The sequence below is a fragment of the Glandiceps talaboti genome, chromosome 2 (assembly GCF_964340395.1).
Source record: "Glandiceps talaboti chromosome 2, keGlaTala1.1, whole genome shotgun sequence".
In the NCBI taxonomy this organism is placed as follows: domain Eukaryota; kingdom Metazoa; phylum Hemichordata; class Enteropneusta; family Spengelidae; genus Glandiceps; species Glandiceps talaboti.
The window spans coordinates 12,898,184-12,970,272 of record NC_135550.1 but is presented as its reverse complement, the minus strand read 5'-3'; the positions used below and the strand labels follow the sequence as shown (position 1 = coordinate 12,970,272).

At 35.2% G+C, this 72,089-nt stretch overlaps 2 protein-coding genes and 1 non-coding gene across 3 annotated transcripts; 1 reads left to right on the top strand and 2 right to left on the bottom strand.

The window, feature by feature from the left end:
• Positions 1-24,032: 24,032 nt before the first annotated feature.
• Positions 24,033-24,151, bottom strand: LOC144453863 (5S ribosomal RNA). Its single transcript, XR_013482441.1, has one exon. It is a non-coding gene; the product is annotated as a 5S ribosomal RNA (ribosomal RNA).
• Positions 24,152-40,800: 16,649 nt separating this feature from the next.
• Positions 40,801-51,522, bottom strand: LOC144444438 (peroxisomal ATPase PEX6-like). The gene is made up of 18 exons (XM_078133853.1): positions 50,176-51,522; positions 49,655-49,803; positions 49,057-49,246; positions 48,390-48,538; positions 47,507-47,691; positions 46,752-46,829; positions 46,101-46,252; positions 45,633-45,734; positions 45,332-45,408; positions 45,030-45,165; positions 44,228-44,348; positions 43,981-44,065; positions 43,385-43,446; positions 42,864-42,972; positions 42,495-42,611; positions 42,008-42,085; positions 41,635-41,774; positions 40,801-41,150 (listed from the first exon to the last, which is right to left on the bottom strand). Exons 1-18 carry the CDS (start codon positions 51,520-51,522, stop codon positions 41,011-41,013), a joined length of 3,417 nt encoding a protein of 1,138 aa, XP_077989979.1. The 3' UTR covers positions 40,801-41,010.
• A 287-nt stretch (positions 51,523-51,809) lies between these two features.
• Positions 51,810-62,875, top strand: LOC144449890 (general transcription and DNA repair factor IIH helicase subunit XPD-like). Its single transcript, XM_078140439.1, has 21 exons — positions 51,810-51,911; positions 52,069-52,168; positions 53,023-53,163; positions 53,722-53,835; positions 54,411-54,527; positions 55,038-55,154; positions 55,682-55,805; positions 56,613-56,709; positions 57,014-57,147; positions 57,639-57,807; positions 58,007-58,125; positions 58,556-58,625; positions 58,956-59,025; positions 59,359-59,460; positions 59,615-59,770; positions 60,040-60,162; positions 60,448-60,520; positions 60,933-61,087; positions 61,492-61,551; positions 61,987-62,130; positions 62,522-62,875. The coding sequence occupies exons 1-21, from the start codon at positions 51,907-51,909 to the stop codon at positions 62,612-62,614; spliced, it is 2,283 nt and encodes a 760-aa protein (XP_077996565.1). The 5' UTR covers positions 51,810-51,906; the 3' UTR covers positions 62,615-62,875.
• The last annotated feature ends 9,214 nt before the right edge of the window (positions 62,876-72,089 follow it).

Genomic DNA, 72,089 nt, shown 5'->3' with positions numbered 1-72,089 from the left:
TGATTTGGTGTTACGAATTGGTGTCTAATTTTAGAGTGGGATGCATTGCAAAGTGTACTACACTATTAAAGCGAGTGCTTATTACTGTAATGTGCATCGCACTGATTGGCCATCTCTATTTGACCACCTGTTATATTGCTTACATTGTGTAAATATATTAATTTTTCTTTTTTCCTTCATTCCTTCGTTCCAGGTTCAGTCCAAGTGTGTTTTTATATCTGTCTAACTTGGTGCCTGTTATTTGGATATTGGAAGAGGATCTTTTACAGTCACGTCTTGACTCACTTAAGGCAAATAATCTCCAAGATTGCGCCCTCCTAGAAAATCTGTATCAAAATGACACAAGTTCATTCACAATGAATGGAGTAAGTTAATTTTAATGCATAAGTCATCCTTATACACATATTAAAGTAACACAAGCTGAGTTTATTATAACACTTTTACTTAAATGAAAATATTTGCATAAAATCTCGATAAAACTATATTCAAGTATAATGTTAATTTCGATACACTCCTTCTATATATATCATCATTACAATTATCTTCTGGTATTATTAAAACAGTTGCCTCAGTAACTAGAATACTGCAAGTACTTTTTAAATACCCAGTATAAGTTAGATTCCTAAAGCGGATAAACTCAGCTTGTGCCCCTTTAACAGATTTGAGTTGGGTTATGTGCTATTATTTTGTTAATTATGTCTTTGTGATTTCTTAAGTGCGATTGTTGCATACTCTTTTGCATAATTACGTTGACACTTCAACGTTCTCGGGAAGTATACATATTCTTCATACCTGTCTGTGTTATGTAATTTGTTATGTAATTAAAGAGACTCAGTATGTTACGATATGAGCTTGGATTACTTTTGTTTTGTATGAAGATATCCATATGAGACTAAACTATGTTGAATTTCTCAAATACGTACTTGGTAGTGCCTGGTCCTGTTTCCCAGTTCCTGCCGAATTTGATGACATTTGAATGGAAGTAATCTGTTTCATTATATATCATTATTGTTTTCTATAAGTCAGTGCAATATGATAGCTAAAGACAAGACAAGCCTTAAGTAAAGACAGGAATTTGATATGGCATAGCCTAATTATAAAGTACATGTACAGAATTGTGAAAGAGCATTTGATCGATGCAAAGGTTTCAACAAAACTCTAAAAAAAATATCTCCATTTTTTACTTTATTTCCTATAGTTAAGCATTGATGTAGCTCTATCGGAGGAAGGCTGGGTGTTGGGACTGCAGCAAGTACTGATGTGCTCACTCATCCTTGGAAGATGGCTGCTGCCAAAGGGAGAATTAACACGTGACCAGCTGTCTCAGCTGCTATTGGTCTACATCGGTATGGCTGCTGACATTTTGGAATTTTCATCAGAGAGTATAGACGAGGATGCAGTGAAGTGTGATCGGGTGTTGGTGATGCTGATATTGCTTATATGGTCGTGGAGTCTGCTTCAGTTCACGTTAGTCTTAACTGCCACCAAGGCTAGAAAACCAAGAGTGGCTGGAACAGGTAGCACCGAGGATGTGACCATGGTCGAATCCCTGGAAGAAGAAGACGATGAGGGCGCCAGCAACGGTGATGAATGTTTATGTCTGGCGACTGAAGTTTGGGCGATCATTATTTCCATTCTAATGCAAGATGGACCTTACCTTACGATGAGACTTTACTTGTTGATTGACAGGAACGCCGTTAATCAGATGATGTTGTGGTTTACTACCAAAAACGCCATGGTCTTGAGTTTACAGATTTACCGCCTAGTTGTTCTGTATATGGAAAAAAGACCCCTCGGGCAGGCAAAGAAACGACAGAAAGAGATTGATGCGATTGACACAGTGTCCCAAATAACATTGAAACAACAAATACACAGTGGTGGCGATGCGAATTCAAAAGAAGCATGTTTACCAAACACGGCGCATGAAACACCCATGTCAACAACGTCGTCTACATCAAGTCACCATGGAAACAAAAACAACGCATTTCAACATGAGAAAATGTAATGACACATGGTTTTCAACGCTAATCTGAACTTTGGCATCTCAGATTGATAAATATTATATTGAATTGCTTTAAGTAGGACATGTCAACAGATAATATTTGTCAGTTACATGGTTGCATCTTTTGGCTTGAACAAACGCATTACTAAGCGGGATCACTATTTACATGGAAAAAACCCACTATGCTAAGCGGCTGAAGCATTTTCTCCTCCCAATCGCCACACAGGGGGCACTGCCTTGTATGTATATATCTCGTCTTACCAAAAACAGTCACTCCATATGTTTAAATGAAAGAAAGGTGTTTGCAACCTAGACACATAGCTGAATTGACCATTCGAATTACTTTATTGACGAAAGGACAAAAACTGTGATTAAGCGATGACTTTGTGCGAAGGTGATCCTCTTGATTTCTGTCTACTAGTATTTCCACGAATTTCTTGAACCGCATTGCCGGTTTGATTATTAATACGTACATTTTTGAAGCACGTTGATAAAAATTTACTCTTACTTTTAATTGTCCTAATATTTAGAAATACAAGCATTTCTTACAAGTGTCTGTATTCGTATTGAAAAGTATTTTTCTACACATGAATAGTCGTCACAATTGCTTTAATGCAAATCTTATTGTCAGAAAGTGCAGATATATTGCTATGTTTAGGGAGCCTTCAGTATTTACAGGGGAGGGCCGGAGGAAATCACACATGGCATGTTAAGTAAAACATGACCCTCACCTTTGTCCCATTTTGTAAAACATGACCCTCCCCATTACAATTGCATATACTGAAAGTTAATCACTATTCCCATTATATGTATACATACGAATTAAATGATTTTGACTCTGTATTAGAAAGCGATCACTGATTATTATTATGACAGTATGAAATTCATATTATATTATATTACAGAAATACTTTGTATTCATTGTCCTATTTAATGATATTTATTTATTTATTGTTTATGCAGAGTTTAATTTTGCAACGAAGAGGGAGAATGCCAATGTGCAGTACAGATTCGAAAGACTATACATGAATTTCTTCAATATTAGAGTGATAAACTTGGCACCGGTTACTATAACTGTTAATAATAATATATATATATATATATATATATATATATATATATATATATATATATATATATATATATATATATATATATATATATATATTAACAACAACATTCACGGACAGTGTGAATGATAAGGTGAGATGGTACACTCAATAAAATGCATCATTTTATTAAACAATTTTCTTACAATATATGTATTTGTACTTTGGCATGTAAAGTACTCGTAAAGATAAATGTTGAGTGCCCATCTCACTTTTACATATCAAAACACACAAACAAACTGACAATCATTGAATCTTCAATTTGGTCACAAAACTACGGATTGTAAAATGTGACCCTCCGAAAACATTATAATGCAAAATATGACCCTCCCCAAGAACAGGTTTATAAAATGTGGACCCCCCCGATTAATCCGGTCCTCCCCTGCAAATACTGAAAGCCCCCTTTACCTTAGCTACAGATCTTGGAGAGATCGATGACCTTAGCAACTTGATAAAGACTAACAAAATGTACATATACCATGTCTGTTCACATGTAATTGCTCCCTGTACTCATTTGTAAAATATACTCCATGTAAACAATTATTAAATATACTCCATGTAAACAAATATATATCTGAGAAACTTGATCTGACTCTAGCTCCACTCTTCTATTTTTGGTGGATCGTATATTTAGTACTTCATTTGTATTTCACAGCTTTAACATGCCAATAGCAAAGAAACAATACAGCAACTGAATTCTGTAGTAGCCGACGTTTGCCCTCAAATTGCAAAATGCAACACCCGACAGACTTGTTTCCGAACAGCTGTCAATGTTCAATTGTTACTTCAGTAATACTTCAAATAGCAGTGTTAGCCTTAATTAAATACATGTAGTACCATACGATTTTAAATGTGTGGGCTTTAATTTGACATTCATTCATTCATTCATACATACATGCTATGTTCGCAATTAGCATGCCATTATTCACTGTTCCTTTTAATATGACCCGTGTCCGCTTTAATTTCATGAATACATCCAAATTTTATAATATTTTTTAGGTATAGAAACATATAATTTAATGAATAAACCTGATCACCTGTTAATTTTACATGTACGCTTACAGCCTTTTACAGGTTGAGTTCGACTGGCTACAATGTTTTAAAATGCAATAAAGTTGGCATACAATCATCACTTTCAGAGTGACTGTTCTGTAATTTGGTCACTGCAATGACACTTTGTTGTCTGCCATATTAACTTAATACAGTCTGTTGCAGGTTAGTGTTCACTGGTTCTGTTTGATACAACCACACAGTACAACAGGAACCAACAGGCGCAGTCAACGAAACTGTTCTTGCAAAAAGCTGTTCTTACGCAATTTTTCAGTGGGCGGGGAATTTCTTTCGACCGATAGCATGAGGGATGCAAACAAGGAAGAATTGTGGCGGGGAACTCCTGATTGTGATACAGTGTGAGGGGAAAACGTGGAAATGTACACGTCAAAATGATCTGTGGGTATATAGTGGCTAGCACAAATGTTCTCTAGGTTGGGAGCAGGTAAATCATTCACAATATTGGGATGGCAGTGGGCTGGTGGGCAAGTTGAAACCCCGGGAGGGAGGGCATGTCCTTCACCACCAGTGTGTGGGCACATAAGAACAGCTAAACTTGGGGGGGGGGGGTGCTATTAAACACACCATTTTTGGTCTGAAACAACATATATTTATTGGAAACCACAAATATGTCCGTTGACTGCACCTAAACCATTAAGAAACGGCACATGCTACACGTTAAGAGAGCATGACTGAATGACTACAGTTTCCACCATATCAAAAGCAGACATAAAACATTGGTATCCGGGTGTCAGCATCTACTAACAGTACATTTAAATGGTTTATATCATCCAGACCTCACGTAGCAAGAAATGAACAGCTTCTTCTTGGTTTCTGCGCAGTTGCTTAGAACAGCGCTAGTGAACACCAACTGGTTGTATCTCTTCTCATTGAAACTACAGACTCACCTATACTATAACCATTGTAATTTCCTGCTGCAAGACAATCATTTGCATTGTACAGTTATACTGTAGTGTATCCATGTACGTTAATGGTGTCTGTCTCACGTCCAAAGCCAATGTTTACATACATGTTCACATGCACATTTATGCTATCAATCTAAAAACTTAAGGTCATTACATTGACACTCATGCATGATAGCATTTGAAGACGTCAAATATCAACATCGTGATGTATCTACATGGTAACAGTTTCAAATGATGAAACTATAGTATTAGTAAATAAAGAAGGCAATAACAAAACAATTCAAGGACCCGAGACATTTTTTCAATCCGATGTTGAATTTAGAGTTATAGAAAATAAATGCAATTCGGTTTAGATACCGTAAGTCTGTATTGCCATAGCAACAAAGTTACAGGTTGCATTAAGCTGTTTTGCGATTAATTGACAAGAAGAAAAACAAATAAAGAATAATTAAATGAAATTGAAAAGATACTAATTGGCGTCATGGTATTTTACGCAGTTTGCCTGGTTAGTTGGTGGAGGGTCTATGGTTAGGCCTACAAAAATAATTGTTTGGTTCCGGTTACCCGACCCCACCTAGTTTTTCATGCCGATCCTAAACTTTTTTTTTTTTCATATTCGAGAAAAAAATGATAACATCGCGAAAATTGTGAAGTCTTGCAAGAAACTTACATCAAAAAGACAATATAAATTCTTCTTCCAATCTGTCTGTCTGTCTGTCTGTCTGTCTGTCTGTCTGTCTGTCTGTCTGTCTGTCTTCCCTCTCCCTCCCCCTCTCTCTCTCTCTCTCTCTCTCTCTCTCCCCCTCTCTCTCTCCCCGACTGACCAGTCACTCCGCCCTTCCACCATAAGAACAACAAGGGTCATTGCGGTGAAGACATCTGAGACATTCAGGAGAAAGCTACGTAGTCGCATAAAAGTAGAATCCAAAAGAGAAATATCAATTTACTCCTAATAAAGAGAAGTTGTCACAAGGTACTCTAGTTGTATTTTTGACAGCTGCCGCTTATTAAGCTGTATTGTCAACTCCTTGTATTACTAAATCGATCGATTTTCATTCTAATCGATTAATAAGCATCGACTGTTATTTGACAACCAAGTATGGTATTAAGGCAGAGGGCAAATATAATTAAGTTCTGATCACTATCTTGCCCTTCTACTTAGAGACAGATCAGCGTCTCATGAACATCGACTATAAAGTCGCCATCATGTTTTCTACAAACTTAAATTACCAACTATTGGTGACACTTTTGGTGAGTATTGACTTCACTGTACAATTGGAAATCTCTAAATGATTCCTAATACAAAAAAGAGTACACAAATAGTTATAATTCTTTTGGAACGTTTTAAATGTTGTTTTTTAAAATGGAAGTTTAGGATTACTAAGCGTGTTGTACATAAAAAAAATTATATTTCAATCTTATATAACTAAATGGACCGTATTTTATCATGGCAAGGAGATCACAATGTCGTATTCATGGAAACCCAGGCAGTCCATCAATTCTCAGACCACTACTAGATTAGTGGTCTGAGATCAATTTTATAACTGTGGTAAGCATTCTGAAGTTTCGAAAGACGACATTGAAACAAATTTACAAAAAAAGGGCTATAACAATATAAACTAACATTAACGGGTTTTATTTGAATTTGTCACTGTCAAAACAAGTATGATGCGTTCGTGATCTTGCTGTCGAAATTCGTGTTCTTGTAACTCAGTGATCTTAAAATGTAGTTCAAAGGTTTTATTGACGTACATCAAGTTAAAGGTAGCGAAAATATTTAGTATGAATCGTTTCAGTTTGGACTCTTAAATCTTTAGTTACGCGGTATGTTTTTTTACCCTATCACTACATACAGGTACTGTGTCTGTGGATTAAAGTAAGCCAGTCTGGTAAGTTAATCTGATTATTCTTTCATTTATTTATTTATTGGGCAGCGCTAGTCATATCCGAAGTACACAAATCAAACTCGATGACTTCATCTCAATGTATTCATTTGCGTTCGGGACATCCTTCATCTCACATTTCAATATCTAGCAACATGCATATCTTTTCAACACTGAATATGACATCCACTATTTGGAGTTGACAATTCAAATCCCAGTCCTACTCCACACAAATTCGACTCCTATATTTTCATTCTGATATGCATTCTATATATATAGATGTGTGTATTATACACATCGAATATACTATTTTGAATTACTCTACAGTATTTTGTAGCAATGCATTGGGTGTGGAACATGCCTCTGCCGTTGCTGATTCACAAATATCCATGTCATCGTACTTTGGCGGTGATGAAAGTGCCAATACTGCCGGTATATCTAAACAGAATATTCGACTGAATTCTGCTGGGTCGTGGTGTGCTCAGGAATCGATGACAAACATCGAAGACGAGTATATAGAGGTAAGTTTTCGATAATCTTAAATAGCCGAAAGTTTGGTTTTCGCCACCACCGTAAGTACATTTTATCTAAATATGAAACATATGTAAAAACCATAAAGTTACAGACTGTTCCCCGACCTGCCAACTTGATCTTAGGCGTTCTTACACAAATGTATACTTCGCCACTAATGATGAATTTACTTGTAAAGTGCAGTATTTGCCGTTCATTTATATTGATAATTCAATAACGAAAGGGGCAGTTTGTTTACCCATACTATTAGAATACACTTTCCTAATTAAACTTATACTTACTATCAATTAAGTCGACTTTAGTTTTTACAAGAACGGAAGTCGCTTTGTTACTTCATGTGCGTTACACTGAGATTACATCAATTTTTGTAATTGAAATAAAAAATAGAAATTAAATTTTTCTTTTAATTTTTAAAATCTTTTTAAACAGTAAATTATTCTTCCTTTGAAATCTATTCCGTGAAAAATGCCAACAAACTCTTTAAACCATTATCAAATGTTTTGAATAATATTTGAGTTAAAGAAAAAATAAGTGAAAAATACTCATTCACGAAGTGTATTGCACAGTTATTCTAAATCTCGTTTGAATCCATCAACTCTAAAAGCAAACGTTTCGAGACTAGATATTAACATTAAATACGGAATTTACGAAACGGCATCACTCCTTCAGGAAATGGGATAAAGTGTTAGGATAATTGAGATAATAATATAACGCATAGCGAAATCATTAGTGTGTTCCATATGTTCCCTACTGGTTGACATGGTAACGTTGTCATCGAAAGTCTTGATAAACAATTGCAGTGCCCCAATGTCTTCCCAATAAGTATTGGTAGCCTAATAAGTTGATGATTTCCGAATTGCACTGTAACTATAGATGCACTAATGTGAATTTTTGAGGTTTTTAATCAAATAAGTCAACAGTAGACTACAATGTCGTTCCATTCTGAAATATTACTTGCACATAACAAACACTTAAATGTCTTATTATATACAAGGTATAATGGGTTGAAGAATGACATTATTGATTGAATCAATAATGGCTGTTTTGTATTCCATTATATCTATACGTAGTTTGTCTTATTACATTAACACGTGGGAATCCACAGGCTGGAATAACAGCATCGTTGTCATAAACCTGAAGTAATAATAGCTCTGTCAAAAACTAACTGGACATTTTAGTATTCTAGTACATATATACCATGCATTCTAGAATACTAGAATGTTGTTTAGCTTTATTGAATCCTTTTTTGAAAGGTATTTTATAACTTTATGCCATGTTTAAATTACATAAAATACATAATACGTACGTACGTACGTACGTACGTACGTACGTACATACATACATATATACATGTACATACATACATACATACATACATACATACATACATGTACATACATACATACATACATACATACATACATACATACATACATACATACATACATACATACATACATACATACATACAAACATACATACATTCATGCATTCATGCATACATACATACATACATACATACATACATACATACATACATACATACATACATACATACATACATACATACATACATACAGGCATACATACATACATGCACAAACTTGAGACAGTCCGAATTAATAGATGCAATCCGACGTTTCGAATAAAAAATCTTTATCAAGGAATTCAAGGCACGACACAGGCGTAATAGGCCACAGGGAGCTCAGGCTCAGTTAGTTTTTTTGTTACAAATACAAACAAACAAGTAAACAAACAAAACACAAACAAATAAACAAGTAAACAAACAAAATCAAATAAATAAACCGATAATTACATAAATAAACAACAAACCGAACAACCAACCAACCAACCAACCAACCAACAAACAAACAAACAAACAAATAATACCCCAAATATTCACCAGTGAGTTTGTTTATTTGTTTGTTTCTTTGTTTACTTGTGTATTTATTTGTTTGTGTTTTGTGTGTTTACATGTTTTGTTTGTATTTGTAAACAAAACTAACTGAGCCTGAGCTCACTGTGAATAGGCATCCAGAGTTGCGCATTTTTATGGTCTTAATGAAATGTACAGACGCTGCATAAATTCATGTTTACCATGTTTATTATTGTTACCACCAGCTGATTAATGTATATAGTTCACATGCGTTCCAATGTAGTGATATATTGACGGTCGCAACATTTCGCAACAACATTTCTATCTTTTGTCTGAAATCCGTTGTTCATTTCATCCTAAAGATTGACTTTGGAGAAGAGAAGGTTGTAACACAAATAGAAAGTCAAGGTAATAGTCAATTCAACATGTACGTGACGTCATACACATTGAGATACAAGAATTCTAGCAGTGACGTATGGATACCGTATGAAGAAGGTGGTGTTACCAAGGTACGTGCATTGGATTCTGATCATTACAACTTGGCACGTGTACATGCATGGATAAAATACACGTGAGCGTGCATTTTATGACAGGAAAATACGCAGATCTCTGATGCAAACCCTTTATATACTTTACTGTGTTTGTATGCTGGTAAAAAGGCAACATGAATTAAGGAGGGACATCTCGGGTGCAATTTGAATATCTATAGAGTGAGATGAATAGAGTAACATCTTGCCTTTCTGAAGACTTCATCATTTTATCAATTTCTTCAGTATAAACCATTTCTTGTGTTATTAGGTGTTCGATGGCAATACTGATTCTACGTCGTCCGTAGTAAATGGACTAGCTAGTGAGATATCGACTACACATGTACGGATTTACATGGACGGATATGACGCACACCCATGTCTACGACTTGAACTGTACGGATGTACTAGTAAGTTTATATCAAAAAATATTCGAAGACCATTAATATTTGGTAAAGAACGCTAGTCCTTCGAAAGGCAACACAATGATATATTGCCCTCACTGCCATAATTATGTTATTATTTATAACATTGAAATATTTCTTTGTTATCTTAAAATATTATCCTTTAGTAATTTTTACGACATGAATTATATTTTCAGATGATTGTGCGAACACCCCTTGTTTCAACGGTGGTGATTGTGAGAATCTACCGACAGAGGGCTCCTTCAATTGTACCTGTCGATCAGGTTATACAGGTAGTCAATGTGAAACGAACATTGATGACTGCACGTCATCACCATGCCAAAACGGAGGCACCTGTATTGATGGTGTTTGCCAGTATACTTGTACGTGTGTTGCCGGTTACCAAGGTAACGTCACAATTACAATTGTATTTATATTTTTGTGTAATTTTCTACAATTCGAGAGTGTTTCCTCTTTATATGAAAACAAATTTCACATCATATGACCGTTCTGTATGCTGTTGGGGTATAGACAAACACCAAATTATTTATATTCATACAGTATCATTGAAATTTCCCTTTTTCATGTACAACACTAAGAAAGACACGCCATGTCGGGTGCCCTGAGAGGGCCGGTGAGGGCCGTGTGACACGAAGTCTCTTAAACGTAGCGATAACTAACTAAAATTAAATCACATATCAAACGGCAATGGCTACAATACATGCAGAAAGAAGTTATCATACAGTATTCCATCCTTCTAGATTCTCAATGAATGTTAATGTTGTGGCATACATTATTTAAAGTACATCGGTAGGCTGGTATTGCAATATGGAACTGTTCACCCCTGTCCATAAGGCAATTTCAACTTAAACATTGTTTTGGTGTATGATTTATTCGTTTTAATAATTAATTAACTTTCTATATTATTAGTTGCATTGTCATTCATCATTTATACCTCTCTATCAATATAATCTAGTCAACCCTTTGTCCATTTGCTAAATTACCAATTCTAATATTCTGTTTTCATAATGTTCCATTTCTATTTTGTGTTGCTTCGATTCAGACAGGAATATCATTTGTATATGATATTCATATATGTATATATATATTATTATTATTATTATTATTTTTTGACGATGTCATTTAAATTTTAAACTCTTAGTGTGGAACAACAAAATGGAATGAAAAAATTGTACAAATACTAAAAAATATGCAAGGATTTCAGAATGTATGCATTTTATGAAAATTTAGAATTTGGTTATTTTATCTATATTGACCATTCCTATCTTTTTAGGACATATGGTGACCCCCCCCTCGTTTATTTTTTCAGATTCTAAAGTCATTGTTATAAATTCTATACACCTGCAATGTCTGGTTTGGAATATATGGTTAGCATGAAACTAGCGGTCTGTTATGATACCGTCTAAAAAATTAATAAAATTATGGCTATGGTAAACCTTTGTCTTGGACTGACTAAATCTTCTGCATTTTCCCGCAACTTCTTTCACAACTCCATGATATATTCAATGACATTATGATTGTTGTATGTACATTTGCAGGCAATCACTGTGAAAGTGAAATCGACGAATGTTTATCACACAACTGTCAGAATGGTGGTACGTGTGTGGATCAGATCAATGGATATTCATGTACCTGTCATGATGGCTATACTGGTGCATTGTGTGACCAATTTACTGGTAAGACTGTCAGTGTCTGGAGTGACACGTTGTTTTATTTATAAGTAGTTGTTGAAATTTTAAATGATATCTCAGTAAAACCCAAATTATAGTTTTTACTACTTTTCTTACTAACAAGTATAAATTGGCAGCGCACTTCAATATGTTAATTAAAAAAACGTGAATGAAATATATGTAATTTGTCTAAGTCTGTTTTTATTTAAAGACAACAACTTATCATGATAAATAATACATTTATGACGTACACAAATCGCCAAACACAGCAGTCGTAAAATTACTTTTTCACGGATTTTCGTCGATGACGTCAAATCTTACAGAAACTTATTTTGATATTTATTACTGTTTCTCTAGTGTCCTGTCCGTCGGGTTACTCTGCAGCGTTACATACCTGCTACAGTGTGAATGGACTGGGAAATGTTAATGACACTACTGGTGTTACTAACTGTACTCAGCAATTCGGTTCTCATCTCATTTACATAAATGACCAACAGGAACTTGACGAGATCTCAGACAGATTGCAGGTACAGACTTATTCATACGATTTCCTCTTAAATTTATAGGAACGATCGTAGTATTATCGATGTGACAGTTGTTTATGTGTATATGTTGAACTTTGTATGTGCGCACATCTCAATTGACCATTTAAAAAATCTCCCATCAAAGCTATCGAATTCAAATATTTAACAGTCCCAGTTCTTCATAGTAAAGAATAGCTGCACAAAACATTGAAAAAAGTGTTAGTTGCTTGAAACGTCTGTTTTTATCATTTTTATATGTACTGTCATATCCTATTGTCATGTATCAGGGTGGCACACTTTACCAAAATTTTGATGCCCTTGCCAAACAGGAAAAAATCGATCTATTGATTGCAAAAAAAAAATAAAAGCCTGGTGGCAGGCACAAACAGCTCTGAAGTGACTGCCAACGCTAATTGTGTTATCGGTGAGTTTTCGTCGTCGTCGTCGTCGTCGTCGTCGTCGTCGTCGTCGTCGTCGTCGTTGTTGTTGTTGTTGTTGTTGTTGTTGTTGTTGTTGTTGTTGTTGTTTATTTATTGTTTGTTTTGTTTATTTCCATTTGTGTGTTTTCGTGTTGTTTTTGGTTGAGGAAGTTCTCGTGTAAGTTACGTCACACTTCAATATATCAATATATTAATACTTAGCCTATTACCATTCCACAGAATAACATATCAGTGATATTTCTAACCGGACTCATCTATAACTCGTTCAATGGCGAGGTGAAAATCTCTGACTCGGCTTCCAGTCCAAATATGTCATCCTATCCATGGATGTCCAGTTATCCACAAGGCGGTGCTGTAAATGTTGCATTGTCGTACAACTCTGTCGATAACCAGTGGCAGTGGGTGAATATCAACGAAACGGAATCCACGGGATTTATTTGTGAAATCAATACAGGTAAATATTGAGGACAAACTTTTTCTTGTTTTCTTTTTACAAAGCGAAACGGCTGTTTGAAGCTTTATGAATACTGCCAAAAATTAGGGCACTGTAATAATCAAAGACAAAGGAAATAGAAGGGTACCAAGATTTTAAATAGCAAATAACGCTTACTAGAAGGACAATTCAGAAATTGTATCTCAGGAGAGCTCTGCTAATACACAAAGTAATTTACCAGATAACAAAGTTTCCCATTCCAGTATTTGATGATAAGATAACTATATGTCATCATGCAAATAAATGTAATCTGTAACTTATTTAACCAAATTACACATGAAATTGCAGTTACAGATTCCTTTATTTTGTGTGTAATTATTTGATTTCTTCCTTTTTAGTCGATGGAAATTGGAATTCTTGGAGTAACTGGAGTGACTGCAGTACCACGTGTGGAAACGGCACGCGCAGCCGTACGCGAACCTGTACCGACCCATCACAGTTGTTGGAAGGTGAACCTTGTGTTGGTTCCAGCACTGAATCAGATATATGCACCTTGGATCCCTGTCCACCAGGTCTGTTTTCTTTTACGTTTGTCAATGCAATAAGCTTTCAAACAGTATTGTATGATGGCACTCAAATCTTGTACTATAATTACAGATTTTCATATGCTCTCAATTACGTTAACGTTGCGAATAATGTTTTAGTCGAAGAGGCTGTTGGTCAATGTTTAAAATGGCAGTTGTTTGACTGTTCATTTGATCCCACTCCCCTTCCTCCCAATGGTTTAATGAAATTACCGTTTCACATCATTATCCCGACTCTTTTGTGACCGATACGGAGAAAATTGCATTGTAGTGATTAAGCGCACGTGTATAATATTATACGATAATATTATCTAGTACATGTACACAATCTCACAACATTTCTTCTCTCACGTTGCAGTTAACGGTAGTTGGAGTGAATGGTATAATTCATCGTGTTCAGTCACCTGTTACACAGTATCTGACAATGGTACAAGTATTGGCGGTACACTGGTAAAGAGTCGAAGCTGTACGAATCCATCACCACAATATGGTGGTATTGACTGTGAAGGAAATGACACCGAAATACTTCAATGTGGTCTTGATACCGAGCCCTGTCCAATAGGTAAACAAGTGATAATATGTTGTCAATTGCAGAGAGTGCATGATTTTTGTTAATTCTGGAGTAAGCAGGTAAAGCTGAAAGGCAACAAGCGTTACAATAGTATACTGGGGTTTTGGATATGAAAACTACGAACTAGATGCAATATTCTTCACGTTGCAGAGAAGACTGGAATGAAAAATTTAATGCGAATTTTGTTTAAAACACCATCTATCCTTTGGGTGTGTGTGATGTGCACTGTAACTGAAATCGTCAAGGGACTATCGTAAACATTATGTGTCATTATATAACTGCGCCCATCAAGATGTGACGTTACATAAGGTTATAAAATCATCGAGGAAGTAATTCCGATTCGTAAAAATGACCCATGTCTCATCTGTACTGTCTCTGTTGTTACCGTATAATCACTATTACATTAGATCTGAATATATATGTTTGCTATTTGTTGTTCTAACACAACTAGAACTTCCTTTATAGTAAACGGTTCATGGAGTACGTGGAGTGCATGGAGTTCCTGTCCAGTCACGTGTGCTGGTGGTAACCAAACCAGGTATAGATATTGCGATAATCCAACACCAGAAAATGGTGGGCTGGAATGCGAGGGCATTCAGAACGAAACCCAGGCATGCAACACACAGGCTTGTCCAAGTAAGACAAATGTAGAATTTGAATTTTCCAGAAACATGGCATACAAAATGACATTTTATTTCCAGCGTTAAATTTAACTGCAAATCCTTTTTAAAAGAAAATGTAGACGGTAACCTAGTCATGTACATGCATTCATACACGTACACCGATATGTTGTGTCTATAGGTTGTCTTATGATATTCCCAAGAGGGATACTGTGAGCTCCTACTCAACAAACGCAAAGGATAACTGTTATAAGCACATTAAGCTTTGATATGTCCATTCATTTCAAAGCTGTTTCCGCTATTTTGAAAAATAAATACGTATTACAGTGTAAATGTCCCTTTTTCTTGTTGTTGTTGTTGTTGTTGTTGTTGTTGTTGTTTGGCTATTCTAAGTTAACACTGATTCACAGATAACAGTCTTTCGTAGGGGTGTATCATTCTTAATATTTTACCGTCGAGTTATGTTATATTCTCACAGTTGATGGTGGGTGGAGTGATTGGACCGATTGGTCCAACTGTACGATAGACTGTGGTACAGGAGGTGTACAGACACGTCAACGTTCTTGTAATAATCCCACACCACAGTATGATGGATTAGACTGCCAAGGAGACGATGTTGAGTATGTAATGTGTGATGCAGCTTTTCCATGTGAAGGTAAGAAAAGCAGTCGTTTGTATAAAAGTGTTCAGAGTCAAAACATACATTTGAGCATAAAGGTGATATCGGAACGCGTATGAATGCATCGTCAAGTTCTTTTGTATATGTAACTTTTATAATACAATCTTTTTTGTTTATAGTTTCATTGAAAGTTTAAAGTTTCTTTTGAGATCCTTTCTTCCTGTTTGCGAAAATGCACTGACTGGCGATCTGCAATGTATACTTTTGTATTTCATCAGATTGTACAGAGCCACTTGGGATGGAGGACTTCCGTATCGATGACAGTCAGCTGACATGTAGTACGGCTTACGTCAGCAGTGGGGCATCATGGGATGCATCTTATGGACGTCCAAATTACCCAGAAGACAAATGTTGGATGGCAGACTCAAACGATACTGACCCCTGGTTGCAGGTGACCTTTATAATCCCCGTGAAGGTCACGATGGTTGGATTACAAGGACGAATATACAAGGACCAATATGTGACACAGTATACCGTATCGTATCTCACTAGAGATGGCCAGTGGAGTAATTACACTGAAAACAATCAAACTAAGGTAATTTTTTGTCAAAGTAATTTAACATTATAAGTGGTTTCTGAGTATATTAGTGTCTAGTCGCTAAACGATTCAAATTTGCCTTTTACACAATCTGCATTATTTTATTGTCATCAAACACTCAGTGAGTTAATTACGTTTCATTAATGACGGTAAATCAAATAATGTCATTGATAAATTGTACACGGATAATTGTCAAATATGATCAGTAAAGTCTACGGTCGAACCATTCAACTATAGGTGTCATAAAGGTTGATGTGTTAAAAACTCGACTTGTAGTTTCGTTTTCTTTCAGTTTTAAGTCATCTAAAGTAGGCAAGATAGGTAAAGTTAGTAAAAATCGCTCTTTAGGGCTTAATTACTGTTATTTGTTGTTGTTGTTGTTGTTGTTGTTGTTGTTGTTGTTGTTGCTGTTGTGTGTAGTCTTGTTGTTTTTGTTTTTGTTGATGATGATGATGATGGTGATGGTGCTGGTGGTGATTATGAGGAGGATAAGAAGGGGGACGAGGAGAAGGATGATTTTGTTGTTGTTGTTGTTGTTGTTGTTGTTGTTGTTGTTGTTGTAGATCTAACAATGCATTTTTTTTCATCAGGTCTTTGCTGGTAATTTCAACAAGACGCAACTGACAAAGAACTCTATAGGTCCACTAGAGGCTATACAAGCTATTCGTATTCATCCAACAAATTGGCGACAACGGTTAAGTTGTCGTGTAGAGATCTACGGTTGCTATACTCCAACAGGTTTGAAATAGACAGATGAATTTTTTTATAAGATTGGTGGTACAAACCTAGTTTGGATAAATATTTTATTGTGAAAACGTTCACAGTAAAGTAGAACAAACACTGGTCGTTGATAGTTGGAAACTATAACTGGAAAAGATAGTTCTGTGTTTTAGAATAGAATAGAATGGAATAGAATAGAATAGAATAGAATAGAATAGAACATGTAAAGTGTTACTGCATTATCATGATATACTCATTGCTAAATCATGCACCGATAACATATCAAAGATCTCTATAATTGTCAAAACATATACCAGCGGTAATAAATTTTTCTTTCATTATACTTCAGAATGTGCAGATGTGATAAACACGGCATACACGGTAACTGGGAACAATGGAAACCAGGTTCCCTCTATTACTGGAGATTTCGGTTCTATGCATAACGTTTCCATGATTAGAATCGAGGGTGACGTAATAACAAATTGGATTGAAAGCTTTTACGTGTACTTTAGTCAAAATAATGTGGATTGGACGTTGTATCGGCAAGATGGTGTCAACAAGGTGAGTAACGGTAGATGATAGGGACGGGCGACGGCATTTTTATCTCTGCGCCGGAGTCATATGTATTTCAATACTAGCACCACAAACTATGTAGTTGGTGGCGCCCTAAGTTCATCAACGGTAAAAAACATCGAATCTTTTGGAATCACAGACCGCGTAAAGAATTTTAGTATGGTATGTTTTTCTGTCCCAATACGGTTATCGGATAAGCTCCAAGGTAAGAAGGGGGAATAACGTTACGATCCGAAGGCGTTAACGCCCGTATTGGAGTTGTAATATCTTTGTTATCTATATGCTAAGTGAACGTTTGTAACTTATGGGAAATTGCTTATTGAATTGGGTTTTCTATCCGGCTAAATTAACTTGGGAACAGCTAGTAAAGTCTCAATTTACCCTGATTAACAACAGAATTGTGCTTATACGTATTGAAAGTGTCGATGTCCGTAAACGTGGACATCTGTCTATTTCTCCAGAAGTTTATTGTTTTTGTAAATTTTCTGTAGGAATTTGTGGGTAACAAAGTCAATTACCCCGTTACCAATGTTTTGACCAGCTCTATAGATGCACGCTACTTCAGAATTACACCAATATTTAACATGTACGATGGTAACCTGCAAAAAATCAACGTAACAATGTTTGGTTGTACCAGTTCAACTACGCCGCTGTCATCGCCACCAAACACAGGTATAGTATATCATCAGCGATGAATTATTCACCGAGACAAATTTGCATGACATGTTTGGTAAAGACATGTCTGGTGAGAAAAAGTTAGAATTAAATTGTGAAGTGATTACAGCGGAACATATAATGATGAAGATAATATTGGGAGAACTTGCGAAAGAGTGCATGCTAGTACATACTATAATGTATCATTAAGATTGTATATCAGTTTGGTAACCCGCGTAGACTGTTAAGTATGACGTGTCATACCGCCCTATATATCAGCCAATACTCCGTAGACTGGTTAGAGCTGGACGAAAGGACATATCTTACAGTCTAGCTCAGTGACTCTAGGTGGCCTGGCTCCGCTTCTTGAACCGCAATGCCTTAAGCGATATCGATGGGATAATACTTGAGAGAACGCTTGACTGACAATGTACCAAAAAGTCTACATTACAATATTTTAGATTTACATGTCTTAGATTCAATAACGATCATATTACATTTTTGTCATTCACCCTGAAAGAAGAGCATGATGATATGATGTGTAATGATCTCACAAGAAAGGAATTTAATGAGGCGATGAGCGACATACTTTCCTCCAAATGGCGAATCTTTCTTCAGCCAATCGGATGAAACTTGTACAAGGATTCTATCGACACAAAATTTTAGATTTGGCGCTGAAAAGATCTTATTATCAAACTTGAAACGTAATTTTTCCCTGTCATTTTCAGATTGCTATGAACCTCTACATATCGGAGACGGTGACGTCACAGACTCCCAGTTCTCAGCTAGCAGCGTACTATCTACAAACAACGCAGCAGGCGACAAGTACCAGCCGTACTTTGCACGTTTGCACAACCCTGAAAGTATTGAGTCGGGGTGCAATGGATGGGTATCGGAGCCTGGTACATCAGTGGATTCAACAGCACAGTATATACAGGTAATTTGTTTCGACAGGCGACTTTGGAAATATTAGGTGATGGACAGAGCATTGCATCTTGATATCATTTTAATGGTTTACTAAATTTATTAATTTTGTTAATCAACAAGAAGTTTCATGGTGAACACGTACAAAAGATGGTATATCCTACTTTTTTTCTTGTGTTTTCTTCACCCACTAAATTACAACCAAGTGACAAGGTTTGATCAAGTTTTACTATGTTTCAGGTTGATTTGACAAATTCTGTGTCCATCCATGGATTGGCATTGCAAGGAGTAAACACAGTCGACGGTGCCGTTGCTATGGCAAATTTCAGTATTTACTACAGTAGTAATAACATTGAATGGAACTACATACACAATAACGGCAAGAAACAGGTATGTGATATCATTTTTTATATTGCATCATTTTAGCATTACATAGAGATAGATAGTTACATGGAAATAGTGTGAAAATATCGAATTGACACTTCCCGAGTTATATCAGGCCACCTCAGATATATATATATTTCGGACACTTTAGGTATTATGGAATGAAGAATTTCTGTGACAGAGTCTACATTTATCGAAGTATCACATTATTTAATGTGTGCTTAGCACGTTTATGGATTTAAGGCAATTTTATAGTCCTTTCAAGCTTAATTTGTTGTCTTCACAGTGAGTAATGGGAAGATTAACGTGCACGAACTGAACAACAGATGCACGGTTATATTCTTTCACGTTGGTTACAGTGTCAATTCTTGAGTTAAAATCTTCTAGAAATACATTTTATAAATAGATTTTCACGGGACCTACCGGTAACACCGATGCCATTCGTGTTAACTTTTATGAAGAAGGAGCTTACCCTGTCATAGCAAGGTATCTTCGTATCAAGTCTGAAGTAGCAACAGACGATTCAGTTGGGCTGCGATTTGAGGCCTATGGATGCTCTGCTACAGGTCGGTTATTTAATGAGATAGGATTAAAATTTTGGTTAGGTCTAATAAAAAACATTGTGTGGTTCCGGTAACGCTCAATTTTAGAATAGGTGGGTTAGGTAGATTTCTTTATTTTATTTTATTGGATATATTTCTTTTGTGTGAGTGTCTAGTTCAGGTTTTCCATTTCTTTCGAAATTGTCTCTGTGTTGTTTATTTCTTCCTATCAGATGTACAGCCATTAGATTGGAAGAACAGTTCTAGAGTGTATTTTTAAGTTGATGTCAGTTTTCGTATCCACTATTTTTTTTTTTTTTTTTTTACAATTTTTTGCAATTTTATTATTTTTTCTCGAATACGTAAAAAATGTTTAGGGTTGACAGTGAAAAGCTAGGTGGGGTCGGGTAACCGGAATCAAAAAATTATTTTTTAGGTCTTAACGTAGAGAGTATAACTGAAGTTGATAAATTCAGTGAAATTTGATACGGTCATCACATGAATTTGCTTTCTTTTTTTATCATGATGATGAAATAATTCTCAAGACGTACGTCGATCGAGGTTCTTCCACTTGACTTTGTGAATGTATTCCTTTGGAGCTATGCTGTTTGCTGAAGATTAACTCGTTGTCTTTATTCTCACGAACTTCACACATCTGTCTTTCCACAGAGTTTGATAACTGTCCCGATGGATGGATACCTTACCAAATGTCATGCTACTTGTTCGTTAATAATGCAAGCACACCATGGCAGGAAGCTGACAGTGTCTGTACTGGTAAATGTAAGTATAATCACGTACGTTCAAGTTACGTGTACATGTACTTGGTCTTGTGACTTTTTTGAAATAGGGATTATTGGGGTTCAATTTTCAGAGTACCGGTAAGTGTGTTTCTCCATAAATTGACTAAGTACGCCATGTCAATATAAACTGGATTATTTATGTATCTCCTTCAAAATGGGGATTTCCTGCTAACCCACTGCGTTTGTATGGCGAACGAGAAAGGCAAGATAGTGACTACACGATAATAAATACCACGGAGTTCATGCTTACGTTTAGTATATCGTCTATAGTGTCACACTTGGTATCATTCGCTGATTTGGAGGAAGAACACGTGGTCCAGGAAATGGCAGAATATATGCAATCAACAACATATGCAATTGGGCTATTGAATTCCTATAACTCCTTTGAATGGGATAGTGGTACCTTTCTACGATACACAAACTGGGGTGACGGACATCCAGTTATGGGTTCACCTGCACACCAGTGTGTCGTTATGAATAAAACGGATGGAAACTGGCGATGGATAACTACCGACTGCGACACGTCAACTTATCATTATATTTGTGAAATGGACACAGGTAAGTTTATTCGATAGTAAGGCCCCACATACATATGGTGTTAACATATCTTATAAACGTCACAGCGAGGAAGCCAAGTATTGTGTCTGACAGCACAAACGCTTCATCAATAGCGAAAGATTAAACTCTTCACGTGATGCAATGTATCTAGTAATGCATGTATGTTAATACGTTTTCAAACATAGGCGAATGCCATGCCTGGTATACCCCAGATCTTTCCAAGCTCTATGCGTATACAGAGGAACTTAGACAGTTTTACGTTTCCGAAATTTTGAATTGATTAAAATAGGTGTGTAACACCTGCGTATTTGAATCAATATTTTGCTACACTAAATGAGACCAGAGTGGTTCATAATTAATCAGCAAGATATATTCATGTTATTACGAATTTACACCCCTGCCTCTTTCGAATAACTACCGTTTACCCGACTTTGTGAAATTAAAATGACAGTTATTAATTGTTTTACAGTGCTAACTTCTGCTGTGGGTTGCCAAGGTGATATAGTAAACGTAGATTGTCCAGTCAATCACTCTATCGCTATACAAGCTGGTGAATGGGGATATTTCGGTGACCGGCACGTGTGTGTATCGCCTGACTCTACAAGTAACATGAATCTAACGAACTGTACGACCGATGTGACCAGTCAGATATCCAATTGTGATGGGGCGAATTCATGTAGTGTAAACTCTGAAATGGCACAACTTGGACTGCCCTGCAATGATACTAAACTTCAAAGTCGTATTAGTTACCAATGTATCGGTAAGTTATGCTTGCAATGGGTTTCCCATTTGGTAAAAATAACTCTAAAATATTGATCATACATAAAGTACGAATATCTACTCTTTGTTATACTTATCATGGCTGTTCAAGCTGTCCTTTCCTTCGTGAGTCATTGCTCTTCTTGAGTGTTAAACCGTCATTGCAATATCCTCATGGGGAAAAGGGGGAGGAGGGGTTAGGTATGTAATGTTCCTTTTTATTCATCCACAACGAACAGTATTAACGAGTAGACAAATTGCCGGTGTCTTAGACACGATGCACCTCCAACGAATTTCAAATTGTAGTTACTATATTGCTATGTTTCTAATTGCGGTTTCTCAAAATGTACTCTTTCCAGAGAATTACAAGTCGGAAAGAATATGTGAGAACTTCCTTATGTCGATATCTTGTGATGTAAATGAAGAATTGGACGTAGAGTCTGCCTTGTATGGGAGGACACTGGATAACTCCGTGTGCTATAATGCCTACCTCGACAACCTTACTCTAGGATGCACGTAAGTTTGATTATAAACAAAGAATTTACTTCCCACCGAATGATATTCCGTTCAATAGTGCACAATCTCTTGGTTTTCAAAATTATTGTTCACCATGAACATTTAGAGAACTAGATCTCAGCAGTCAAACACTTGATTGGAGTTTTTTTCCCAAAAAAGTAATTTAGAAATGTATACAGCATGAAAATGGCTATTTAAGTTCAGGTGAAATATTTACTGTTATCAATTTGAAAAAAACTTTGTACCTCAGCTACAATCGGTGTTTTGCATACCCATTGTCTTTCAATACGTAATACACTTTATATTCCTTCCAATCGTCAGAGCTCAAAATGCCACAGACGCAATGAAGTCCCTTTGTGATGGTCGTCAATCGTGTGAGGTACCTATTCAGACTTCGTTATTTGGTAGCGATCCGTGTCCTGCCTTCTACAAACATTTAGACATCAAGTACGCATGTCAGGAAATCACACAATCAGGTGACGTAATACGCAGTATTTACTTATCTTTTTTTTGCGCTATATTGATACAATCTCAGACAACTACAGACATGATAGAGTGGTCTGAGATGAAATGTATATAATGGTGGTATATAAAAACCAATCAGCAGTGGGTAAATAGGTGGAAAAGGCTTGACGTCGACGCTGTTCGAGTCTATAAAAACAACTGTAAATGGAATGACTAGTTAATTAAATTTTGTTTTTAATTAAATCAACCGTTCTTTTAATGCATAAGAACAAAGTATTATGCGTTTATTACTTAATTAAATTGTATTTGTAATTAAATTGTCCCATTTTAATTACGACAAACGCTGTGGATGAAAACATCCATTGAAAATAACCGTAACTATATATTTCAAACATACTCGCAAATTCCGTGTGCGCTGAACGCTGAGCCAATGCTCACGACCTAGCAATTGCATGACGATGACGACGTACAGTACTGTACTAAATATCTATGCCTGTCCAAAATACAGGTGAGTAACTTATACATCAATATCGACGGTATTTTCGTGATTTTAGAAGACAAATATGTTAATCTATGCCCTAAATACCTGTGCGTGGCTATTGCTTTATCGGGAATTGCCACGAAACTTTACCAAACGAGATAACTATATCGCGATATGACACAATAACCGACTTCTTGTTGACTATTTAAATTAACTAAAGTCATAACTTTATAACTAATGTTATTCAAGAAATAAAACAACAACAAAAAACCTACGGCACGTGGTATTCCCAGGCGGTCTCCCATCCAAATACTAACCACGCCCGACGCAGCTTAACTTCGGTGTTCGAACGAGAACCGGTGGATTCTACGTAGTATGGCCGTAGGCAGGTGTTACAGGTAAAAATCAAAGACTAAATATATCCACTAGAAAATACAATTAGCAAGAAGTTTTCCGTATTGACATGGAAACTGTAATTTTCGGCAAAAGACTGTCGTCGCATTAGATACAGTATTCATGGTATGTTGTTGCTAAGCCTGTTCGTCGCTATCAGAACAAGTCGATGACGAATTCATATCTGGTGTACTATTATCATTAAATATGCCGGTCTAAGTTTACCATGCTTTAAACGATTATTATGAACTACCTTGGGATAGAGTTTATTCCAATGAACATATTTCAGACGGCAGTTCAGAGGTTAAAAAAGGTAAAATGGTGATATTGTATTGTATTGTATTGTATCGTATTGTATTGTATTGTATTGTATTGTATTGTATTGTATTGTATTGTATTGCATTGTATTTCATTGCATTGCATTGTATTGCATTGCATTGCATTGCATTGCATTGTATTGTATTGTATTGTATTGCATTGCATTGCATTGTATTGTATTGTATTGTATTGTATTGTATTGTATTGTATAAAACTGAATAGTGAAATCTGAATTGCATGGGTCTGCGCTCCTGAGGTTATGGAAGGTTTTATCTTAAACTGTTTAACACTTCTTGTGATTGTCAACAGAAATTTGTAATGACTTGCTTTATATTAAGTGGGAGTTTTCCTTCCTGTATTACAGATTCTCTCCAGGGTAGCTGTATAGATGGATGGTTATCATATGATGGATATTGTTATACATTCGTCAGTGATACCTTGCATAGCTTCAACGATTCAGAAGGTTATTGCAGTGGTTTTGATGCTCATCTTACAACAGTTCCAAATAATGGAACAGGTATGGATGTTAATTCTTTTCTTTTCTTTTCTTACCTTAATTTGTTGTCTTTTCTACGGTAATCAATCACAACATTTTCAACGTGTCTTTTAAATTATTGTCCTGATTTTGGGGTGGGGTGGGGAGGGGGGGGGGCGACAGAATTAACAAACATACATATGTACGTTTTCAAAACAATGTTGAGGAAACCCTATACTGTGAATTGCACTGAATAACCCAGTGTTCCATGAACTGGTTAAAATTACACACACAATCCAAACGAAAATACCGTCAAATCTTGCGGTACATCATTGGAACCTATTTATGCAGTATAAACTTGAGAGGACTGAGAGTCCTGTTCTTAGGATCACACTGGCATTCAGCCCTGACACTATGGTCGTATATCTTTTATTCTGGCAAAATACAGAAATAACAGATCAAGGTCCAATTTGTCAATAGTGTAACAGTTAATTTGGCTGCCCTCTTTACAATACAGCATATTTCCTGAAGACGCAGGCTGCCATGTTTAGTCCAAGTAACTTTTGGATTGGTTGTGAGCTACACTCTGGACTGTGTAAATGGCAAGACGGTGGAGATTCCAATTTTACAGATTTCCAATCAGATTTGGCTGACGTAGATGGCGTACAATGCGTTGCCATGACGAGTAGCGAAAACTATCAATGGAATTATACAGTATGTCAAGACACTATGGGTTTTATATGCGCACAGGGTAAGTACGCCATGGAAGATATTGGCGCAAGTATATTAGTTAAAGTCGTATAATGTCAATTGATGGATTTATTTCCTTCATAAGATTGTTTATTTTACCTTTGATAGGGCTGGATCAATGCGCAGTAATTTATCATTCAAGTGTCGTTTAATTAAAAAATGTCTTGGCTTTAGCAATAGTATTCTACATTGAACTAGTGACATCAGCCTTGTGAATTACCCAATGTTGTAGACTTGGTTGTTTTAACACGGAAATGGCCACAACGTTATTTATTTTAGCAGACGTCTATTAAGCACTAAACAGAATACTGGGATATAATATGATGTGATTCTCGCTGGTTTTTAGTCAACTACTACATTTCAGTTGTGTTAAAAGTCGGATGTTTGATGATCTTTGACCATTTACTATCTTTATATAACTTTTTAAAGATGTCTCCACTTTCCCAACAGACTGTGTTGATACGTTGGGTATTGAAGAGGGTTTAATACTGGATAACCAAATCAGTGTGAGTTCGATGAAGTTGACTTCCAGTCTTGATTCCCTAAAACAGTTCGTGCGTTTAAAAACTCGGTTTGGTGCCTGGATGCCAATCATCAACAACCAACAACAATGGGTTCAGTTCACATTTACTTCGTTTCATCGTATCAGGAAGGTTCAAACTCAAGGACATCCAATGAGGGACGCCTGGGTGACAGAGTATAATATACTGTACAGTTTGTCTGGTGATTCATGGGAAATGTACGAAGAGAATGGCGAGGAAAAGGTCAGTTAGCATAAATCGGACTAAAATGATTGCAGAGTAGGCTTACTTTAGTGTTGATGATTTATCGATATCAGACTATCAGTTTTGGTATTCCTGGCAGCTGTGTTGATGTAATGCCGATAACCAACTTCAGATCTATCTAAATTGTTTCTTTCTTACACTTTTTTTTTATATTTTGCTCCTAAAATGCACCATTTCAAACACCTTATAAGCAACATCGTTTGTCAGTATTTTCCCTTGTAAAGTGTAAGTTTTGAAAGAGATAACTAAACTTAAACATTATGATCTAAATGCATCACATTTGATAAGAAAATAAAACCCCAAAATAGATCCTCAGGTGTTCGAAATGGCCCTCTTATAATGTTGGTCTAATATCCCGTCTAATTTTCTTACAGACATTTATTGGCAACACAGATGCGAATTCTGTTGTAACAAACGTTTTATTTGATATTCTACTTGCCAAATACATACGTATAAGTCCACAAAGTTGGAGCGGGAGTATAGCTCTTCGGATAGAGTTCTATGGTTGTACCATTGCAGGTAGGAAGAATGTCTTCCGTAAAATATGTTGTGTACTTACTACTAAAAAACGTGTGTACAGGTAATGTTTGGTGAACACGTAATATTACATTTGCATAATGTATATAATATAATTATGAATTACGAAATATGGAAAATTAATATATTAATCATACATGAACGCTTTCAGTATGAGAATAATTAGTTGACATTGTAACGAAGACAGAAGCTATACTGTGAGTGTGGTGGTGCAGTAACCTAATAAAGAGACTTTGTATCTGCCTCTGACCATACCGTGCTAGGAATGGCACTACTTCAAGATTTAAATTATGACTTTTTTGATGCGAATGTTACTATGACTGACAACGTTAAGGTAAAAATTTAGTATAACATTTATTTTTCGTATAATTGTTTTTCAGACGGTGACTACACTATCCATTCTTTCGCCAACACTACCATCAATCATTACGGTTCGAATGGAACAATTGCATGTACAGCTTACGGCGTTCCAACACCTACCATCACATGGATGAAAGATGGCGCTATATACATGCCTCCAAGTAATGTGGAGATTAAGACAAACAATGTATCTTTGTTGTTGGTGACGTCAACCATCTACTTCACCCCACTGCTAGACGATCGTGGTTCCTACACATGCTTTGCTGGAGATGATCGATATGGATCCACAAGCAAAATGTTTTATCAGGAAAAAGGTATGATGACACACGTTCATACTTATTTCGTTACAAGAAATATAAACCAATGCTAAAGATATTGGCGAGACTTTACGAGATTTGTATTGAACACGTGACAATTCTTACGTGTCATTCCACAGTCGGTTCTCTGACATGCTATATACATACTTCACTAACACTGTAGTTTATAAGTCTCTGTTACACAGTTATGTAAACGTTTCACTTGAAGTCGGAATAGGCAATTGCTTAATATGTTACTCAATGTAGAAACGACAGTAAGTTGTCCATATTTCTTGAAAGGTTAAATGACTTCCACCAATGATATTTAGATCTAACAATAGGGTTATAGCAGTTTATGCATGTAAGATTACTTCTTTAGGTGTGAATATTAATTAATTTCCCGAAAGTGTGTTATATTTGTTAGATTTGTTAACTAAAAGTTTGATTTTCATTCTTGTTTATATACTTTGGTTAATTAAACGATGCCCCGGTTTAATTTGTACTTTGTAACTTAAGCAATAAATAATACATATATATATATATTTCTAGGTGTTCCAACGTACGGGGTCGATGGTATTGTTGGATGTCAAGGCGACACTCTGGAATTCACCTGTCCACAGGGGTTCTATGTAGAATTCACTGACGTATTCTACGGCAGGGAACACAATGAAATTTGTATCATTTCTGATGATAATTATCCAACTGGTAAGTCACTGGCTCTTCTGTTTTACTAGCTTCTTTCAAATTATGGTGTTTTCTCTTGAGAATTAGGTAAATGAAAAGGCGTATTTCACTAGGCAGCAAACACAGGTAGACATTGCAACAGGAGGAACCAAAACGTGCCTCGTTTGTTTTGGAAGGAATTGTTACATTGCCACACTTCCGATTATTATCACAAAATCGTTAAGCAACATTTTCTTTTTCGACAGATTGTGCATATGACCAGGAATATATATTAAACCGTTTGCAAGTCCAGTGTGGTAAGAAAAGAAGATGTGAACTGCAGGTTCTCCAGTCCTTCTTTGACAGTGACCTGTTCAACGACAGTTACACGTCGTGTTATAACTGTAACAAGTACCTCAACGCATCATATGTATGCACGAGTAAGTACTACTAGTAAAAATCGATGGGTTATTTATCAATATAATATCAAAGCAGAAATAATGCAGTACAATGTTCAAAGCTAAATAAATGAGCCAGGCATGCATTAAAAACTCTGATATGGGCTCAACTTTGTAACTCTTTCTTAAATGTAAAGAACTAGCCTAAGAATGTAATAAGGGAATGTTAATATTAATGCTTATATTAAATTTACTAAAACTTGAACAATTACATTAAAGATAAATTTGGTACTAAATGTAATATGGGGAGGAGGTCAAGAGAAAAAAATGTGAACGTAATGGGATTCGAATTAATAGTCATAGCATGAAAAATTTCACTTTTGCAGATGATCTAGTAGACCATGAGAACCATGACGTGATTGGATGTGACAATGACACAATAGAGTTTGGTTGCCAAGATAAACATTACATCCACGTAGTGTCGGCTTCGTATGGAAGATCTGATAAAAGTGAGTATCTTTTCGTTTTTCAGTCTTGTAAAGACTAGTGACATATAGTCGTAAGACTAGATTTATCTCTCTTCCGACAAAAACCTGAACAGTCCATAATAATGTCTTGATTACTACAAACAAAATTGATAGAACAATGTGTTGAGAGGCAAGATGGTTTGAATATAAACTCACCTCGATGTTTCGCCAAGAGTTTTGTATCTTAATCAGGCTTGAATTCTGAATACCAATTCGTTAACCTAGACTAGAATACATACATGATCTGAAGGTATAAGTCAGTGAGAGCGAATTAATGCTCTTATATTGTGATTGCAGGTATGTGTTCGTATGAAGGCTCTGGGGGTACTTACACCAAGTGTACAGCCAGTAATGACACTAGTTTTGTGGAAATTATCGGACAAAATTGTGATAATAAACAACAGTGTATGTTGAAAAGTATGTACTACGAAATCTTGCCAGACCCTTGTCCATCGGTTATCAAGTATATAAACATTGCATACACATGTGAAACATTTGGTAAGTAAATGAATGATATTCATTGCGAGTATAGTTGAAACGGGCTCTGCAACAAGGTTTAGGATTCTGACAACATTTGATATATTTAGGTATATTGAAATGATGGAACCAAAATCATACTGAGCTTTCATATCCCCGTAGCCTCTGCTGGGCAGCATTAGCATTTCACAAAAATCATTTTGCCAAGTGTTCTTTAGAAAGTAGCAAATATATCTCCGAATAACAAATATCAATAATTATTCAGTCGTCATTCTGATAATTTTCAAACAGTATACTCAGATCGTATAAATATTGTATCATAACTACTCTTGTGTGTGGACACCACTGGAAACACCACTGATCATACTTACAAGATCATATATGATCTTCTCTCGTAAATCTGACCATTTATTTACATGGACAGCTGTTATCGGCTAAATTAACAATGTAATCGTTATATTTTTTTAATAGGAGGTAACCTAGCTTTGTTCAGAGATGTCACTTCTTCAATTACTGGACAGGATCTATCAGTGGTCACGGACCGAGTGACTTCGCCAGATGAACAACGTAACTTGTGTATTCTAACCAACGATACGTCATCTACAAGGGAACAGGAACAGTGGTGGATAATTGATCTCGGAGATGCCTATGATGTTACCAGGATTGTCATTAAAAATGCTGACAGTATTTGCGGTAAAAGATAATCAATATTCTAAATATTGTGAAAGGATGGGTCGCTTTGCACAGCATGTACCGTTTTGTCTTTATTTATTTATTAATTAATTAATTAATTAATTAATTAATTAATTAATTAATTAATTAATTTATTTCTGTGTGTGTGTGTGTGTGTGTCTGTCTGTCTGTCTGTCTGTCTGTCAGTCCGTTCATGTTGAAAAATGAGAGGTAACACTCCAATTGTTACTTAATCACGCAATCAGTGTTTGATGTTGATACTCACAAGCGTTCGAAATGAAACTTGTTATGACTATTGTTGAATTTATCGAATTTCACAAGAATGGAGGAACACCATATTTGAAACTATAGACTCCACTTCATCAAATATTTCTATCATGAAACTATGTTATATACGTGAATTATTATCTTGATCATACTGAATTCATTGTATTAATATGCAGGAGGTTCAAGTGTCCGCATTGGCCGTGAAAGTAATATATCCCAGAATGCCTTGTGTGGCTCCATCAACGACAGTAGTTCAAATGTTGAAGTCTACTGCACAGTGCCTATCTCTGGACGATACATCAGTCTACAAACTTGTAACAATGCAAGCTTTTGTGAAATCGAAGCTTACTATGGTGAGATATGAATTCAATGTGTTTGGTGTTATGGACATATTTCCCATAATTTATATCCGTGTGTTTTCATATGACTTCAGTCTGAACTGTATAGAAAGTCAGTAACATGTATTCGATCACTTGACTTATGTCCATTGAAACATTATATTGTATATATATATTATTATTTGTAACGAAGTTATCTATTTCCATTAATTTTCATATGAGCTAGATAAAGTTCAAATCATTTGTTATTATGTGTCAATGTTCTTGGCCCAATTAGTCACCTATGTCATCACCTAATTAACATTATTATATTTTGAAGATTTCGAACATCAGCAGACATCCATAGCATGTGAAGATGAACGAATCACACTTACTTGCAACAATGGATACATTAACATAAACAGTGCCACTTACGGTCGAAGTGTTGGAGGTATTTGTCCTTCGTCTTCATCCGAACTAAAAACTGATGTAACGTGTACCGGTGATAGCCAGGATACATTCAGTATTCTATCAACTTTGTGTGATGGTGAAAGAGAATGTACTGTGGATGTTACATCGCACATTAAAGACGTCGTAGGGGATCTATGTCCAGATGTGTATAAGTACGTGACGGTAGAGCACACATGTCTGCCTGAAATCAGAGGTATTAAATTTAACGTTTACAATTGTGGTGTGGTTTTTATTATTTTATGTATACGTCTTCATATCCAATCCTATAGTTTAATTAAAAACGAGAGACTTAATTTCACAAACATGTGGGATCGTCATTTCTGATATATTAGCAAGGTCTATCCATGATTTCAGATAGAATTTTAATTTTTTTATGTAACTTACTGTAGGTAACAATTCGTAATATACCTATGTAATAAACGATAGAGATGTCACTGCTACTTTCTATAGACACCATTATTCCTGCTACTACATGCATGTAACATTACTGTTCTTTGGACGCAATAATTTGTTTAACAACGATATTTGTATCGCCAGGTTCAAGGTCATCAGTCAAATCTGGTTACAGCTGTGAAGGGCAAACACTACCAATAGCATGCATTGGCAAGAACCATTTTATCAACGTAACCAAAGCAACGTACCAAGCAGCCTATGGAAACGATCGATTTTGTGTTGCATCACGAGGTAGATAAAGTTCAGTTTCAGGTCTCCTTCCATTGATTGCCTCCGAAACAAAGGCAATTTTGTTATGACAAAATTATTATATTTGCTGATTTTAGGGACTCATATTGAAATAACAACAGAATATAAAAAAGTAAAGATGATAAATTCCTCAAACTAATCACAGGTAGTGAATACTTTCAAATGAACAACATGTCTTCATTTATGCTCATGGATTTATACTTAATACTAAAGAATGTAATCAATGCGAGTGTATATGTGGCTAAAAGTCTTGAATGTTCTTCACTTTGTATGATTAGAAACTTATGACGTCACAAATCCTAAATCATCCTGCCAGGAATATTATCTGCAAAGTCGACTACTTGGTGACGCTCCTCAAGATGGTGTGTACGAAATTGAGGTTGAGGGTAGGAGCGTCATTGTGTATTGTGACATGACAAGGAACAGAGGAGGGTGGACATTACTGCTTTCTAGTGTCAGTCAAGATGGTTGGACATCAGACACTGTGTTGGAATACAACGTCGAATCACCTTCACTTTACACTGATTATTCCATTCTCGTGTATGCTGACTATATAGTGACAGGTGGAATGGGAGCTACATATCAGGTTGGTTTCCCATTTTACTTCTCGTAAAGGAAGGTAATGCTATAATAGCGCTAATGAAACTACTTGATATATATTTTCATTATAGTAATTGCAAATGGTTTAATGTTGGTAAACATTATATGTATATCAGTTAGTCATTTGCACAAATAGTGATCTTCGGTAATAACACTTTTATATGACAGGATATCAATTATATTGCATCACAGTTCATTCTTTGCAAAGTCTTTCGAATCGCTGGTTTATATCGGAATAATTGTCATTTAACTTAGAGATAACTTAGGCACACCTCTCCACCAGCTTTGCATGAATCGTAATACAAGTTACAAAATGTAATGTTCTCTTTACAATACGTAAACTTTTGTACCACTTGAACAAAGAAGTGAGTACAAGTAGTTTTAGACTATTTACCGGACTGTCACTTTCGGATATGTTCACAAAATCCGTAAATCAATGTTTATGTCGTTCTATCAATTTTTTTCCAGTATCGTTTAGAAGCTAGTAACCGTGGCAACTGGGGAGGCATATGGGAAGCAAACAAAGCGACAACTTTAACTGGGTACACGCCTCAATCGAGTATATTACAAGAGCGGTTTGGTACCTGGACAACGTCCAGCACGAGCATAGAGAACGTTACACCATGGATTGTAGATGACGAGAACAACACAGTCTTGCTGTCGACATCGTCACTTCTGAGTAACGCCAATTGGGGCACTCTTGTCTGTTCAAACTGCAGTCAAAGTCCGTCGCCATGGATAAAGGGATCACAAGAAAGTCCAGGGGCTATTTGGTATTGGGTGAAAGAGACACGAAACGAAAGTGACCGATTTGAAGGTGAATGTTTTCATCACTTTTATTTTATTTTAAAGTACCAATTTACAATGTATTTGGTGAATTCTATGTCCATTTTAAGTTTTGGAGTGTTTACTTATTCACACTATTTATCATTTAACGGGGAAAAAGTGTTATAATTATTCCACATTAATACGGTTTACATAATTTCACAGGCGATAATCTAGCAAAGAGTAAATTAGCCAATCAAAGCAGTACATATAATAGTAATACAACAGCTAACAAAGCAGTAGATGGCATTACTACAACTTCATGGGATGTCAACTCCTGCAGTAGAAGTCTGGTTGAATGGGAGCCATGGTGGATAGTCGATTTAGGTGATTCCTTTGACGTCACACGTGTTGTCATCACATTACCAGCTGATTTACATGGTAAGATTACTCTTAAAATGTATTGACATATTAGAAGGGTAGTGTCTTGAAATTTAATTAATATGGTCATATAGATATATTTTATTTTGCCAACAAGTTTCTAATTAAATCGTATTCTAATTAAACTATCGAATTCGAACACTTCTTTTAATTAAAATGTACCTATATGTACGCACAAAATGTTTTTGTTTGTAACATAATTTGACCTGTTTGAAGCTGTTGTTTTGCGTGAATTGTGGTTTTCAATGAACCCTGTAATGATTACCCTTATTTTAAACAGATTTTTAGGACATGCGTGTTCTTAATATAAGTCTTGACTGTCTTGAATTGCAGGTGAGAACTTGAATGGAATAGAAGTTCGTGTAGGAAATGACCCAACTATAAAAAGTAACGAACAGTGTGGCGATGTTTTAACATTGATGGAAAGTAATACCACAGTTGATGTGTATTGTGATGGCGCCATCGACGCCCAGTATGTTAGTCTTCAAGTTATCAACGCATCAACTTCACTACAGCTCTGTGAAGTAGAGGTGTACCATGGTAAGTGATTTCGAAATGACTGTTTACAATCGTGAATCACACAAAGTTAAAATATCTTTATCAGTACGTCATTTAGAAATGTTGGAAGACTTGATATTCTAAGGAATTAAGATGAACCTAATTAAACATAAAAAAGTTGATGAACTGACGAATATCAACTATGTGTACCAGGGCATGCCAAGTCCTTGCCCCCCCCCCCCACACACACACACACACGCGCGCGCGCGGAAATACCCAAAGAGACAATGTAAACATACGCACGAGAGAAACATTTCCATACTTTTTCCTTCCTCTTGAGTGACAATAAAGACCCTTAGAGGTAATTTAGTATTTTCAAAGTAATTTTGTTAATTTACCATGTCTGGTATTATCTATACAGATTACAACTGTACATCCATTGACGTCACAGACAATATAAAACGCCAGTGTGATTCTAAACATAGTTGTATTGTAGCTGTTGAAGAAGCTGCACTTGGAAGTATACCATGTGGTGAGGATCAACCAAGATCTTTGGATGTCGACTTCATATGCACTGGTATGTTCTTCGATGCCATAAACTCAATACCCTTGTCTTGATTAAACCAAGATATTATCTCTTTCCATTTCAAACCCATTTAGTTCATTCTTGCATATTTTCACAAAATGTTTTGTACTAGCTGCACCTGGAACATTCTTTGAAACCGATTTGTTAAATGTAATGACTTAATTGCAATCACATGTGGTTAAACATATTTATGTAGCAGTACACAGTATAGTGTGATATATACAATGAAATTGATGGTGTCCGCACCCAAAAGTCAGCGCCTCAATGAATCATGATTTGTACTTATTACTATACTACCTATAGATAAAATAAACCAGTAATTGCCATGTACAGCGTCTGATTATTGGGACAGCTTTCAGTGAAGACATTGTTTGTTGTCTGATCGAAAAATTAACGCCATATTTACACCAAATGTAGATTTTACGTTAGCCTTGAGATTACTCCAGTAAAGAAAGGAAGTGTAGAGTACGAACAGTGGCCCCTGGCAGTAAAGTCATTAAGAATAAACCGATTCCGCAGACGAACAACAAACAGTTAACTTGGAAAATAGAACTTTTTTTGAATGACGAATTCAGTAGGATACGAAAGAAAACATTACTTATGTGTCCCTAAACACCTTGTTGTTTCTACAGACAAGGTATCTTCCTCTACAACATTTGAGCTCTATGCATGTGAGGAGTTTGAACACGTTTTGTCATTTGGCTGCAATGAAGATGACTACATAAGTATTATCAGTGCTAACTATGGTCGAACGAACAGTACAGTATGTTTAGGTGGTAGTCTAGACTCGTTAAACACCACATGTATCAATGCTGATACTTTGTCTCTTGTCAAGGAATACTGCGATGGAAAAAGACACTGTACTATTCAGGTTTGTCAACGTTATACTGCTATAATGAAATGTTTTGCATTGTTTGAATCAATACCGCTCAATACAAACCATACAGTTATGTATGTATGTATGTATGTATGTATGTATGTATGTATGTATGTATGTATGTACATGTATGTATGTATGTATGTATGTATGTATGTATGTATGTATGTATGTATGTATGTATGTATGTATGTATGTAATACATGTATGTATGTATGTATGGATGGATGTATGTATGTGTATGTGTGTGTGTATGTATGTATGTATGTATGTATGTATGTATGTATGTATGTATGTATGTATGTATGTATGTATGTATGTAATACATGTATGTATGTATGTATGTATGTATGTATGTATGTATGTATGTAATGTATGTAAGTATGTATGTATGTATGTATGTATGTATGTATGTATGTAATATATTTAACAATAATTATATCTATATAGGTTGATGACAATATACTTGGCGGGGATCCCTGTCCAGATGTTTCCAAATATCTACAGGTTGCCTTTGAGTGTACTGGTATGTACTAAACTGATTTAAAGTTTGCTAGTTTTGGGGATTTTTCAGAAAATATCATAAAGACAGGATGACTGAATGTCAATCTTATCTTTGGTATAGGAAATAATTAAGAAAACGTTGATATAGTTTCTGGTTTGTGTTTTCGAAGTATTCATTGCAACATCACCCATCGCACTTGTCGCACATTTTATTAGAAGCGTAATATTTTCAAATTTAATTAATACAGTTTGTTTTTAGATACACTGTAGTCTGCAAGTGTGTTTTAATTAAATTCTATTCTCCCAACTAGTGTTTAATTATATCCTATTGTACTGACCAACTTTAATCAAACTATTTGAACATTTCTTGTAATTAAAATAAAATATACACATGTGCAATCTTATCGTTAACATTGTATATGAAACAACAATTGTCGCTGGTTTGTGTTTGGTGAAGTGTTCAGTAAAACATCAGCCTCGTAACGTTGTGTAACAATAATGGATGTTCGCTGATTGTCCTTTCTAGATATTCGACCAAGTGGTGATTTGAGTCTGTATACGTGTGAGGATCAAGATGATTTAAAGATATCATGTCCTGACAATTATTTCATAAGAATCGTTGATGCCAACTACGGTAGAACAGAAGGTATGTACATTTTTGAAAATCTAAATAGTTATGATAAGAAATGCACTGATTATTACTATAGATGCATCTGACATGATCACAATCGGGTCCTTGAGTATACATATTATTGTTACATTTGTTATATTACAAGGTTACTTACATTCACAGCACACAAGTACGTTTTAGCATAGCCCAAATAAACTATGACGTCAAGTGCACACCCCAAAACAATACAGCAAGTGTTGCTTTCTGTCTATCATGACGTGATGAAAATGGACTAAATGAGAATGGAGTAGGGTAATAATTCAATTATGATCATTAACTTTGTATGTGGGTGGCGATTTTAACAAGAAATGTTTGTTTTTTATGATCTCCACTGCCATAATTGAAATAGTTAAAACACCAATGAGTTGACGTTGAATCACGATGTGTCTGGTTCTAAAATACCGACAATGTAACGTTTCTTAGTATAAATCTTTTATTTTTTTCAGAGAACACACACTGTGCCTCTCGATCTGGAATCACAGGAATGACATCAAACACTGACTGTGTTGTGAACCAAGTTCTGCCCATTGTAAAGAATTTATGTAACAACAACACACAATGCACGTTACCCAATGATTGGTCTTACTATACAGATGATGAACCATGTCAAGGTACATACAAGTACCTGGAAGTTTCATATATATGTTTAAGTAAGTGTCATAATATGTATTTGAAGTTCAAAATCACGCCAGGTAGTTTTCCAACATTGAATATAGTATCCTAAATATTTCAGATGGAGTCGTATGTACAGGTAAGCATGTCATTGATACCAAGAGTTGTCTTAGTTATGGTTTAGTTGGAAAGGCACATGTGGTAAAAAAAACAGTTGAAAAAAAGGAGAAGAACATGATTTCCTTTTCGATAAAATTACTTGCATCTCTATTAAAGAAAGAGTTCGCAGTCACTCGGTAGTAAGTCTTCACGCGAATAGGAACAATACTTTTAGTCATAGGGCACACGTTATTGTACGAAATGCTGCTACTATTACTAATAACCACCATTATTGAGTAATCCGCTGTACATCTTACATGAATTTTATACCGTTCCCTTTTCGCAGTTGGAATTCACGACCTCTCTCCTGGTTATTACTCCGTTTTCGTAAATCCACGCCAGTCAGATTATGCACTGCACAACCACGTGATTGGGTCGTCCATGGAACGCAACTGGTTGCAATGTACGTCACGGTGTATGACAACGTCTGGATGTGTGTCTGTTAATATGAAGAAAGTGACCAATGGTACGTATGTCTGTGAAATGAACAACATGGTAATTGCCGAGGATGAAGGCGACTTCGTTCACGAAGCAGACTTCGAGTACTATGAATTGGACACGTACTAATAGACACCGAAATTGTGTTATATGAATTAAATCATTGTCATATTATCGTATACGTAGGTTTTTTTAGACGTGTAATCAGTTGTGCTTATAGTGCATATTATACAAATAGCAGTCGGACATCTTTATTCGAGAATTAATTTTTAAAGTTTACAAGTCCTATATTGTTGAAACGTTGCATATATCAATAATATCATCAATATATATATATCAAGGTCTGTCAATTCACGTTTCGTTATGTTTTTGACCTGAAATAGACTAGAAACAAACCCACATACTTCTATAGTGGTCACATTGTATGATTTTCGGGTATTTTCACTGCTTTGGGAGACAGCTGACTGCATAACAATTTGCTAAGTCACATTTTGTTTCAAGTATATGATTGATGACTTTTGACATTCGTCATAGTGATACATGTATGTATACTATTTAGACGTTCATTATATTAAATTCACATGCCCTTATTGTTCCATCCATATCAATAAAATAATGTATTAAAACATCTGTGTTTACTATTCTATTACCAACATTTCATACATCATGTCCAACAAGAGTTTTCCCACCCGAAAAATACTGTTTTGTGTGTTGTGTTCATCTCTGCTTTGCTATGTTATATTTTGTTTGTTATATACAGTTAATTCGACAAGCATTCCTAGGATTGATTTTGTAACTTGTGGAACAACTTTGTCGGTCGGGACAACAATCTGTTATGTTCTCAAATCTTGCTGCCAAAACACCTTTCAGCAAATATTGGTACATATGGCGACAATAGCTCTGTTTCACAACTGTGGAAGGTCATATCTACAGCTAAGAAATTATATTTCTTTTGATCAAATTACCTATGCAAATTAGCCAGTTTTGAGGCACACATTCCAAGGTTTTGATACATCAAGATATGTATAACTACTAATACAGGGAAAAATTACACAAGTGCAAATTGGCTAAATCTCACACAAAACCTTTCGGCTCAGTGGTCATGTTTCACCTCAGACATCCAACACATTGAGATACGTTTTATAAATTTTCAGACATCTGAACACACATATTTGACATACGGAAATATTTGGTGAAAAAAATAGAAACAATCACCAGCCATACTACGTCATGTGCCTTATCTTCGTCTTAAGCATTATCATGTATCGGTTATCCAATAATGACCTTGGGGAATATCATATTTTTCTAGCCACATAAAATGGTGGATCTTATTTTATTCTTATCTTTGGCTAAATTGAAACTTACATAACCTTTTGAAATATGATTGCTACAGGTTTCCTTGGAAATACAATAAAAATTCGATATTTGAAAAAGGATAATTCGATTCCTAACTGGTAACTGAACCAGATTCAATTTATGTCAAATAAATTGCATCGTATTGTTTAAGTATTGCACCTTTCTTTCAATATGAAAAACTGTCTACATTATATCTCTGAATTGTGTATTGTTTATAACAAACAATGCATAGGACTGTAATTGTAGGAATGTACAACATAGTGGGGAAATGATGTCTCACAATTCTTAATTTCATAATTAAATTCGTTTCCTGAAGTTTAAAGCAATTCTTGATAACATCTCAAGTAAACTGCATCTAGTTATTGCATCTATCATTTCATATTGAAAAAGGTTGACACGCCATTTATAAGATGTGTATCCTTTGAACCAAAAACACATGAGTTATAAGCATATGAATACAATATAACGGTGTAGTATTCAAAGATGTCTCACACTTTTACAATATACTCAAAGGATACTCTGCTTATGGTATATTGATGTGCATTTAGGTTCTAAGGTGTTTGGTCATTAAGATCATCATGTGAATCCAATCCATATAACATACAACAATATTGCATATTTGTAAGTTAATAAAAAAATCAACTATCTCTTACTGTATAAAAGTACAAAAGGAATCCACTTGTAATTATACTGTGTATAATAACTCAAATATCATTAATACCTATTTCTGAGGTTTGGAAGTAAAATATTACTTTTAAAATATGGCACAGAAGTTTGAAGAATTGAAAAAGTTGCATTTCCACAACCTTTGCATCTTATGTATACCATACACGATAGGTATTTCTATGAAGATTGTATGACAATTGGCAGGTGGACTTTCTTTTCTAATTTAGCAATAACAGTGTAGAAAGACAAGAATTAGATTTCAAAAAGTAAGTGGTCTTTTGTCAAGAACGTCACAAAACTTTGTGATGCAATAACACATCTTGTGATACAGTTCTTGACTTGGTAACACTTCTCTATTGATGGCCAAGTTAAACCCTGGAATATATCATTCTGTGTATTAAATATTCAACAGAAAATGTCTATGCTGGAGTAGGGCAAGATCCTGTTATGATTGACAAACTCATTTACATTTAACTTTGCAGTTTGACTCCAAAGTGCAAATGTGAACATGATGTCCATGAACTTAATGATTAAATTGCACTCTCCTGCTCATGTCAAATTGGCATTTGGACAAGATATGGAAAAACATACTGCTGGTATATCGTATATGAACACATCTTGAAAGTCAGCAGTTTGAAGTTCCTTTTAGGGTCGATTAAATTGTTGCTGGATAGATTGATAATGAAGTAATTCTTCTGATGATACTGATGGTGTCAAATACTTCAAGGCAGTCAGAAAATCATCTGCCTCAACTGATATACTGTCTGGTGAGCCTGGATTCTCTTCTGAAACAATATAGCAATATTATTTTATGTCAAAATAATATATCAATAATATCCTAATGTTTGATGCATAGTACTTTTTAGTGCTTTCAGATATGTGTAATTTATTTTATCATTTTGATGACTTTATTTCAAACTAAACTGGGCTGAAAAAAAGGGAATAATATTAATTTCTTTTGGCAGTTTTAGATTTACTGTTTCAAATTTGGTAAAATAAACACCACTGTGTATTCCATCAAACTGTTCCTAAATAATTGCTGTTTGACATTTTGAAAATACAGTTATATGGTATGGCTATTGCACAAGATAAAACATACTTAAAATACTCCAAGGAAATTGCATGAATGCATTCCAAACAATGGTTAAAATTGAAACAAAATGATGCACAAATATTAAATGTGACAAAACCCGGAAAATGTTAAGTGATTAGAAGAAAACTGTCAGACCTAGAACAAAGGTTGGTATTTCATCACAAGACTTCACCCACCTTGCTCTAAAGCTGTTATTTTCCTCTTGACTGCATTAAGCATAGCATCAGCACACAGTGAATAAAAGTCAGCACCAGTTAAATTCATTGGACATTTCTCTACTATGTCTTCCAAGTCACAGTTATCAGAAAGCTGAAACCTGTATATAGAACAAAATACTGGCAATCAGCAACAACACAAATGCATCTTTACACACACTGAATAAGAAATGTATGCAAAACATCTTATTTTGTGAATCTGTGATTGATTTGTAATAGTCCATAGCAGGTGGACATTTTTCTGTATTTAAGATATTCTGTCTGTGAAAGGATCAATGTTGCAAGTGATTTAAAAAAAAAAATTTTGTATAATTGATTTTCTATGTCAACTTACTTTCTTGTAAGGGCTTTGATGATCTTCAGCTGTGACTTCTTATCAGCACTGACACCCAAGTACAGTAGTTTATCAAACCTGTTAATTGTAAAATAGGTATCAATTATCAGAATATGAAAATTCATAGCGAGAATTAGTATATTGCTTGCTTCCAGTATAGGTATAGAAATGTCAACTATCATGTAAATGTAAATAAGGCTAATTATACTATTTTGTTCAAAATTTTGGCATTTCTACCCATACCATCAAAAACTCTTTAGCTGTTCTTCAACTATCATGTTCATAAACAGACAGCTGAGAGAGTCAAACGGATAGACAGAGACAAAATTTAAACAGTATTTTTTCGATTTTTACAGAAGGCAATAAATTGTAGAGAAGCTGGTATTGAAATTGGAAATTCCAAGATGAAATGCAGCCTGCTAGGGCTAAGTGCACTATTATCATACAGCATATATGAAGGCAACTGTTTTTATATATCAAATCCTACCTGCCAGGTCTAAGCAATGCAGGATCTAGTAAGTCAGGTCTATTGGTGGCACCAATCACAAACACATCACTAGCTTTATGAAGTCCATCCAACTCTGCCAATAACTGAGACACAACTCTGTCAACAGAAAAAAACAATTATAGCAAACATTAACATGGATGCGACATGATATTGTGGTAAATTTGATCTAAGATGGCTTGTGTCACTTAGACAAACAACTCAAGATGAGAAGGTATTGTATCACATGATATAAGACATCATCATACATTTGCATGTATACTGGAGAATTGTACACTACCATGTACATGTATTCAGGCAATGTTTTACTTTTATACCTGCTAGCCTTACCATCCTATACATGATATTTACCTGTCCATAACTCCACCAGAGTCACCACTTCTTCCTCGGTTAGGTGCCAGTGAGTCCAATTCATCAAAGAAGATAACACATGGTCTAGCACTGCGAGCTCTGTGAAAGACTACAAAGAGAGAGGTGCACATGAGCATGTAAATTATCCACTATTAGTATTGATATGCTTTCTGAAAAGAGGCAACAATATTCCATTAGGTCAAGTGGTATAACTATTCTTTTCACTATAACGGTTTAACTTTTAAACTCACTGAGATGAGGATAATACAATAAGGTGGTACTTGTAAATTCTTATAAGTATCTTCATCTAAGTCAAAGTTCCTCCTCTCTTTATACATGTTCTTCAGTGCACATATGACAGACAATACAATGAACATGTAAAGTAGAACTCTTTCAATTTCATTTACTGGCCAGGACTACTTTTTTTTTATACAGCTTACTTGTACCTAAAAATCAAACACACTCATAAAAACAAAGATTGCAAAGTGGGGGTCGCATTTAATTGACCCATATTTTCTTACCTTCCCTGACGTTTTCTTCACTCTGACCTACATACATGTTTATCAGCTCAGGGCCCTTCACACTGAAATAAAAGATTGAAAAATTACCATTATGCATCTGTAGATATTCTTCAGGGAAGTGATGTATCATGTTTATGCTTGACTTAAATGTATTATTATTATCCTGAGGAAGACCTGAGGACTCAAGCATTTTGGCAAAGTGTGATCTTACTTGTAGTAGGCAGTATCAATATAAAACATAAACTCTAGAATGATCACCTGCATTGCCTCATAATAACACAACAAGTAACGCTGAAGTAAAGCACTTTCTCTATGTGCTACATTCATTTATAGCATTCATATCAACTGTAAAAGTATACTATTTCGATTGGTTTATTTACAAGTCTAGCATGTGACCATTCAATTAGCAAATGAAACAGTATACTTTTACACTTGATATGGATGCTACAAACGATTGTAGTACATACAGAAAATGCTTTACTTTGGTGCTATGTAGTTTTTATATTTTATATTTGAAATAACTGTTGGATACCAAAACACACACTGTGGGTATTATAAATAATTTCACATATTTCAAATTATATTTGACAACTCACCTGAGGAAGTTCAGGGAGCATTCTGTAGCCACAGCTTTGGCTAACAAAGTCTTCCCAGTACCAGGTGGTCCATAGAGTAATACACCTAGAAAACATCAACCCAAACATGTAAAGTGATACAGTTCTTACAATATGTCCTTGATTATGGAGAGTTTTTTTGAAATTCTACTAATCCACTTAATTGGTGCAAAAAGAAATTGTTAATGTTTTTAAAGTGTGATTGTATACAGTAACTACTCAACCATACCTGATCTTCTGAGTCCAGTGGCCAGTAACTCAGGGTGCTGTAGAGGGAGCTGTATAGTATCTAATATTTCACTTTTGACATCAGCTAATCCTCCGACATCTTCCCATGTTATATTAGGTACCTAGTTAAATGTACAATATAGATACATGTAGTTATAGTCAATAAGAGGCCATGGACTAAGTATTATAGTCAGTATCAATTCAGATAAAGGCCCACACTTGTTCATTTACTAGGCTCTGGGTATCACGATCGATATACCCAAGCATGAGTGTTTCAATTTCAAAGTCCCTAATCTAGAAGTCTAAATCATACCTCATTTTCTCAATGGAAAAAATGAGTGTAAGATATGTGCTGGAAAGACTTGTTTTGAGTCCCTAACCTGTTGTTCCTTAACCTTATAAATCAAATCATGTTGTATATTATATCAGTCATACTAAATTACCTTTTAACCTGATATATAAATAGTGTTGTTAATGCTTTACCCACTTGCCGCTATTACCCCTTATCTCATATTTTGTGCTTTTCGATTTTTTTATCTAATTTTCTTTCCTGGCAATTTAACCATCAAAGGAAACCTATGAGAATTTCATCAAGATATCGTGGTTCTTGTTTTTGAACCATAACCACTAATAAGTAATCTAATTCAAAATTTCTCTATCTCCTTGAAAATGTCATGTATTCAGAAGTACACTTCCTAATGTAAGACTTTGAAACATATTTTATTACTGAAATTTACTGATCACAATACCAGAAGTCTCATTACATGAATACTACTGTACAAGAGATAAATAAATGAATTCACCTTAGGTGCTCCAATCACATCAGAATGAGCTGACTGTAAATGATCCAATGCCATATCAAAATCTTTCATTTGCATTTGTACACCTGCACTGCATAGATCCTTCTCTTCTTGAAGGGACAATCGACTACCTATAGAACTAAATAGTATAAAAAATTATCATCAGTCAAGCTTTCTGTGTCAATCAATATGATGGAAAAGATTTTTCTCCATGAGTATACTTAAATGTGTTAAAAGAAATTATCTAATTTAAATGAAAGTCATGTCAATGAGAGGGATAAGAAGGGAGTTTCACATTCACTTACCAAGACTGTACAACTCTTCTATAAGCTGATCTATTAGTAGTTGCTATAAGAGCATGGAGGTCTCCTAATACCATTCCCTGAAAACGAATGACATTACTTTGTTTATGTTAGCTTAGAAATTTGAGATATCCATGCAAAATTGATATATATATACATGTATAACATATACAAGAATATGTTTATGACAGTATAATTGATTGCAATAAGACTAGCAAACAACTAGTAACTCACAAACTATTGTACACTGAAAGAGTATCATCAACATCTTGTAGACAGTGAAATAGACTGATCAAACACTTACAGCTGTTTTCTTGGCTGCATGCTGTAAACTGACATCTCTGGCTAAAGGTATATCTCTACATAGAGATTCTAGTATCTCAAGTCTCTCTTCTTCGGATGGTACCTACAATAGAATGCAATGTATTGATATTATCTGTAAAGACTCCAAAGAATATGTATTGAGATATCATATCTACAGAACAACTTTAATGGTTATATAGGTGTTGGTAAATACTGAATGTTATGTATAGATACAAACAAGGACAAAATAAATCCTAGAATAATGTTGATCCCAGTGTGTCAGTAATGAACGTGTTTGGCAAAGAGCAAAAAGTGACAGGATTATGATAACAAGTCTCAGAATAGAAAGACAGCACCTATGACAGTGTACACAAAAATACAGAACACAAAAACAAGAAAAAAAATAATGAAATAATCCACGTTTAGGTCAAAAATGAGATTTATAAAGTTATTTTCAAACTTAGCTTACCTCCATAGTGAAATGATTCAGAAAACAGCTATGAATATCAGCACTGATATCTTTTGGAGTGTTGGTTGTTGCTATGACTACAAGGGGCCACAAACTGTCTTGCTTGGTAAATGATGAAATGATCTGTGCTAAACTGCTTGCGACTCTAGTGTCTGATCAAAGAGATAACGAAATTGTCAAAAGATTATTAAAAAGTAAAGCTACAATACATGATGGTTCACATTATGTCCAAAAATATTTCACATTATTTCGCCTTGCATTTAATTCATACTATGTGTTTTGTAGACAGTATGAACTAGCAAATGCATCCAACCTCAAGTAGGCATGCAAACTATACAGTCATTTTGTATGATGAAGTTCTACAAAATCCATATTGAGGTCTTACAAGTTTATAATAGGACACTGTAAGAATTATGAAAATGTGAATTTGGCAATTATTTAAAAAATAATAATAATAATGAAGTGAATATTTCAAAATAGTAATTGGTTAAACATTGGCAAAATCCTGAAAGTTAACAAATAGGACATTTTCAAGCATCTTAAATTGCGACTAGATATTGAAACTCATGGAGAATGTTATCTCTTCATACTCCTGCTAAACAGCACAACTCTAAAGGTATGAAATCTATTACACAAAGCCTACGAAGTTACCTTCTCCAGTACCATCTTTATCCTTGGATAAGACATCAATATTCCTGAGATGTAACATACATGGGGTATGTAAACTAGCTGTGAATCAATATACACAATATACAGTATAAAACAAACAAGACAGTGTCAATTTCGATCACAGAAAAGTAAAAGCTCATCCAATATGGCTATTCATTATAATCATAAATTAATTATACATCCATTGTTTATCAAGGAAGTACTTAGTAAATCTCATTTTCAATGCTGACAATGAAGCAGTGCATGCACTAGAGACTCAAACTCAAGTTCTTGTATTAGTGTTATGTTATTTATTACCAAATGACTAAATCATATCAGTCTTTTGATTGGAACCAACTTATAAATTTATCAGCTATATGTTTTTACTCAACTAGTTTTTAATCCTTTTCTACCACACACCTTCAATAGGCAATTTCTACTACTGAGCTATGCTTTTGTATGCACCAAATGACTGCAAAACAATTGAATTGATTCTTGGCGATGAGAGAAACAAGGCATCACAAAATTCTGACATTATATGTATAAATCCATTGGCAGAAAGACATTACAGTTTGCTCAAAGGAAAATTCTTAATCAAATAATATTCATTTGCACCCAACTGAGGACATACATGTACATGTATAATGACTATTCATTTGATGTAAGAGAATTACAAAATGTAAAATCCACATGACTGTTTAATCTAAGGGTACACACCTCATAATCAGCACTGATAGTGATACACAATGAACACTTACCTTTGTGGAATGTATTCTTAATTTTGGCTTCAGTGGCAGCAGATGTGTCACCACACAGGTCATGGCAGTTCATAGACATTATATGTAAATTAAGACATCTACTGACTGCTTTGACAACTGTGGTCTTGCCACTTCCAGTTGGTCCACTTACCAGTATACATGGCAGTATGTTATGAAAGCCAAACCTATGTACAATATGGAAATCACAATATACTAATATCAGATCTATGGATAGACAAGATCAGTTGTTTGAAATGTGTATACATACTATTATACCATACATGAGCCAAGTTGAACAAAAAATATGGAATATATATTCTGGTCGTTCTACGTCATGACAATGCCCATCTATGTCACGACAATGTGTACCTATATCACTGGTTCTGCTTGTTCAAAATATGTCAAAACATTCATAATTGTCATTACTTTTTCTTTGATATTACTGGCGCTGGTATAATAATTATGTTATTCTCCAATATTTTTCTTCATTCAGCCGGAAAATACTCATGAGCTACATGTAAGGGTTGTCACTACTCGTCTAGTGACTTGTAGTGACAAAGGCCTCTTAGGTCACTCATATTTTCCTTGGCTGAACAAGAAAAATATTGGGGGAAATATCATCTAATTAGAGTGAATCAGAAGCTTTTTGCCACTGGTAATAGACTATTTGTACCATTGACGTATCATGAATACTGATGTTTTGAAGTTTAGCAGAATAACAATTTGTCACATGTAGGCATCAATTTACAATTTTCATGTATTATGATCAATCAAACCTTAGTTAAAATGCTGCTACAATAAATACAGTACTAGTGAATCTTCAAACTAAGTAAGTATTATCATTATTTCTGTATTTTAAATGTATGTGCAATATTAAGCTCACCTTGGTTGTAGGAATGTCATCAAGTATGCTTCTATTTTGCTGACATATTCATAGAGACCAGCTGGTACTGGAGATTTCCATATTGGATCTAGACTACTGCTATGGTAGGCATCCATTGTGACTGGAATGAAGCTGTTAACTGCTGGCTCCTGGATGAATGAACAGGGAAATTATGAAATTGTAGATTTTCTCCGAAAAAAATAATTCTGATCAACAGTTGTATTGTTGGGAAATAACAATCGTCTACGGCTATTTGAAGATTTGAAAGTCGAGATTTGGTCCACTTTCTCTCTTCTTCTTGACAATATGTGTCTTGTTGAGAAAAGTCATTTCATATGATAAGTGTAAAGGTTTCATATTTTTTATTTCTATATACAATAGGTTATATTTTGTAGTAAGCATGTTTTATCTCGTTAGTAAACAGAAAGTAAATATCATTGCCACTTGTCAGCAAGGAAGCATTATAGACTTGTTGTCCCCTATAAATTGTGTACCTCTCATAAGATCATGTTTGCTCTTCCCCGTTGGGGTTTTCTTGTGTATTTAGTTTTCCTCTATGTAAGCCATCAGGCTTGTTTATATTCTGCATAAATTGAAATAGCTCGACCCTATCACATCTCTTCTCTTCTGCAATCCCACATTGTTGGGTGGGCTAATGTACACCTACTTGATAGACTGCTGTGTGTTCCACATCAGCTCTGTACACTGTGTTATGTTCTACTATAGGTTCCAGCTTCACGACTTTGTAATAGACACAGTCAGATTGTGCAGTTGTGAGTGGATTTTCAGTCAGGTCAGAGATCATATCACTACTTCCCTTTGGGTTGACACAGATCACATCATCAGTTCTTACTAGTCTGTGAAAATATAATGAGACATGCATAATAATTTGCACTCAAACTTCATGACACATTTGCATATTTCTCATTGATAGAATGGCTGGTTCAGAGTCTGCATGATGTCTGTTTGAGTCTCTCTTCTTCCATTGTTTTCTGAATGTTAGTGCTGTTGCCATTGTCATCAATCTGATTAAAATCTGATGAAGAAAAGGCTCGATTTAAATCACTTCTTGCATTTCACATTTATTGTGTCCGTCCTTTATATTCTATTTTTATTTACACATCAAAAGAAATATGGTAAATAAAGAAAAATTGAGATGTCTCCTTGGATTTTCGTCTGATAGCATTTTCAGTCTCCTTATGAAAGTTACCTATGCTAAAACTGTTTTAATTAATAATTAGTTCCTATTGTTTCATATAACATACCTGGTGATGGAGAAGTATTTCTTGAGAGCTGTGTCAAATTTACCATGCATGGAATATGATGGTGATTTGACCAATGCAATATGTAGTGATTTGGCAAAAGGCAAGACTGTATTGCAATCCAGTGGAGATGATGGCCTAATACCAGTACTCTATTGTGAAGAGAAATAAAAGTACAGCTATTTTGTTTGTCAATGTGTGTAAAACAGAATAACATGTTGACAAGCTACATGGGGAAACCTGTTGAAACTCTCTAAACGTTGTCTAAAAGTACACCTAGTAACCCTGGTAAGTTGATTACGGGACTCAGGTGAAATGTAGAATATATCCACTAATACAATGTATGCCTTTCCTAACATTGAATATAGTGTGTTCATCTTTAGTAAATCATTTCAGTATACATGTATTACCAAAAACAGTATTCACAAATACCAATCAATAGCTTTATGCAGTAATTGGTCTAATTGTGATTTTTGATTTAGGGAGCAAATACGTTTACAAATAACAAGTAAAGTTCCCCATACCTCAACAATTAGTTGACTATTAGGCTGTATAAGAGATGATGGATGATGTTGCATATTAAACCATAACAATGGTGACAAATATATTGAATCGTCTCTAAGTTGCATTTTTGTCTTATCTTTCTCATGCATTAAGGCATCTTCACTTTCATCCTTTTCTGCAACAACACACACGTTTGCAATATGCATCTTAGACATCTTGACAGTTGGTGGGGTGGGTGCATTCCCTTGGTCATCGATAGTAAACTTGACTTCAGGACTTGGATTTGGTGCTACTGACATGACCTGTGTTTCTTCCAAATGATCACTGTACATTTGCACTGTAATCCAACCTCCGTTGTAGCTGTTCAACTTCTGTAAGGTGGCAGCAGTTACGCCGACACAATTTAAGAGATCAACTTGTCCCATGTTATCTGTATGATATTGGCTCAGGATATCAAGGAAGTCATTGCACTGAGGAAGAACGATTGGTTTGAGACCAAGTCTGGTCTTTAAAAGTTTCGCCAAATGTCTGGCAGATTTCAACTTTGCTAGTGTCCTGGTAGCTTCAGCATTTTGAATTTGTCCATGCTGCAGAAGGGATGCCGTGAAATCTATTGTTTTCAAACAGGCTGCAAAGTCTGACAGAAGCAATGGTTCTTCAGTCTTGCAGAGATCAGTTGTCTCTGACTTACTGGTGATTGTCTTTTCATCATCAATGTTGTCATTTGCGATGGGCAACACCACTATAGATGTATGAACAGTGATAATACCTTGCAGCGTTGGTTGGCACTCTAACACAACCAAGTTGGAACATAGGTGGAAAACTTCATCATAGTCTCTTGTATCTTTTCCATTGGTCATGTTTGCTAGTGGCGTCAGGAGAACATCGCCCTCACGTGCCAATATTTTCTGTTTACAACTGCACACGAGCATGCCCGTACTAAACTCATGGCCTTTGGACCACAGGTAACTGGCCCTGGTCCTAGCTCCAAAGACAACCTTCTGCAGTGGAAACGTTCTAACAGGTCTAACCAACACAACTGCATCTGGATCTATTCTATAATGTGCATGGAAATATTTTGTGGTGTGCAAAACTACGTCCACATCACTGAACCCCGCAACTGATTTTATACATGTTGTCTCACCCAACTGCAAGCAGACGAAAAGTTCTGACGACTGCTGTCCCGTCACTTCCGGGTATTTTGGGCGGAGGATAGATACCACAGATCCATTTTCAACTTTCTCGCCAACTAACCATGTCGCGTGAGTCTGGTTTATGCCAACATATAGAGGATGGACTGGTTGGAAGTTGGAACAATTGCAAAATCTTGCCCAACCAGAACCGACACTCGCGACCCTGTTCGCCATGTTTTACTTCAGTAAGACTCCCTATCTTACTGACTTTAAGGTTAAAAAATTGTTCTACTAAATAGAGCATAATTTCGAATCAAAGACCGCAATTAGTAGCTCCGAGGAAATGACAATATACTCAGAATTACCGCTAAACTTTGAAAGATAAACAAACATGAAGGGGGGCTATCCCTTTACGCTTTGCTTTCGTTAAAAAATATCAGTAGCTGGAGGGTCTTATTGAAACGTTCCTACTTCCGGGTTAAAGTTCAAATACGGTGAACGCACTTTACCATCACATGTGAGTTTGTTGTCCTTACAATGTTGCGTAGAATTCAAATGATAAGAGCTGAGTCAGTAAATAATTCACTCTGTTAAGTCTGTAGCAGTGTATCTCCAAACATGAAGTAAGTAACATTTTCATTTTTGGTCCAGATTTCTGTGGACTGTCACTTATTTGTGTGTGATATTTGAATAAATCAATAAATGTACAACTACAAGTTCCAACACTTATATTATAAGTTATATTTAATTTATGCATTGAATCATGCTGTGTTATTGCAGGTTGAATATTGATGGTTTGTTGGTTTACTTTCCCTATGACTATATTTATCCTGAGCAGTACACGTATATGCAGGAACTGAAACGAGCTCTAGATGCCAAGGTACATACATATAGGAATTAACTTTAACATCATACATACATGCATACATTTTATAAATATGACATAGTATACATATTATTAGGTATGTCAATTGCATTGTCACAATTTTAAAGCATTTCCAGGTACAGTGTCTTCATATTTCAGTGAACCGCTAGTGACTTGAAGATAAAGTGCATATTAACATAACCTAGGAAATGCTCCCTTTGGGACAATCAATTTTTAAAAGGGAAATTATATCACTTTTCCTGTGATGCAGAAAGAGATAAGATAGATGGATGGATGGTGGGAGGGAGGGAGGAAGGGAGGGATGGACAGACGGATGGCTGGCTGGATGGATGGACAGACTGGCTGACTGACTGATCATGTATGTGACAGTGTAAACAGCAACACAGAGAACTGTTTCTCGTCAGCATGCACATCACCTACATTCTCTCGCACCAGTCTTCTTTTTGTCATGTCTGTCCAGCCAATGCAGTCTGCAGATCTGTGTGAAAAACACAAAAATAACCCTTCCTACTTCAGTGAAGACAACGGCAGATCCAATCATGAAAATAAAAACTATATATACATACACACTTGCTCTAAAGTACTAAATAAAACGAACAGTGTAGTAACTGCCATAAATAGTAGACTTAGTGACAGATTTGTTGAGAATAATAATAAAACAAATTGCATCCTCGCACCACTTTAGACAAAATGTCCTGACCAGAAACAAGTCTCCTTTTTTTTGGCCTAATGGTAACCTGCATTATGAAAACTTACATCTTGGCTTTATTGGTACAGAAATAAAACCACACATCTCACTATTGATATAATGTTTATGTGAATTATTTTATTCCTTACTTTCTTACCAGGGTCACTGTGTGCTGGAGATGCCTTCTGGTACTGGTAAAACAGTATCTCTGCTGTCCCTTATCATTGCCTACCAGAAAGCCCATCCATTAGAAGTAACAAAACTCATCTATTGCTCCAGAACAGTTCCAGAGATTGAAAAGGTGATGTAGGACATGTACATATATAAACTATGAAAATAAAAACTATATATATACATATCTCTATTTCAGTTATCATTACTATATTAAGGCTTATCAATGTTAACAAAAAGTTGATTTCAATGTTACTGGAAATGTGTTTCATCCAGTAAACATGCAAAAGTAATCTTTTACGTCCTCGCTCCCCATTTAAAAATAAGTTTGATAAGGAATAACCTTGTGAGATGCACTTATTATATAACATATAATAATAATGATGCATGTACATTTCATATAATAGGTATTCATATCACATCTGCAACATTTTAAAAATAAATATTGTCAAATATGAATTTATGCTGCAAAGAACAATCAAATGTTTGGTTAGTATGAATTGATAAAAATTGTAAAAAGCAAATTACCGAATTAATGTAATTCACTAACTGCATCATAAAATACATAAAACATACAAATATTCTCGTCAAACAAACATTTTGTTTTCACTGTCAATGTTAGTTCATTGATATCAGACATGGTATGAATAGTTTTTAAAGATCTGATATTTTGGTTGTTTAATAACAGGTTTTGGAAGAGTTGAAGAATTTGATGGAATACTACAAAAAAGAGACTGGAGAAGATCCTAACATTCTAGGATTGGCATTGACATCAAGAAGGAATTTATGTATTCATCCAGAAGTATGTACCACTGTCATAATGTTCATTTCGAATGAACTTACAAGACTATCTTGACATGTTCATCAATTATCCGTTGAGTTCAGTTTGTGGTCTATGCCCAAATATGAGTAAAGCTCTGGACTTTTAAAAGCTGCAGTTGAGAACAAATGAACAAATTTGAACAAATTTATGGTGACAATTTCATTTATCCCAGGCCAGAAAATATGAAAGATACAGAGAATTATTTAGCCCCAGATAGTTGTTGTAGTTGTCCAAACTGTTGTTTGTCAGACTTATAAAAGTTCATCCACAACAGGAGAATGATTCCATGTAATCTTTATTAAGATAACACTAATCCAATGACCCGGGATTAAAACAAAGCCCTTTAAATGTGTCACTGTTGACAAAGTACAAGTGTGTCACTCACTTGCAACCACACGACAGAAAAACCAATAGCATTGTTTCCATCCTAATTTCACTTTGTTTGAATACAAGATTTGCCTGCATTAGGTTTCTTTCTTGTTATGTGAGCTTGACAGTCTGAAAACCTGGTAGACTTGTGATAATGATGTTGTCGTCATATTTTCCTTTCACAGGTCAGCAGAAGTAGTGTAGGTAAAGTTGTTGACAGTCAGTGTTTCAGTCTAACAGCTTCACATGTCAGAGAAAGACACCGACACAATCCAACGATACCAGTATGTACATTTTATGAAGTAAGTATTTCGCAACTGCTACCAACATATGTGATTTGCATTCTTAGTTTGTATGGACTATACAATGTAGTATAGTTTTCTCATTTAAAATATGAAGTCTAGTCAAAGAAACAGTAAGGTTTGCTTTTTAATATAACTGTTGTACGTAGAATGAAGGCAGTTGGTTTTGTATATGGACATAGACACATCTAACTTCCTTCATAGACAAATTCAATTGGTCATTTGATGTTTCTGCAATACTCATATCAAATAATTGATATTCTATCTTAAGCTGTCATACTTGCCTACAGTAAACTGGCAAACAAGAAATTGTACTTTTAACTGAACTTTAAACTCTATTTCATCATAATATTAAACTGTTCTTATTACAGCTTTCAACATATACTGACCAAATGAAAATATAAACAGACACTCAATATGAACATTAGGAAATAATCGGTGACCCGGTTACTGTTATGTACTCATCTGCTAGTGCACATGTTAATGAATTTTACATTGATGTGTTGTTAGGATTTTGATGCGATTGGTAGAGAGACTCCATTGCCATCAGGTATTTACAGTATAGATGATATGAAAGACTTTGGAAGACAACGTAATTGGTGTCCATATTTCATGGCTAGGTATTCAGTAAGTATCAAATGTATGTGGATATTTTACATAAACAGTGGAGTGATACATGTTGATAAGATTCCTCAGCCTCTTGATCTCTCTGATTTCAGCCAGTGCATTGCATATGTAGTTTGAAGGTGTTATTATAATGAAATATGCTTACACAGGCAAACAAACTGGAATTTGTTTAAGAAATACATTTCGTGATGAATTTAATTATAACTTAAGGTCAAAAGTTAATGGTTGTAACATGTTCCATCAGCATTGTGAACAAATTATCAACATTACACACACACACACACACACATGCACGCATGCACATAAACACACACACATAAACACATTTATTCTCAAACAGCAGTGAAGAGTTTCTTTAAGACTTGTGCTCTGATGATGGATGATAAATGTAGATATAACGATAAAAGATATAGTCCAACATTATCTGTTTCGTGAACAATTGTTTAATCAGAATTTGAACCATGCAATAAAATGAATTTTATCATGAGAATTAACTGTACCTAATGTTTTATTTGTTTTGATTACAGATTTTACATGCCAACATAATTGTATATAGTTATCACTATTTACTGGACCCAAAAATTGCTGACATTGTCTCTAAAGAATTCGCCAAGAATTCTGTTGTTGTCTTTGATGAAGCCCACAATATTGGTATGTGGAATAAGTTGTCTCATTCAACAAGTTTGGTATATTAATCACAATGAAGAATGTAAATAGCTGAATTCCTTTCTGCTTTTCTCTATCCCATATACACATCAGACTCTTATTAAAAGCATTGTTGGTGGCTAAGTGGTTAAACCACTTGCCTCTTACCACTGCAGCTAGGGATAAAATTAACCATGCTGTAAGTAAGAAAAGTGTCGTTCAGTTTGACTCTACGTACCGAACAACGTAGGTTTTCCCCGGGTACTCCGGTTTTCTTCTGCATTAACACTGAACCCATGAGGGATGGCCCTCACTGGACTTCTTAGGAGACAAGTGTTTATATACTTTAAAGAACTATCCAATATAAATAAAGATTTTTTATTATTATTTATATTTTATGCACTATATCGAATTTGTAGCCAATTTTGGAAGTAATGAAGACATGTTGAAAATAATTGGTGAATTGAGGAAATTATTTTAGAAGATAATTCTTTTTGCCGGTAACAAGTCTATATAACCCATTTGCATTTCATTAGTTATGTAGTGCATTTCTAATATATGAAGTCATGGAAAATTTCAAATTAGAGTTTTCATGTTTTGAAAAAAATTTGTTCAAAATGTTTATGATTACATATGATTAATACAATTATGACATGATATAGTTCATATGACAGTCATCACCTATATTAGTTATGTTAATATATTCATTATCAGTTTGTAGACAAGAAAAACATTCACATATCCATAACCCCAGTGGTAAACTCTTTTAGCAATTTGACAGCTTACTAACTGTACTTATTGTTTTATTTCTAGATAATGTGTGTATAGATTCACTGAGTGTAAACATTACAAGGAGAACACTAGAAAAATGTCAGACCAATGTAGAGACTTTACAGACAGCAATTAGCAAGTAAGTGTGGTTAAAATGGTAGATGCAAAATATCAAAGAGTAGTGAAAAGACTGTATATCTATGGTATTACAAGTGTGATAAAATCAGTGTCACATGAAAAGTGTTCTCTCAAATCAAAAACTTAGGGCATATGTCATTTTAGTATTAATGATCAAAAACTGTAAACATCCGTCATGGGACATATGCTAACAGTAGTGAATGTATATTTCTCAAATCTCTAAATTTCTTTGTATCTGTATTCTTGTCCGTCAAATATAGAGAACACATTCAATGAATTTATGTTGTATTTTTTTTTCACAATAGAATTAAGGAGAAGGATGCTAACCGTCTAAGACAAGAATACCAAAGACTAGTGGAGGGTCTTAGAGAAGCTAGTGTTGCCAGGGAAACCGATGTACAACTTGCCAATCCTGTGCTACCAGATGAAATCTTACAAGGTACAGAATTACAGTATAATTTCTTAACCTAATTTCTTCAGCCCAATGTCTAAGCTATTGTATGCTATCATGTTATAAACGTTGTCTTTTAAAACTGAAGCTGACAATGATATTAATGATAATCAGTTACTTCTATTGCATGCAGAGTTCAATCAGAAAAATCAGAATTATTTTCAGAAACTTTTCAAATACTAATACTTCTACTATATAAAGTTGCAATGTATGCATTTATTCTGTTATTTCTAGGATTTTATCAGACACCTCACCTCCAGAGTTTTATTTTACAAAAATGCTTCTGGGGCTTGTCAAACAGGTATAATGCAAATTACAAAGTAACCAATTATTTCCCAAAGTTATGATAAGCAAATGTAACAATAGTCAGCATTAATAATGAGTGCCCATTTTGTTTCAGAAATCTCAAGGCAATTCTAAAAAATTCATGATTCTTAAACTCATTTTGCAATTATATTGATTTTAATTTTCTTTTTCAGAGGCTGTTCCTGGTAATATTAGAAATGCTGAACATTTCATAGGATTTATGAAAAGATTCCTTGAGTACTTAAAGACTAGACTACGAGTACAACATGTCGTGTCAGAAAGTCCACCATCATTCTTGAAAGATATCTATAGTAAAGTTTGTATTGAAAGGAAACCACTCAGGTGAGTATAGATTGATGAAATACATATTCGGTAATATTAAAATTCCTTTCATAGGGAGGGTGATGAGATGTTTTGTTTTATTCAGTAAATTTGTTCACACAAAACAAGCAGGTATGAAAATTAAGACACCATAATGAGTCCACTTGTGCCAGAAACTGTACTATTGTGACCATATTTTTATATATCTTTCCTGCTTTAGGTTTTGTTCTGAAAGACTACATTCCTTATTGAGAGTACTAGAACTATCTGAAATTCAAGACTTGTCCTCTATCAGCCTTGTTGCTAACTTTGCTACTCTCGTCAGCACCTATACTAAAGGTCAGTGATTTGTTTATCTATGTTTTGTTTATGCATGACTTTACATACCTCTGTTTGTTTGTTTGTTTGTTTGTTTGTCTGTTGACTTCTCAAGCATGTCATCATTTGAAGTTCTCCGTCAACATGTACTTGCAAGAGCAAGCAGGAAAATCGTTCACCATGAAAAGTATTAGTTGATGCAGTAGTAAAGATTTACTCTTGTTTGCAACTTCTCAAGAACAATTGAATATGCTATTTGCTCAAATCCACACTTCTGTCAGTTACATGCAGCTGGATAGGACTTTTATATATAATCTAATTAAAGTACAGTTCCAAGGTTTAATTTCTCTTATTCATTGCTATAGATGTATACTCTGTGCTTCTCCAATTTTAACAAATAATTTGAAATATTTGGCAAATTATTTGAAGCGGTTTTATATTATTTTTGTAGGTTTTAGTTTGATAATAGAGCCATTTGATGACAGAACACCTACAATACCAAACCCAGTCTTACACTTTAGGTGAGTAGTTTGGCAAATACTTTCAAATTGCATCTAATTACTGGTTTTGTGTTGTTCATTTGTGTTGTTCAACATTACATCTAATCTTAAAGTGAGCGAGTGGGTGAGTAGGTAGGTGGGTGGGCGGTTCGATTTGCTGGTGAGTGAATGTGTGAGTGAGTGACAGTGAGTGAGTGTGTGTGTGTGAGTGAATGAATGAATGAATGAATGAATGAATGAATGAATGAATGGTTCAGTGACTAAGCAAGCATTAGTGAATGATAAAGTAAGTCAAGAAGTGAGTGGATGAGCAAGCAAGTGTACTGAAATGTTATCTTTTCTCTATGACAGCTGTATGGATGCTTCTATTGCCATTAAACCTGTCTTTGATAGGTTTCAGTCAGTGGTCATTACATCAGGGGTAAGTGCTATCAAGATTTTGTTACATACCGCAATTTACACATGCAATCTTGCCATTGTTCCAGATAGTAACATCAGGGATAGTTTTTGGTCAAGTGACACTTACATCGCCCGCAGACATTATTAAATATAAAGGTTCCTGTACCTTATCTAATAAATCATGATGTTCGAGAGACTCAAATTTTGTCAATCTAATATCTGTAGGATGAAACTTGAATATCATCAGTAAGAAATCAAGTAAACTTTCAGATTTTACTGATTTTACTTTCAGATGTTATTTGAAATTGCATTATGCATATTACATTCTAATAACTTGTTTTCATTTGTCTCACAGACACTGTCACCATTAGATATGTATCCCAAGATTTTAGATTTCAGACCAGTTACTATGTCATCCTTTACTATGTCACTGGCAAGGAACTGTATTTGTCCAATGGTAAGTTTGTATGACTCTTTTACACAGATGACAACACACTTTATTCAAATTCCAGTCACTTCTATGAACGCATGTTTTCAGTTATCATTGTAACCATTTATATTATTGTTGTTACTGATGCCTCTTGCTTGCTTTTATAAATCAAATACTGTAGATTGTTGGTAGAGGCAATGATCAGGTGGCCATCACTTCCAAATTCGAGAGCAGAGAAGACATGGCAGTCATTCGTAACTATGGCAACCTGTTGGTAGAAATGGCCAACATTGTACCAGATGGTGTTGTTTGTTTCTTCCCCAGTTATGTTTACATGGTAAGTAGTCGAGTGTGACAAAAAAATTCATCCTCCAATCTCTCTCTCTCTCTCTCTCTCTCTCTCTCTCTCTCTCTCTCTCTCTCTCTCTCTCTCTCTCTCTCTCTCTCTCTCTCTCTCTCTCCCCCTTCTCTACTACTATACATGTAAATATTTATCTATGGGAGCAGATATTATATAATATTATACACCTTGTTTCTTGATGTCTCCATGAATTATCGAACCAAATTTATAAGATATCCTAAACTAATTTCTCTTCTGTATTGTAGGAGTCTATAGTTGCCAGTTGGTATGAACAAGGAATCATTGATAACATTCAGAAGAAGAAATTATTATTCATTGAAACTCAAGATGCTGCAGAGACCAGTGTAGCTTTGCATAACTATCAAAAGGTAAATATGATCCTTCATTCACAGTAATGGTTCTTAGCTAATCATGTCTTTATGATATGTATTAACCAGATTGCAAAGTATTTTACATAATTTGAAACTTATGAATTATTCTTAAATCATTGCTGTATAAATATTGTAAAAACACTCAAATTACATGTCGATATCATATCCCATTTGTGTGTCTTCACACTCTTTGAGCGTGTGAATTTATGTGAACTAGATGCTGTGTTTGGTAATTTAAATCAAATTTAAGTCACAAAACTCTTTCTTTATTCCAATCTGTAGGCATGTGAAAACGGACGAGGTGCAATTTTGTTGTCAGTTGCCAGGGGTAAAGTGTCTGAAGGAATTGATTTTGGTAAGGAACATTAAATCTCTTGTAAGTTCTATTACCTATCAGTGTATATAGGTTTTATCCCTAAAATGAATTGAAATGTGTATGAGTACATATGTGGTAATATAGGGTGAATGAAATATAGTGTCTGTAGATAGTATTTAGGGAAGTTGCTGCAAAGGTAAATGTAACTTACAAATGATACCATATTCTACATTGTCACTTGAATGTTCTGAATATGACCATTATCAGCAAGTACTTTTGATCACTCATTTAAACTTGAATGGTAATTTACAATCAAATGCTACCGTGATTATAGAGTTCCACAAAATGGCCATGAATTTCCAACCATAGAACGTACTTTCTTGGATATTCAATTCAGTTGCAAATGATGACAATAATTCTAAGAATATACTAAATTTATTTCCAATTTCAGATCATCACCTTGGTAGAGCTGTCATTATGTTTGGTATTCCATATGTCTACACTCAAAGTAGGATATTGAAGGCACGACTGGAGTATCTCAGAGACCAGTATCAGATTAGAGAGAATGATTTTTTAACATTTGATGCCATGAGACATGCAGCACAGGTATGTGTACACCTTCGTCTGATTTTAATTCATCACTGTCCCAAAGCATATCTATTCCTTTGTTAACTTTTAGAAACTAGTTGTATGGTAGTCAGGATGTATGGGGCAATATCTTTAATTGTAGCACAGTGACATGGACACCTTAGTCTAATTTGAACTCATCACCATGGTAACAGTATCTAGTACACCTTACATGTAGTTTAATATGAACTTGTTACTGTGCCAAAGTGTATCTATTCATTTGTTAACCTTGAAAAAAATTGGAAAGTAGGCAGTACATATGAAGCATTGTATGAAATATTGTACCCTGCATGATTGGTATTGTTATGTTCATCATTGAATGAAATTGTGATCTGCATATTTTGTACTTTTGATTAATTTTTGTTTGTCATCTTTTTGTTTAGTGTGTTGGTAGAGCTATGAGAGGCAAGACTGACTATGGCATCATGATATTTGCTGATAAGGTAACTGTTGGTGTTATGAACATATTCAGTTACATGACTACTTGTGTGTACATGTAACCATGTTGAAAAGAAACGTCTTCTGTGGCTTTTTATTAACAGTGTATACATACATAAGGTAGTATGTATTGTAAGGTATTATTGTTACACTGGTCTGTCCAAAGTGACACCTTCATTGTTATTACATAAGGTAGTAAATACATGTATTTTATATTTTAACAATTAAACAAGTATATTTATGAAAAGTCAGTCTAAAACAAGATCTTTTGAACAAATTATAATTTGAATACACATTGACAATCAGCTTTAAACTATTGGTCCCAGGAGCCCTTGTGCATATGCTCAGGAAAAAAACCTTTCTTCCATTCACAGCAGAGTGTTATTTCAAGCATTTGATATCTGTTAGTGTGTTTCAATATTATCTCTTTTCATTTACAGAGATTTTCTAGGGCAGATAAGAGAGGTAAACTACCAAAATGGATCCAGGAACATTTGATGGATAGTGTACTTAACCTTTCCACTGATGAAGCTATTCAGGTGGCTAAGAAATTCCTCAGACATATGGCACAGCCTTTTAGGAGGGTAAGTCAATCCGGTATCACAGTATCTCTTAGTACATGACTGTTTTAACTCTTTACCATATATGAAATGTTTGAGAATTAACAAATTGAAGTTAATCAAAACAAGCCCTGTGATATTGAACAGTCAAATAACATCGGGACAAATAAATGCAAGAATCATATAACATATATAATAGGTGATTTGATGATATTTATCCCATAGGAAACTTTTTGAGATATTTTGATCTGTACGTAGTGTAGAATAAATTAGGAAATAGGAAAACAATTGGACGACTGAAAGAAACTGTTTAATGTCATTTAGTCATAAAACAGTGTTTGTTAACATGATGCAAAGAAGATGTTTGGAGTAAATGTTCTTTTATCACATTATGTGTTGTTATTTTGATCAACAGGAAGATCAACTTGGTTTGTCTTTGTTGACATTGGACCAATTAGAAAGTGAAGAAATGCAGAAAAGAATAGAACAGACAGCACATCAAATGTAAACCCAGCTGGTAGCTCTACAGCTAATGCTCCAACTCAACTCCAACTGCAAAACCCTGTTAAAAATACAGGTGAATTTAGGATTGTATCATTACAACAATCTTGTAATGATACAAGAACCATGTACAACCACTCTTCTCTGTGTGTGAATTCAATAAGTATTGAATAAAGTAAAAGAAACATACATTAAGATGATTTACACCTCACTTCACTGCCACATTAAGTTCAGAATTTCTATATCCTGCACAGGAGGAGACAATAAGTGCCTTTGACAGAGTCGGGTCAGGATATGTAGAATATATCTATTTTCTTACCGCTGTCAGACTGTCCCTGTTCCAGAGGTACTAAGAGAAGTTTTCATACAATACCACAAGGGATTTGATTTCTGTTGGAATCAAGAATTAACTCTTTTACTGGGATTTTATTTTCACCAAGGGTATTTTTAGGAAATTTATTCTTTGTGATATTATTACAACAAATGGAGAAGACCAATTTTGAACCTCAGAATTAGTGTTTAATGTAAAGAAATGGGAAAAAAAGTTGTCCTCTATGTAACTATCAGTTTGTCCAAAAAAGCACAAAGCCTTTTAATGTACTTTAACTAGATTACTATCAGTTTGTTTATAAAAGCACAACACTTCATCGTTTTGATGCATTTAATGTACTTTAACTAGATTTGGTGTTCTTCATGTAATACACAGGAATCCATTTCACTTGAAGTAATGTCATCTGGCTCAACAAAAATCTTACTAGCATTTCTAAATTTCATCTTCTGAGTGACAAAAACTTTATTATACTGCTTCTTTTCATGGTCTGGAGTGACAAAAAATCTTACCAACGTTGCTACATTTTCTTGTGTGAGCTAATATCAACTTAGTACATTGTTGCTAATTTTTATATTGTAACAAATTTGACGTTTTGCAAGCTTGTTGGTGGATTATTAAAGTGTAACAAGTGTTCTTCACTCTTTCTTGTGCCAGACAAAACAGATGTAGCAATGTTGATAAAATAGTTTTCAAGCCAAACAATAAGATGTAGCAGTTTTAGTGAGATAATAGTTGAGTCACACAAGAAAATGTTACAATGTTCAATTTTTGGTGAGTCAGACAACAATTTGTTTCAACTTAAACTGGCTCCCATGGTTTTAGTATTGCAGTAGAGTTAATACATGTACATAGTTTTGTTGGCATTACGAGAAACACCTTGGACAACATTATGTATTACCTGTTCTTCTAAGAACATAAAGGATTTCCATGTAGCGATTGATAGATTTCTCAGAAACTTAGCTAGAAAAGTCAAAGTTTTGTAATTTTAGTAAAAGTTTATTATTTTCATGGAAATATGAAGCTAAAGAGTTGCATTTTATAGTATGAGTATGTGTGTATGTATGTATGTATGTATGTAGGTAGGTAGGTAGGTAGGTATGTGCGTACGTACGTACGTACGTATGTATGTATGTATGGGATGAGATGGAGGGAATGGAAAGAGTATAAAACCACCGCTCTCCCTCTAGGTAAAGCGCAAAAATAAATAAAACCTTCACCAATATTTATTTAAAATGAACGATAGAAATTGACATTACAAGTCAATAAAAGATCTTCCCAGCAAAAAAAACAACAAAAAAAACCAAACAAAAAACCTGGAGACTGACGAGCTAAATAACCACTCTCATTAAGAATGGTATTCACGACTTTGGTTGGAAAGTTCTATAGATGTTCACTTTTCGGACATTAGTAATCTATTGACTAGATTTATACCATGCACGAAAATTCAAAATTACCATTAATTTTCCTAATTTTTCTTTGATATTAATGACGCTGGTATAATTATGTTATTCTCCACTATTTTTCTTCATTCAGTCAGAAAATACCCGTGACCTAAGGGTTGTCACTATGAGTAGCTAGACTTGTAGCAACAAAGTCTGTTTTAACCCCACGTAGTAATTTTCCTTGGCTGAACGAAGAAAAACAATATTGGGGAATAACATATCATTATTATGGATATTATGAAATAATTTTGATTCGAAATATACATTCAGAAAGACACGGGTGGCAAAGTTTCAAAGTTTCAAAAATTCATAAAATCCTTTATCACATCTACGCTTACTGAAGAAAAAAATGGGACTGACTGCAAATAACAATGATTTCAATTTTGTGGAATGGTGTCATAGTTTTTTTTAATACATACAAGAAAATAAGGAAAAAACATTCGTGGTTATATAACATAATGAATTATGATTATAACGATACTGAATAGCCAGTTACAATGTAACATTTTAAGATAGAAATGTGACCTAGTTATCTAGAGGCAACTATTGTCAGTCATTGAACACAGTGGGGTGATGCACTCAACGCAAACATGCTGATATAGAAAACGACCGTATGGCAATAATTCCTATATGATTTTGACTAACTCAGACATATTTTTAAATCTTGAGTGAAAGCTTGGTTTTGAATCTGTCGCTATTTTAAAACTGCACAAATGGAATACCATTTAAAATGTTTATAGGTAATATAGCCATACGGTTGTATTATAATGTATTGAGAGTAAAATTAGGGTACTGAAGACAATTTTCAAGTACTCTATGGCTTCCGATAATGTGTATGATTTGAAATTTTATGCCACTAAATGACCTCCTTATTTTCAAATATATGTGCTTACCATGGGAGGGGGACACCCCCTCCCACACCCTGCCCACTAGCTCTCACGGGGGATGTTGTTTCTGTCCAGAATTAAACTTTAAGATTGAAAGAGAAAACTCTGCTGGCTAAGTATTTCCAAGTACAGGTTACAACCCAATGAGAGACCTTTTTCACAAAGCCCACATCTATTTGTAAAGAAATCTCTTCACATGTTATACGCTAAAGTTGATTTCACTGTTAGTTTACAGTGTGTAATGTAGTGTACCATAATGTACATCTCTGAAGTGGAGCGGGGGAGGGGGGGGGGTACTGTATATTTTACACATTAAAATATATACAGCTGCGAGTGGGGCCACGAAAATTCTTGGTTTCATCATTTCGGGGGAGAGTGAAATTTTTTGAACGCAAAGGTGGGGGGGGGGAGGGGCGCATTTTTTTGACCAAAGTAATTTCTCCCCAGACACCCCCCCCCCCCCCGCCGCCGTAAATTCTGACCCCAGCTTAAGACATTCGTCTTCCAGCTTCTGTCCAAAATGCCAAAAATAGTCAATTAGGAACTAGTAAGACTAGGTAGCATCTTAGGTTTTCACTGGCTTTTTGTGCACGCAACGACCTATTAGTCCACCGACAATTTTTCCAATTTTAGCCCAAATAACACTTCCGATCACACTACCGATAACGATATCAACTATCGGTACTGGAATAAGACTCCCCGGAACTGGTTCCACCAATAACGCACAGAGTAGCAAATATTGCCTTGACACTAACTTACAAAGTTTTTACTTTTTTTGATAAGTATCCTTTTAGTGTTTTCCGTTCCAAATGTAGTATAGGTGCCTGGTTATAGCACCCTCGATAGCGACTGCTACACCAGCTCCAAATGAAGCTGCTGAGTTATCACACTTCTGCTTAACATCTTTACTAACAAACGGGTTCCATGTTCTGCGAGTATGTCTACCGATCCACCTCGCAAAATCATCGCATGTGGTTCGCCTGATTTCCACCAGCCGAAGTTTCTCCGCTACAAAACATGCTAACCTTGTTAAAATTGATGTTTCCACCTGCTGACACCAGTTCAGCCCTATCACGCACCATGTTGCAAAATGTTCACAGTTATTATATTCAGAAGAATACTGACTTTCGCCATACCTCTAGATCTTCTCAGCATTGTCGATAACTTCCGTTGGGTCAGGCTTGAACTCCTCTCTTTCACCATTGTCAAGAATCTTTCTGTATCCAACACGTGAGATGCATTGGACGAGTGGATCACATGCCACAAAGCCTTTAACAACAACACCCATAGCGCCAGTAGCTGTACTTATTGCGAGATTACTTGTAATTCATGTGTAATGTATAACAGCCAATTGTTTGTTTCCTCTCTCCTGGCACGTCTGGCCATTTTCGAGAGCTATGACGTGATGGTCATAAGTACCTTTGCAGCGTTTGATGCAAATGTGATCAGCTTCTTTTATATTCCGTATATCTGTGATTTCTTCATACGAAATTTCGAACTTCGTCGCCATAGTTTCAAATATTGTTGCTGAAAATGACAACATTGATTTAACACACGAGGAAATGTTGTTTTGAAATATGAAAATCAAATTAATTCATTCAAACCCTATATGTGATATGCTATTATTCATGAGTATAACATTTCCTAAATATTGTTAGATTCATTAAGTTCGTCTGGAACACATTCGCTCTGTCATTGCCACCTGCTTGGAAGACGTAATGACATGAAACTTCAGTCTCATAGCAGATGCTCAAATGACAACCGAGCTCTGTCTTCACGTCAAGGTATTCAAGTTTCTGATGGCACTCGTTGCTATTATCAGTAGATGCACTAGCGGTCATACTTACATGCGTAGCTAACTTATGAGTTCCCAACTCCCAACCCACACTGACAAATTAAAACAGTCCCCAGCCGAGACAATGCGTAATAATTCTGGAAGCCTAAAAGTGGTCAAAGGGGTCTTGGTACCATCTACCGAGTGAAATATTGAAAAGATCGATTCAAATAATCTTCTTTCTCGAAGACTTCGTGTTCAAATCCGTACCTCCAAACACAATACAAACCCCTACAAGCAGCCAAACAGATCGGTACGTCCACACCACTCCCACCTACAATAACCCTTTAATTTAAGTTTCCAATACATACCTGTACCTTGTGTGTCTATTTGTAGGTTAAACTTCGTTAAGACTCCGTGCTGAACTTTCCAATACAGCAACTGCAATGAATAAATTACGACTGGTCATTCTGGGTACCTGTGCTGAAATGATTCCTTCGCTTTGTTCCTATCGACAATAAGGGTTATTTATGGGGCTATTTTGAAAAAAAGTGACATTACAATCGTTCTTATCGTAGTACAGAACTCGAACTAAGTTTGTGACAACATTTAGCTGGTCGAGGTAGATAATCAACCCGATGTTTGTTAGATTTAGTGTGTTAGATCTAGAGAAGTATATGGTCTGTTATTGATGTGTGGAGAATAAGATATATCAAACTGTGTGCAGCGAAGGGTGTAGAATAATTGGTGATATTACTATGGAAGTATACGTCGACGCAAGTCTAAGGCATTCCTAGTCAGCGGTGATGTGCATCGAGGTATGTAGTACTAGTATATATAGTAACCCGTTGCCCATGACAACCGACGTCGGCAATCATGATATCCACCACCTGTTGAATTCGTGCATAACATTAACAGTTCAAAAGATAACGAGGCTTCGAGCTGTGTACATCAAAATTGACTGGAATCGAAACTGAGCAATGCTATTTTGGAAATGATGTCAACGGGACTTTACGTTTACGTCAGTCCTATTTTCGAACATCATATCATCACCCAAGCCAGTCAACATGACCAATATATTCAAACTTAAAGGCTGGGGGTTGGCACTTATAAAAAGAAGCACTGCTAGCCCGTCTATCAGAGGGAAAAGAGTGGTGACCTAGTGTACTGTAATGCATCATTGTAGATGCTGTGGGACTCGTGTATTGTCGAGAAATCAACCTGACAGACATAATATTTACTTAAATGGTTTAAGTGTAAGTTACTGAAGTGGAAAAAGGTTTATGCTGTATATGCTAATCTAAACACGAATCGTCTCTCAGCATCTGATGAAAGAATTTATTTTAACAAGAGATAAATCTCGGTATATCCCTAATGATAATTTAGTTGTTTTTGCATAAGACAGTCAATCTGGTCGACACTGATACAAACGAACCTGTTCGCAATTTGTTAATGTATGGTGGAACGTAAATGCTTTGGATAGTAAGTTTATTGACAATCTCTCCCTTGATATCATTAGTTTGTTCAACCAATTGCAAGACTTGGCCAATACAAGAACTCAAATCAATTTACGCTGTCCGATTTCATTATCATTAAAGTTGCACGAGAGAAGGTTTGCCATTTTGACAGACATTCAGGTGGAATGTATACATTTATTTATTAGAAAGTGTATTGTAATTGGAGTGTGGAGCACTTGCCTAATACTAGTAGTGATGATTTTTCTATGTTTTCCTATTAATTGGATTTACAAAATATTATATATTTCGCTAATTGCTCATCTGGCATCATTAAAAATTCAAGTCACAATAATGTGACTGACGTTGTACGTGCATGTTAATGTTTTCACATTCCTTCTACTAATATTAGTTGTCAATTCTTTTGACCGACTTCTACTCGAACAGATATCTTTATATTTTCTCTTTTTTATCCAGGACTTTGTAATTTTTAACTCAGTGGACACTTTTCAGAATATTATTGACCTGTTTGACGACTTTAATGTCTTTATAGTAACGTTTCCTTTAATTACATTTTGTAATTATCTTCAGGTCATTTTAGGCGATGTTTTTATTGTGTCAATGTCTCTCCCATTTGGGAATTCTACATAGTATCTCTTAACGAACTTCTAATTAGAGAGACCTAGTGGTTAGTGAATATTAAATAAATATTAAATAAATGGCAAATACACAATCAACCCAACGTTTGGCTTGTTAATGTATGTGTGTTAGTGTTTGCAAAATAAAGGTATCTTTATTACATTGCATACTACACATCTTGTATTATTTATCACACTAGTACATGTGTACAGCGTGGGAAAACTAGTTGTTGATGTGACTATTGTACATCGAGGTATGCAGTGTAACACCAAATAATACCGACAGTACAAAAGATCATATGATTTCAAGGAGTTTACATGAAAGTTTACTGAAATCAATAGCACGATCGAAACTCTGATGGATTAATTTGGAAATGTCAAGGGACTGTAAGAATACGTCTACACTATCTTCTGACATAATTTCATCACAAATATGGGTAAAGTTGGCAAGAGAGCACTCAAGAAAAAAATATAGGCACTTGCCCTGCCGGTCCACTAGTGCATTCGTCACATTGTTTCATGTTCTGTGGTTTTCTGTATCCCCCCCCCACACACACACATACACACACGTGCACCACGATTGATGCCCCCACACCGCATGTACCTTCACTAACTTGTTGGTGGACTGAATTAGTACTTAATGCATACATCTAACCTTAGTGTTTATTTGTAGTTTCAACTTTGTTCCGACTACGAGCTGACCTTTCCAATATAGCAACTGTAATGAACATCACTGGAAATTGTGGTTATCTGTGCCGAAGTCATCCCTTCGCTCATAAAGCTTTTGTGATCATCAGTAAAAAAAATACTAATGAGAAAATTTAAAGAAACCCAAATGACATCAGTATCCTAGCTTTTTATCGTATTCGAAGTATGGAACACAAACTTAAGCTTACGCCAAAAACATGGCAAGTAGGCCTACATATTGACGTTTGATTCTGAGAGTGCCATTATTTCTGGAATAGGGATAATAGAGTATTCCTATTGATGTGTATTTGAATTCTCTGACGTTGTAAAGCGAGGAAGTGTAAGAATTTGGTGATAAAACTACGGAGTAGAAGGCACTCGACGATGACATAACGTAGCTAGCATCATTGTGCATTGACGTATATCAACCACTTGTTGATTGTAAGCGTACAACAGTTGAAAAGGGCATGTGGCTTCAAGGTGTTTACATCACTGGGATCGAAAGTAAAATCAAAACTCTGCAGTCTTATCTGGAAATGATGTCAGCGGGAATGTACGTTTTCGTCAGCCTTTTTTCTGAAACAATTGCATTGCTTTTGACATACTGGACAATCAACGGACTCCTATCCTATAAAGAGTTGTGTACCGATGAAACGCTAGTCCATTTATCAAAATGAGAGAGTGGTCATTGACTAGTTAATATACTCTTACGTTGATTAATGCCAACATGGTAGACTGCGGGATATTTATTTCACAAGAAAGAAATCGGACAGATATATTGTTTATGATTTTAGCGTTACTCATGTGAAAAGAAAATTCAACAAACAACTTAGTCCACACCATTTTGTCTTGACAATAAATTCTCAAATGGAACTAATGTAATCCCCTCATAATATTATGATCAACTTATGTTTGCACTTCGGATTCGTCCCATTTGTTGGTACTATTGCAGTCATCACATTGACTGATATACTAGGAATGGGTAGAATTAACGTCAGGAGAAAATATTTGATCAATTTTTTCCACCTCTCCATAGCGCTCCTTCAAACAGTTTAAGACAGCATCACTATGACTGCTGCTACTCGAGATGGTGTGCTCCTAGCTATAGGGTTCACTGAATTGGTTCAAAGAACCACAAATCAAGAGCAAGATATTTAAACTCTCTCCCTCCCCCACGCCATACCCGACCATCAGAATTTTTAGAGCACCCTTAATTTGTTTCGTAACCCCTTCTTCTCCATTTTCTCCTGAGCACCCCCTCCCCCATACCGACCCAATACATTCTGCTCATACACATTGTGTATATCATAAAACTCCACCAACTGTGAGGGTACCATAGCTTAGGCCAAATAAAAACGTGTTTGGTTCAGGTTACCCGACCCCACCTAGTTTTTCACGCCGACCCTAAACTTTTTTTTACATGTTCGAGAAAAACAATAATAAAATCGCGAAAATCGTGAAGTCTCGCAAGAAATAGTGGGTGCGGAAACTGAAATCGACTTTAAAAAGACAATATAAAACTGTTCTTCCAATCTGTAATGGCTATACATCTGATAGGAAGAAATAAACAACACAGAGACCATTTGGAAAACAATAGAAAACCTGAACTAGACACTCACACATGAAAAATATGTAATAAAATAAAATAAAAATCTACCTACCCCACCTATTTTAAAATTGAATGTAATCGGAACCACACAGTGTTTTACGCCTTTTTAACGTGCGCGCCATTGGTGCTTGCAACGAAGCTATTCTTATGCAATTTTTCAGTGGGGAGTAAACAAGGAAGAAGGGCGACAGGAAATTCCTGAGTTTGGTACAGTGGAAAGGGAAAACAATCGAATTGTGTGGCGCACATTGTGTACGTCAAAATGAATTGTTGGTATATAGTGACATATATGTTTCTGGAAGTGTTATGCAGACAGTTTTCCAAAACAGTTTGACACAAATGGCCCTAGCGTCCACGACCATGCCAAATTTAGCAACAGTCAAATGATGATATGTATTTCAAGATAGCAGGGTAAGTGGCGAGACATTCAAAAGTGCATGCAAATGTGCCAACTTCTTGCATACTGCAAATACTTTGTAGCATTCAAGTGTTGTCAGCGTCTTTTAAATTATGTCTTAAGGTATACAGAACAAGAAGCTAGAAATATACATTGTTAGCCGTCCAATGCATTACTGTTGGTGCACATATAACTGTTTACTGAATGGCGGCCATGTTTGTTGTGAGCAATAATGATTTACCGTATAACTTATAACACGTTGA

Coding starts and splice junctions, on each gene's coding strand:
- LOC144444438 (XM_078133853.1), bottom strand. CDS start 51,522: ATGGCGAACAGGGTCGCGAGTGTCGGTTCTGGTTGGGCAAGATTTTGC. Junction 45,166..45,331: donor AGAAGAGTTGTACAGTCTTG/GTAAGTGAATGT, acceptor TATACTATTTAG/TTCTATAGGTAGTCGATTGT. Junction 42,612..42,863: donor TCTGGTGGAGTTATGGACAG/GTAAATATCATG, acceptor TTCTGTTGACAG/AGTTGTGTCTCAGTTATTGG.
- LOC144449890 (XM_078140439.1), top strand. Junction 57,148..57,638: donor ACCAGATGAAATCTTACAAG/GTACAGAATTAC, acceptor TTTCTTTTTCAG/AGGCTGTTCCTGGTAATATT. Junction 58,126..58,555: donor CGTCAGCACCTATACTAAAG/GTCAGTGATTTG, acceptor TTATTTTTGTAG/GTTTTAGTTTGATAATAGAG.